The following is a 72,089-nucleotide window of genomic DNA, read 5'->3' as shown; positions in this document are numbered from 1 at the left end:
GTTACCAGGGAGATGGTCTTTGATGCCAGCTTCGGTGCCTGGGTTACTTTATTGAATGTGGCACCAATGGCTCATGCAGTCAATGGGGAAATGTAAACATTGTTCGCACTTAACCACACAAACTTACAGAGATGCCCACTGTCCACTCTGTTATTTGCCATGATAGTGGAGCATTTAGCCTGTTGGGTTAGAAAGGACTCCCAATCAGGTACTGAACTAGGAAAGTGGTTATATTCCCACCTTTCAAGTAGAGCACCATTCAAAGGAGAAGATCAAAGAAAACTGAACTTAATGATGGATTTTTCAAAGGTATACAAGGTAACATACATACTTATATGTGTCCTTCATGTATGATGAAATAATTGTTGTGCTTTGAAATGGCAACTAGTGTGGGGAATCCCCTGGCTAAAGCAGCAATCTTCATGGTCTCCACAGGGATACAGTTGTGTTACTGATCTTAGAGGTAACAGTCTAACAACCACGTGGCCACAGGAAAGGCCAAAGTTTAGCATTGGAAGCTGCTGTCAATGGGTAATCATGGAGCCTTTTTTTAGCGCGACACAATGTAGACAATTCACCTGGCCTCTGAACAAATGAAATTTAATGGACTATATTGGGTGGTAATCAATTGTTCTGCTTCATGCTCCTGACTTTCGGGATTAGATGCTGCCTAATATGACCTCAGTCTAGAAAACGGCTTTAATGAGCCATGGTGATTGACCGTCATTGTGGCCGTGAGGCGATTTATCCCGTAGAACCATTGCAGTGCCCATTTGATTCAAGCATTTTGCTGTTTACTACATAGAGATTGTATTTCATAATATTAGGGTAGTTTACAATGTTTAAAGTAGGCCACACTGGTGCCTGTTCCTCTTTGGCTGAAGCAAAAGCCGAACATGCTTTCAGGTGTGCTTCTCTGTCATTTGTTTTTCCAGCTTACCAAAATCTGAGTTTTGCCAAGTATATTGTTTCTTTGTGCGGAAGGTGACGAGCCACTTGCACTATTATGCCACCATTTCATAATCATATCCTGTAGTGGCTGTAATAAAACCTCCACGTTGTTTCCTCTGAATAATAATCATTTTGCTTCTTAAAATATATCTCAATACTTTTCAGGTTGTTTCCTCTAAATACACATCATCTTCTCTTTCCAATAATGTATCTCATTATTTATATCCTCTTTGTGGAAATTCCTGCTGCTCAATCAATGATGGTTCTTACGTGACCAAGTTTCAGTTCATGGATTTTATGACATTTGACTGTATATGCACAAAAACATAGATAATTATTATGTTTAATGAAATGCCAACTCTAACCAATAGGCACTATCACCAATAGTCAGTTTCAAGATGTAAATTAAATCACAACATTTCAATGAATGTGCAAATAGATTCTGACTGGCCAGGGCCGGACTGGCCGTAGCAGGCATTGGGCACTTCCCTTGGAGACTGGAAGGGTGGGGGCAGATTTTGGGACTGGGGTTTCTGCAGTGATGCTGCAATATCGGCTCCCAGTAACAAAAGCAGCAGTGCTTCACACGTGCAGCCCTTCCACGCCCAGGGGGCTGGTCCGACAAAATTGCCAGGGCTGCTTTGGGTTTCCAGTCCGGCCCTGAGATTGGCAATTGGATTAAGTAGTTCAACTGAAATTTCCACCAGAGAATCGAGGACTTCAAATGCACACAGAGAGTGCCTTTCACATGGAGACATCCTGCCTTCTCCTGTGTTACAGACAGGAGAAGGGCTAGGTTACTTGGCCAGTGCAGCATTTAGGTATGAGATATGCTTTTCACCCTCTGTCCACCAGTGATGCCTACCTGAGCTTCAAGAGATACTATAAATGCCTTACTGCTACCTAGAAGCAATGGGGTAAGTTCCCGTGCCTATGGAATTGCTGGACTAAATTCACATCCTACTCATCCGCTGCCCTTCCTCAGTGAGAGAAACGGATTGGACTGGATGATCCAGGGTGAGCTTCATCTGCTTGATTATTGATACATAAAATAGATTAAGGGTAGTCCACCAAAGTCAGGGAGAACACTATGTCTGCTCTGCCTCATCCTCGTGTGACTGAGGATTAGATGCTTCTAGATGTGATCTCAGTCTAGAAACAATTGTCTCTAAGGAGCCATGTCGAAGGACCCGCAGGAGCCATGATGATGGACCCTAAGGAGCCATGGTTATAGACCCTGAGGAGCCATGGTGAAGGACCCTCTGGAGCCATGGTGATGGACCCTCAAGAGCCATGATGATTGACCCTCAGGAGCCATGATGATGGACCCTAAGGAGCCATGGTTATAGACCCTGAGGAGCCATGGTTATAGACCCTGAGGAGCCATGGTAATGGACCCTCAGGAGCCATGATGATTGACCCTCAGGAGCCATGATGATGGACCCTCAGGAGGCATGGTGATTGACCCTCAGGGGCCATGATGATTGACCCTCAGGAGCAATGATGATAGACCCTCAGGAGCCATGATGATTGACCCTCAGGAGCCATGATGACGGACCCTCAGGAGGCATGGTGATGGACCCTCAGGGGCCATGATGATTGACCCTCAGGAGCCATGATGATTGACCCTCAGGAGCCATGATGATGGACCCTCAGGAGGCATGGTGATGGACCCTCAGGGGCCATGGTGAAGGACCCTCATGAAACATGGAGATGGATCCTCAGGGGCCAAGGTGATGGACACTCAGGTGCCAGGGTGATGGACCCTCTGGGTGCCCAGAGAGGAATCATCTTGCAGAGTCATTACAGCTCTTCCAATGTCTCATTCACCTATAGATGCAAGCACCTGCACACATATAGATCCCAGCCAAATGCACAACAGACCATTCCATATTTGCCCAGTTTAGCCCCCCTCCTCGCCTTCTCCCACAGCTAATCCCGCTCCTGCGCAAGAAATCAGAGCAACAGGTAAATTCCTATGCAGGTGGTAAAATATAAAATTGTCCTCTCTGTAATATGAATGTTTGGAGCTGTAGTCATGTTTTATTGTGCAGTTAATAAAAACCTTTACAAAAAAGAAATGTCTAAAATGCTAAGTAATGTTCAGATCTTTCCAAGGCAGGTCAATTTTAAAAGTACCAGGCCTATTACGAGGTTATACTTAGTCCATAGTGAGGCTCTTGATAATCAGCCTCGTTTACATCGCTTGCCGTGCTGGTGCGTTACAGCCAAGTACTGAATTGCACAGTTCAGTCCACCGTCAGGTAAGTTATTTTGAGCAGGCCAGATCCAGAGAGAGAGTTGGAGTACTGGATACCTCATGTTATTGCTCTGGTCTTTCCTGGGCATTCAGTTAATGCATGTTGAGTTACGCTGGTCTGATGTGCTTTAGCTTGAGGACGCGGACGACTGAAAGAGTCTGAGGTGAGCCAGCCATGGGTAGTTTTGCGCCCCTTCAGCCTGGCAGTGTTCCGAACACGTGTTTCTCGTACTGCTTGCTATTCCTGCTGTGCCTAGTCTGGTGGTTGAAAATTTGAGGAATTTAATTGTTTTTATGTTAAGTTGACAGTTCTGTGAGTTCAGGTCGGCAATTACTGCCTGTCAGCATGTGCGTACACCTAAGCTGATATAGTCGGAGTGGAGTAACAGTTTCCTTTGCAGTAAAAGCTGAGGACAAATACACAGAACTGGATTAGTGTTTCTTTTGCTAGCCCACATAGGCCGAACAAAGAAAAACCAAAGGAAATGATGGACGGAGCGTTGACAATACAAGCACTCACCCCCAGTCAATTGATCTGGGTTTAATCCATCACCGTTCTTTAGCCCACTCTGCCACCCCAGTTCAGACATGGCCATATGCAAATCAGTCTGACCCTGTGCCTCATGGGAACAGTCCAGCCCGAACTGCCAAGCCATGCCTTCCCTGGACCAGAAACAAGCTACCGAGGACCGGTTTCTGGCATTTCAGCCTTCTTCAGCCCGGCTTGCTTGAATCCAGTGGCCCACATAGGCGGCAGCTTGTGTTGTAATTGTCAGAGCACCGCGAAACCAGAAAGTGGTCCAGAAAATTCCACTCCCCCCATTCTTAGTACCACCAGCCTGGATTTAATCCATAAAGGATAGGTGTTGGTTATGTATCTCTGTTGTTTTGTTGTGGGATATGAGTTAATCACTAACCATGCATGGACGCATTTGCACATGACTGCCTTGTCCTCTAGAACCGACATTTTCCTGGCTGTGGTGGAGGACAATTTCTTGAATGCTTGCTGGGAGAGGTGTTTGGTCCAGGCTTCTGTTAATGAGAAGTCTCTCAGTAAAGTATCTAGTGGGATCTTGTAAGCAAATCGTGGACCATAATGCTCCATTTTGGACCAAATTAGCTCATTCATAGAGGCCGGGGGCGCCAATCTGGGCTGGTGGCAGAAATTGAGAAAACAACAACGAATGCCCAGCGCTGCTTATGATGGCGTATTCTATCTAACCTCACTTTGGCTGGGGAGGCTTTTTTTGGCAGGCGAAGGCTATCTTCCTAGATTTTTGTAAATACTTTGTCCACAGGTCCAGCTCCCTTCCCTTGGGTAATTTCATTGCTATGCGTTAAGTAGGGCCTATTTTTGCTTTCATTACTCTGAGCAGCGGGTCGAGACTGAGACCTCGTAGCTTCTGCGTGATGGACTTGAACGCAAATAGTAGGCTGGAGCCCTTCGTGTTGGTTAAACAGGCCTGGCTAGAGAAGGACCGCTTGCTGTCTCAGAGGATTCCCAGGCACTTCTTTTCCATGCTATGTGCAAGAGCTTCGCCGCTCAGATACCACATTTTACACAAGCTGGAGTTATGGGATGAATGCTACCGTTTTGGTTTTGACTTGGCTAATGTCAAGCATGTTTATTGTTGTATAGTCATTTGGAGCTGTACAGCCTTGCCAAAAGGCATGCTTAAAAGAGTCCTGCCTCGCCCTTATCTGTTAATCTTTGACAAATAATTTAAGGTATAAAGCTAAATTGGCCCTAGACCCTGTATTTCCTACCCTGCCTTGAGTGACCAAGCAGCACACGTTCGATAAAGATCATATTCTGCTGTGTATGTTGCTGTATGCTCGGATGTGGCGAATCAGTGCGTCTGATACTCCTGTCTACTCCACTGAACTAGATTACATTGAGTTATAAACTGGCCCTTGTACGCGGCCCTTTGCTCGTGCATTCCCATAAGCACGCGCTTGGCTGGGGTTTCAGCCCACCTACCTCTGGCTCCAGCTGGCCTTCGTGTTGGCTTTTGACATTTTAATTCAGCAGATAAGGTTTGGATGTCGAACAGCCTCGAGAAGCATGTGATTAAAACCCCGCTGCACAACAGTCCGGCTTGAATTACAGCTCTTCGTGGAATGTTCCTGATTTTGTCCTTCGTCACAGGCACTCTGTTGTTCCCGAGTATTTGAATTCGTGCCCGGTGCTCTCCGGATGTCTCGGAGTGAATTATAGGAGAAGTTACACATTTAAAGCACCTCACGTCTCGGTCCAAAAAGCCCCACGCTGCCCCCATCCCTGGTTTGACTTTATTTCTTGGCAGCTTCCGATGCTACAGTGTGTACTCGGGTTCCTTCTTGCGCTGTAAAGATATTTCCCTTTTAAAAAAGAATGAGTAATCACGATCAAGGGGCACAGTATATCCTTTATTGTGAATTGGTGTATTTTAGGACTTTTGAGAGGGGAAACTTGCATATCTCTGTTAAAAAGCGCTGTTCGTGAAACGTTGCAAGCTGCAGGTATCATAGGCAAGGCCACTGGAGATAGAGCAACAGGGGAGGACAACATTATGCAGCATGGTTTACTAACTTATGTAGCCTAACGCGGCACATGTTATGCTAATATTATTCCATTATTTTGTTATTTATACACATTAATATATTGTATGAGCACACGTTTAATCTCCTTAGTACCAGATTTACTCCGCAATACAGAAATAACCAACTGAAAAGTGATTAGCCAACCTTTGCAAAGGAACTTCCACACCGTGGCAACATGGTGCTATGTTTTTCTTAAAGTTTAAGCCGTTTCAGCTAGATATTTTTTGTTAAAATCTTCAAATTATGCAATTATGTGACAAATCATAATTATATGGAAAACAAAGCAGCCACAAAATCGCATAATTCCAGTGGCCTTCATCAAGGGGGCAGAGGGAAGAGTGGCACTTACTATCAGAAAAAAGGACCCTGGAACTCAGTTTAAGGCCCGATTACGATGACGATCGTTTGGGCACTCGAACCAAACAACCTCCTGTCGTTGGTTCCAGCCCAGTAAGTAGGTTGGTCGCAATCCTGTACTTTACAATGGGAGAATGCATTCCAAATTGAATGCATGCTACCATTGTAAAGAGCAGAGGTGCTGTTCATCCCTGCACCCCGTGGCAGGCACCCCACGGAGCCTGCCACCGGTTGCAGGGATTAACAGGGGGGCACCATAGGTGCCTCCTAGGCAATGCTCCCTCTAATTTGTTCCCTCTGTGTGCGGCAGTGTAGGGTCTCTGTGCGCTTCAGCCGTGGCTATGTGCGCCAGGAACTACACCGCACGTGTGTGCAGCGCCAAATATCACTACAAACGTTTGCTTAAAACCCTAGCAGCCCAGCACTGTTAAGAAGAGACATTTTATTCCTCTGTCTGATGTAACATTTCCTATACATTGATTTACACACTATTTACACACTATGTATAATGTGTCTGTGTAATGTGTATGCAATGTAAAGTGCTTAACACCTTACACTGGTATGAGTGGTGCTATCAAACAAAATAAATATGAAAGAGAGAGGGGTTTTGGAGACTTGAGGGTCACTGTTAAAGGTTGATAATGAGAGTATCCGTGGCTGTGGTGGTCATTGGGGCGCCAACAATCATTGTCACAGCAGGTGCCACCAGCACTAAAGCCGGCTCTGCTCAAATGGTATAATTACAGTGAAATTATGAAAACATCCGACATTGCAATTTGAAACCTTGGCAGCTATGTTGCTGCGTTTCTTTACTTAGTAAGGTTGGGCTGCGGGGTGATTGTGTGCATTTGTTAAGGTTTTCGTGTTAATTGCAGCTCATGATGGGTGCTGCGATTAACGTGAAAACTTTTACAAATGCACAGGGACATCTTAAGGATTTTGAGTGCCAGGGCCAAACTTACTTCCGGGGCCCCTGATTTGAACAGCTTTGGATTTATGATCCAATTTCAGCTTTTTGGCCAGGTCACCGGCACTGCAGAGGCACACTGGTCCAAATTCTAACTGTGCTTCCATGTAATATTCAGGGATAGTTGGATGTGTTTTCAAAATTGTAACATAGCCTGAAGAAAAAGGAGAAGAGACTAGTGAGCAATAGGATTTAGTGGCAGAGAAAGGGAGAGAGAGGAACAAAGTAAAAAAAAAGTCAGGGTGCAAAGACGAGAAATGGGGACGGGGTAATGGAGAAATTGGTAAGAGAGGGACAGAAAGAAAGGCAGCCAGAGGCTTTGGAGAACTGGGAGGGAGAACGGAGAATGGAAAACCGGTAAGAGAGAAAGCAAAGAACAGGCAGTGAGAGGGAAATGGAGAACAGAATGGGATGGGGAGAATGGGAAAGTGGGTAAACATGGAGCGGGACTGATATGAGGAAGAATAAAAAGAAGAGAAGGAGACGGCGAGAGCAGCTGGGGAGTGGAAGAAAAAAGGACAAAAGATATGTCATATAAGACAGCAAGTGTGGTATGGCAATGCTTCAGAAGTGATACAGAAAAGGGGGTGGTGATGAACAGAGTGTCTGAATTAAGCAGACCACTCTTACCCAGTCCAAAGATCAGGGCTTGATCCATCACCGTTATTTATCTCACTGCCCCATCCCAGCTCAGAACCTGGCTATATGCAAATTAGTCTGTCCCTGGCCCAGTGCATCATGGGAACAGGGCAGACCAAACTACCAAGCCAATTCTTCACCAGAAAGGAGACAAGCTACCGGGGACCGGTTTCTGGCATTTCAGCCTCTTCGGCCCGGCTTGCTTGAATCCTGATGGAGCAGTGAGAAAGGGACTCATGTCTGAGTATACCCTGCCACACCTATAGTGGCCAAAAACGATACAGAAAAGGGGGTGGTGATGAACAGAGTGTCTGAATTAAGCAGACCACTCTTACCCAGTCCAAAGATCAGGGCTTGATCCATCACCGTTATTTATCTCACTGCCCCATCCCAGCTCAGAACCTGGCTATATGCAAATTAGTCTGTCCCTGGCCCAGTGCATCATGGGAACAGGGCAGACCAAACTACCAAGCCAATTCTTCACCAGAAAGGAGACAAGCTACCGGGGACCGGTTTCTGGCATTTCAGCCTCTTCGGCCCGGCTTGCTTGAATCCTGATGGAGCAGTGAGAAAGGGACTCATGTCTGAGTATACCCTGCCACACCTATAGTGGCCAAAAACGATACAGAAAAGGGGGTGGTGATGAACAGAGTGTCTGAATTAAGCAGACCACTCTTACCCAGTCCAAAGATCAGGGCTTGATCCATCACCGTTATTTATCTCACTGCCCCATCCCAGCTCAGAACCTGGCTATATGCAAATTAGTCTGTCCCTGGCCCAGTGCATCATGGGAACAGGGCAGACCAAACTACCAAGCCAATTCTTCACCAGAAAGGAGACAAGCTACCGGGGACCGGTTTCTGGCATTTCAGCCTCTTCGGCCCGGCTTGCTTGAATCCTGATGGAGCAGTGAGAAAGGGACTCATGTCTGAGTATACCCTGCCACACCTATAGTGGCCAAAAACGATACAGAAAAGGGGGTGGTGATGAACAGAGTGTCTGAATTAAGCAGACCACTCTTACCCAGTCCAAAGATCAGGGCTTGATCCATCACCGTTATTTATCTCACTGCCCCATCCCAGCTCAGAACCTGGCTATATGCAAATTAGTCTGTCCCTGGCCCAGTGCATCATGGGAACAGGGCAGACCAAACTACCAAGCCAATTCTTCACCAGAAAGGAGACAAGCTACCGGGGACCGGTTTCTGGCATTTCAGCCTCTTCGGCCCGGCTTGCTTGAATCCTGATGGAGCAGTGAGAAAGGGACTCATGTCTGAGTATACCCTGCCACACCTATAGTGGCCAAAAACGATACAGAAAAGGGGGTGGTGATGAACAGAGTGTCTGAATTAAGCAGACCACTCTTACCCAGTCCAAAGATCAGGGCTTGATCCATCACCGTTATTTATCTCACTGCCCCATCCCAGCTCAGAACCTGGCTATATGCAAATTAGTCTGTCCCTGGCCCAGTGCATCATGGGAACAGGGCAGACCAAACTACCAAGCCAATTCTTCACCAGAAAGGAGACAAGCTACCGGGGACCGGTTTCTGGCATTTCAGCCTCTTCGGCCCGGCTTGCTTGAATCCTGATGGAGCAGTGAGAAAGGGACTCATGCACTGGGACAGGAACAGACTAATTTGCATATAGCCAAGTTCTGAGCTGGGATGGTGCAGTGAGCTAAAAAACGGTGATGGATCAAGCCCTGATCTTTGGACTGGGTAAGAGTGGTCTGCTTAATTCAGGCACTCTGTTCATCACCACCCCCTTTTCTGAATCATTTTGTCCACCATAAGCGTGGAAGGGTATACTCAGATGTGAGTCCCTTGCTCATTGCACCATCAGGATTCAAGCAAGCCGGGCCGAAGACGCCTGAAATGGCAGAAACCGGTCCCCGGAAGCTTGTTTCCTTCCCAGTACAAGAATTGGCTTGGTAGTTTGGTTTGCCCTGTTCCCATCATGCACTGGGACAGGAACAGACTAATTTGCATATAGCCAAGTTCTGAGCTGGGATGGTGCAGTGAGCTAAAAAACGGTGATGGATCAAGCCCTGATCTTTGGACTGGGTAAGAGTGGTCTGCTTAATTCAGGCACTCTGTTCATCACCACCCCCTTTTCTGAATCATTTTGTCCACCATAAGCGTGGAAGGGTATACTCAGATGTGAGTCCCTTGCTCATTGCACCATCAGGATTCAAGCAAGCCGGGCCGAAGACGCCTGAAATGGCAGAAACCGGTCCCCGGAAGCTTGTTTCCTTCCCAGTACAAGAATTGGCTTGGTAGTTTGGTTTGCCCTGTTCCCATCATGCACTGGGACAGGAACAGACTAATTTGCATATAGCCAAGTTCTGAGCTGGGATGGTGCAGTGAGCTAAAAAACGGTGATGGATCAAGCCCTGATCTTTGGACTGGGTAAGAGTGGTCTGCTTAATTCAGGCACTCTGTTCATCACCACCCCCTTTTCTGAATCATTTTGTCCACCATAAGCGTGGAAGGGTATACTCAGATGTGAGTCCCTTGCTCATTGCACCATCAGGATTCAAGCAAGCCGGGCCGAAGACGCCTGAAATGGCAGAAACCGGTCCCCGGAAGCTTGTTTCCTTCCCAGTACAAGAATTGGCTTGGTAGTTTGGTTTGCCCTGTTCCCATCATGCACTGGGACAGGAACAGACTAATTTGCATATAGCCAAGTTCTGAGCTGGGATGGTGCAGTGAGCTAAAAAACGGTGATGGATCAAGCCCTGATCTTTGGACTGGGTAAGAGTGGTCTGCTTAATTCAGGCACTCTGTTCATCACCACCCCCTTTTCTGAATCATTTTGTCCACCATAAGCGTGGAAGGGTATACTCAGATGTGAGTCCCTTGCTCATTGCACCATCAGGATTCAAGCAAGCCGGGCCGAAGACGCCTGAAATGGCAGAAACCGGTCCCCGGAAGCTTGTTTCCTTCCCAGTACAAGAATTGGCTTGGTAGTTTGGTTTGCCCTGTTCCCATCATGCACTGGGACAGGAACAGACTAATTTGCATATAGCCAAGTTCTGAGCTGGGATGGTGCAGTGAGCTAAAAAACGGTGATGGATCAAGCCCTGATCTTTGGACTGGGTAAGAGTGGTCTGCTTAATTCAGGCACTCTGTTCATCACCACCCCCTTTTCTGAATCATTTTGTCCACCATAAGCGTGGAAGGGTATACTCAGATGTGAGTCCCTTGCTCATTGCACCATCAGGATTCAAGCAAGCCGGGCCGAAGACGCCTGAAATGGCAGAAACCGGTCCCCGGAAGCTTGTTTCCTTCCCAGTACAAGAATTGGCTTGGTAGTTTGGTTTGCCCTGTTCCCATCATGCACTGGGACAGGAACAGACTAATTTGCATATAGCCAAGTTCTGAGCTGGGATGGTGCAGTGAGCTAAAAAACGGTGATGGATCAAGCCCTGATCTTTGGACTGGGTAAGAGTGGTCTGCTTAATTCAGGCACTCTGTTCATCACCACCCCCTTTTCTGAATCAATGCTTCAGAAGTAGCGTCACTGCATATCAATGTTGGGGTGTTCTATAAGGAGCCTTTTTAGCCATTTTATCATTTCTAAATGCTTGCTCTATGTAACCGTGCTCACCTGAACAAACTAAGAAGGGTGGAAGATTGGTTAGGCCTTGCCAAGATTTTTAATCTTGCCAAGATGTAGGTCTGAGCAGATGGCAGCTGCAAGTGTGTAAATGACTGATCCATCTGTCGGAAGTATTCTCTTCACTAACACTTGCTTCCCTTCTCTTTTTGAGATTCAGGGGCAGCAACATTGTTGTGGTGCCACCAGGGCTTTAAGTGGAAGCTTTTTCAATATTATATGAAAGCCATAGTTGCTGCTTATTTATCTCATGCAACTAACAACCACTGACAAAGCCAATAGTCCGACTTGTTGTAGGTATGATGTTACTTGTTGTATCATATATCTGGATGCAATGATAGAAACAGGAAAATACAAGTTGGGGGGCACACTATGCCAAGCACAGAAACGTTTAAAAAGTCACACATTCCCCCCTCACCCCACCTCTATTAAGAAGAGAAATACAGCAAGTCTACAAACACGACCTGTGCTTTACACACCATGTTTGTAGAATTGCTGCATTTCTTTTCTTAATAAAGCGCAGCAGCAGGGTGATTGCGAGTCTTTGTTAAAGTTTTCGGGTTAATCATAGCGCCCGTCTAGAGCTGCAATTAACAAGAAAACTTTCAGATGAAGTGAAACGGGATGACTAGGAGTGGGCAGTGCGTTTAGAGGCATCTATAGGTGAGAAAAGTGATCACTAAACTGCTATCCAACTTTCAAATCCTTGAAAAAATACAAACTTAGACCAACATTACAACGCTGACAAGAGATCTGTGAAAACCTGCACCATCACTGCACTGGTACATCACCTTGTCTCGAGGAATTCTCAGGTCACAGATCATCATGCATACGAAACAGTTTCTCAAGACAATAATAGAACAATAATTAAGACTCTAAAAAAGACGCTGCTCCTCCACTGCTCAAGACTACTGTTAGCATCATCAGTGTCTCACTGGGTCAAGGTTTATGTAGTCTATTCTTCAGACTTGCCATAATAAGCACCTATATTAAAAAAATAGAGAAATACCACAAACATTTCCCCTTTCTTCCTTCCTCTGACCCCATTAAACCCGGAAAGAATAAGCACCCTACAATTTGAAAAATACTTAGAAGCAAGCCAACTGTTGAATTCCCATTAGTCACTTTTCTGTCCCAACCACAGTATGGAAGCTGCACTACTAGATGTATGGCAAGCTCCTATCACAAGACAGTCTGATTAACCTGATGAATTTCAGAGCTGAGTTTTCTACAGAAGATCACCCCCTTTCGCCCCAATATAAGCAAGTACAAAAAAGCTAATCTCATTAACAGTCAAACTGCTTCTTGTTAAAATGTCACATTTTGTCAAAAGGGGTTGTTAAAACTATACTACCAGCATGACCATAACAGTCACTCAAGCAAGTCTCTGTCATTGGCAGTCTAATCACAACTAGAAAGATGGCTGGAGAGTTTTGCTGCTTTCATATTCAGATGGATTTAATTTATACTAGCCATTGTTGCTGCGTATATATCTTATGCAACTAGCAACCAATTACAAAGTCAATAGTCTGACTTGTAGGCATGATCAGGGCTTTAGGAGGGCGGGGTCTCACCGGTGCTGAGCACTTACAGTTTTTTAAAGGGGGCCTCGAAACTGGTCTCTAACGGGCTCTGTTTTATACCCTGGCGCAGGCAGTCTGTTTTTTTCCAGACTGCAGTGACAGCAGGCACATGGATGTGCGCTTGCTCACACTGCTGACTTCTCACTAGTAGAGAAGTTAGGGCATGACGTCATGCCTGGTTAGCCTTGTAGGTAGGGTGACCAGGAGTCCCAGATTTGTCTGGACCGTCCCACTTTTCCAACAGTTGTCCAGGCAGATTTCGGGAAAAGTGGCTCATATTCCGTTTTTTTGAGAGGGTGAACTAAAAACAGTGAGAGGCATGTTTTTTGGTGTTCCAAAGCAGGGCTAGTAAGCAAGTGTTATAAGTAAGCAGTTTAATTAACAGTCATGATGCTGGTTTTAAAAATTATATTTTATTTATTTTCTTAGTGCCTGTTCTGTGTTTCTATGAGGATGAGGACTGTCATTATTTGCCACTTTATTTATATAAATTTGTGGTCCTTCCTCTATTTTTGCGAAATGTCCAGTTTTTTGGGCCGCACGCTCTAGTCACCCTACTTGTAGGTGATGGGAAATCCTTTAAAGAGAGTCATTTTCTCTCTGGATTTCCCTTCTCTTTGTGAAACTCAGGAGCAGCAACATTGTTGTGGTGCCACCAGGGCTTTAAGTTGAAGCCTTTTCAATATTACACACAAGCCATAGTTGCTGCTTATTTATCTTATGCAACTAACAACCATTGACAAAGCCGATAGTCCTGACTTGTAGGTATGATGTTACTTGTTGTATCATGTATCTGGATGCAGTGACAGAAACAGCAAAATACAAGTCGGGCGGTACACTATGCGAAGTTCAGACTTTTAGCTTATGTGGCTTAAGCCAGGGCCTTAATTACACTGGCCACGCACCTTTGTGAGACCCCCAAGTTTTTTCATCCCACTTAAAGCCCTGCGTATTATGTTACTTGTTGTATCATATATCTGGAAACAATGACAGAAACAGTAAAATACAAGTAGGGCGGCACACTATGCAAAACACAGAAAGGTGTAAATCACCCCACAGCTGCGCTCTATTAAATAGGGAAATTCAGCAAGTCTACAAACACGTGCTTTTCACGCCGTGTTTGTAGACTTGCTGCATTTCTTTTCTTGACAGAGCTGGGCTGCGGGGTGATTGTGGAGCTTTGTTAAAGATGTCAGGTTAATCACAGCGCCCGTCTGGAGCTGTAAGTAACTTGACAACTTTAACAAAGTCACATAAACGCCCCGCAACCCAGCTCTGTTAAGAAAATAAATGCAGCAACTCTAAAAACATGATGTGTGCTTTTCACGTCGTGTTTGCAGAGTTGCTGCATTTCTTTTCTTAACCGAGCTGGGCTGCGGGGCGATTGTGGGGCTTTGTTAAAGATTTCAGGTTAATCACAGCACCCTCCTGGAGCTGTAATTAAAATGACAACTTTAACAAAGTCACCCAATCAACCCGCAGCCCAGCTCTGTTAAGAAGAGGAGTTCAGCAAGTTTACAAACACGACGTGTGTTTTTCACGCCCTGTTTGTAGACTTGCTGAATTTCTTTTCACAATAGAGCGCAGCTGCAGGGTGATGGGCACCTTGTGTGCTTTTGTTTAAAGTATACATGCTAATTGCAGCTCGTGACGGTGCTGCAATTAATATGAATACTTTAAACAAAAGCACACAGTAGGCAGCGCAGCCAGGCTCTACATGAAACACCCGGTTTTCGCGCCAATCGCATTTTAAAAGCAGCGGCGCAAATGTTGTTGATTGATGTGCTGTGTGTGTGCGCTCCACACACAGCACTGCGCGCTACATACCACAGAGGTGCGCGCCCGCCCAGCCGCACACGTTATTGGGAACACTGCTCCTAGGCTGCCATTCGGCAGCCTTGCACCCATGGAGGCTCTGCTGAGGCCCCTAGAGACAGATTCCCAAAGCCTTTCTGTGTCGGAAAGGCCAGCACAGAAAGGCCGTGGGAATCTGCCATCATAATCCCTCGGCCGGAAAGTGCTGGCGGAGAGATTACTGAAAGCTTTCCGAATGGCGGACGGGTTCTCCAAGCCCATCGAAGGCAATTCGGAAATCCAATTCGGATTCCCTTAAGACTGACCCCATTGAAATGGGTCGGTCGGAAAGGAATTCGACCAGCCGATTACGATGCGGTCTGAAAGGCCATCCCAAACAACTCGAACTCCCTCAGACTTTTAATTGTTGACTAAATGGAATGTGTACAAGGAAAACAGCTAGGGAGGGGTGCCCTGTCCACATACATGAACTAAGCAGACTCCTAGAACTCCGACTGAAGTGGGGCACTAAATTCAAGGAACAAAATAGAATAGAAAATTAAAAGAAATGGTGTGGAGCTGAGAACATGGTGTGGGTTAGGTCACTAGGTGACGGCACGTGGTCCTGGGCATTCTCTGCAGACACTAAGGTCGCAGTGACCATAGAGATTTAGGAACTGATCTAAGGTCTGTTAGCCATCATGCGCTGTAGAACAAACGCCATATGATAATGACGGTATGATTAGGTTGTCACAGAGACCTATCTGCATGCATCCTCGGCATTTCAATCCTGACATGGTCGACTAAGCCGAATCTTCTTAGACCTTTAAAATGAATATAACTGAACTGAATATTTGTATTGTCTCTAATTAGCTGCAAACGACTATTTGATATATTTGGGGAGGTTGGTGATATTTTTGAGTAGTGGGAAAAACCTAGGCCTTCCGCTTCCAGATCTATGGAAGGGGTGGAGAGTCATGGGAGGCGGCAGGGTCACATAAGTGGACTCAGATGCCAAGCAGGTTTCTTACCAGAGTTATCTTCAGTCAAACAGATTTGCCAACATCGCTCCCCTCGAAGACAGGCGACAACCCTCTTCATGCAAACCCTCACCCCTTGGCAGCTCCTTCCTATCCTCTATTTCAGGCCCCTTCAGCTACATGGACACCGCAGCCTCCCCTCTGGACACCCCGTGCCTGTGCGACCCGTGAGGCTTTCTTTCCCCTTCATGGCCAGTCTCTTCAAACCTAGAGCTGCATCCTCTGCCCATGACAGGCACCATTTTTTTTTATAAATGCCTCTCTCCTGCCCACGGCCAGCACCCTCTCCACCACAGCAGAGTATCCACCCCTCCAAGACAGCTTCTCCCTTCTTCTCATCCTACAGAGCAGTCTCTCCTTCCAGCAGCTATCCCCGTAGGACGCTCCCACCCCCCTAGAAATCCAGGGCCCCCACCCCCTCTAAATCTCCCTCCTTGAATATGGGTTGCTGGTTTGGCCTAGGAGTCAGGACTTCCCGCCTTTTTGTAATTCATACCAAGTAGATGTTTCAACCGTAAAGATGGAAAGCTCTGCCGGCTGAACCTGTAACACCAGGTCAAGCTATGTCCCTCCCAGAGCCCGGGCCATTAACAGAGATAGGCGACCACAAGAATAAGCTGTTGGGCCGGCGTTAGGCCAGTGCTGAGCCAGAAGTGACGTGGAGAACACAGGGATAATAATGGGGATGGAAACTGTTGTGAACGAATGGAAGAACAATGTAAGTAAAGCTTCCTGACTTAAACAAGAAATGCATGTAAGATAAAGGTCAGCTTTTACAAGAACAAGAAAATGTACGTTTTGCCAAATGGCAGCAACTATGAGCGCAAATATAACTAGCATTCTAAATGAGGGTACGTATACCTTAACAGATCACATTGAATGAAGGCAACAAGCACATGCAATCAACAGGTCTGACCTTGGAAAGCTGGTGCAATGGTTATTTTTTGTTTTATTTTATTGACACAAAAATAAAAAATACATTATAATTTGAATTGAACAGTACATGTACTTCCGAGCAGATAGCTATGCTTAGAACAGGTATAGAAACCCGTTTTCATTTTAATGATCCCCACAGTAAAATATGGTTCTTATTGGCGCAAGAAAAGATATTGTTGAGTTTGAACTACTGTAATCTGAAGGAAGAATTTAAAGCATCACAAGAATGACAAAAAGTGCACTGCTGTTTGGGTGGATGTGAGCATGCAATCAAGTAAAACACCATCATTTAAAGTGCCAGGCAGCCAATTGATGACGTGACAGAGAAGGGACAGCAATCTACTGTTGCCCTCGTGCCAATCATAATGAAGCATTTTTGTCCTTAGGATTTCCATAGGAAAACAAGAGTGGTTTGTTTTTCTCTTTGCTTGGGTTTGGTGTGAGCAGGAGGGGTACGTAAAGGGACCGCCGTTAAGGATGAACCTTTTTTGCGATCAGCGCTTGGCAGTCACCGCTGGTTGTTTGTAGGGTCCAGCGAGGATGTTTGGCATTTGGGCCTTTTTTGTGAGGCGAGCTTGGAGCTTTTTAGGTTCATATACCAGGAGCAGAACACTGCACTATGTTTCAGTTAGTCTGCACGCTGGTGCGAGGTGGCCTTTTGTGGAGCAAACTTAAGTTTAGAACACAAATATGTGTTACTGATGCATTGCTGGGGGGAGACCAAAAGGTTTTTAGAAAATATTGTCTAAGTCAAGCCCAGAGGAACAGAGAAATCTAAATGAGTACAAGATTCGTGTATTAAAACTTGACCAACAATACCTCCAACAGGTTAGTACCATTAGGAAATGGCATCATTTTGGATTAAGAGAACAAGGCACAGATGAAACAGTTGAAGATCATATCACTAGTTTCCGAAAGTTGGCAGCCACGTGTATATTTGGGGCTATTATTAAAGAAAGAATAAGGGATCATTGAGTGTTAAAATGTGGTAGTGGTGAGATAAGAGAAGAGTGGCTAAGAGATGAGCCCCCCCTGAAGGAACTGATAAATGTAGCAAAAAGAGTAGAACACATGCTTAAGTGTATCAGGGAGGTAAGTAATACCAAAGAGAAACATATCATACAGCCTGAAAATGAAGGTAAGGGCATGTCTGTGAGATTAAATAGAAATAGGTTTTAAAAGATGTCTGTACCAGGATGTGGCAGGAGCAGATATAAGGCAAAAGTAAGAGAATGTCCAGCTTTGAATACTTAGTGCAAGAGCTGTGGGAAGAAAGGTAATTTTTCCAAATGCTGTAGGAATAATGTGAAGAAAGAATAGAAGAAAGAAGTAATAGAGATTTATCAGAAATCATCTTTCAGATACAGGACCATAGTAATGATCCCTATAGCAATATTGTAAAAGTAGATGGGTTAGATCTGCTTATGAGATTTGACTCAAGCTCGCATCTAACAATCATTTCTAAGATTACTTATCAGTAATTCTTTGAGAAAAAAAACAAAGTTGTGTGTTATGAATGTTTGCCCTGGGGGGGCATGGAGGAAAACCGGTAAAGATGATGGGGTATTTCAATGCCTGTCTAGAATTAGAATAAACTTTATGATTGGGAAAATGTACGTCTAAAAAAAGAGTGATGAATTCATTCATAGGTTGGCCACATCAGAGATTGTTAGGATCCACCTTCAACCCGAACGCTAATCCTCAGGTTCAAATACAAGATGTGGAGCAGCAGTTTTCAGATTTTGCTTCAGAATATCAGCAATTATTTGCAAAGAAGTACGGTTATTTGAAGGGTTACAACCATCACAGAAGGTTAAAAGAGGAGCATACCCGTTGCAGTTTCGGTTTGGTGCTTCCTGTCAGCTTACAACATAAAGTCAATGAAGAATTGCAGAAGTTGATGGACATGGGAGTAATACGACCTGTAGAAGCCTTTGAATGTTTAGTTCCCATAGTTGCAGCTGGGAAGGTCAATGGTGATATTTGACTGTGTGTTGACTTAAGATAGCTCAACCGTGAAGTTGTGGAGGATAGTTTTCCATTTCCAGGTATGGATGAAATAATATCCACATTAGTTGGGGCAAATTATTTCACCACCCTGGACTTAACAGCGGCATATCATCACCTGGAATTAGTCTCTAATTCTGAGGAACTTTCTGTATTCATTACACCTGTAGAGTGTATACGTTCAAGATAATGCCATTTGAGCTTGTTTCTGTCACTTTGTATTCCAACAGATTATGATGAAAGTATTTAGGGGTGTGAGTGTCTAGGAGTTATTCATATTATGTATTTATATTTGGGAGTACTATGGACGAACATGGTGCTATAGTGTTTTTGATTCTGGACAGTCTTATGGAGGCTGGTGTGACCCTTGAAAATTAAAAGTGTAGCGAGTTAGTTTCAACAAAAGGAGAGCTTGTTGACACTATTGTGAACTTGAAGAAACCTGATTCCAAAGAAGAGTTGATGTGGTTTCTGTGTATGGTTGAATAACAAGCATTTACAATGCAACGGTCTCGCCTTTGCAAAAGTTAGAGCTATTGGCATTGTAAATGACAACATTTTTGTTTGTGTTGGTTTTGAAAACAGATAAATAAATGGCATTGTCATTTACAATGCCAATAGCTTAATCTCTCGCAAACCCGAGACCTAAAAACATTCCCCCTACTTGAGAATTAAGGGCACCTCGCCAAGAGAGCAAAGGTTCAGATCAACGAAAGACTGACATGTTCAATCAGACTCGAGACGAGGACCCTCAATTTCCAGGTGTCTCATTCTCTGCTACTCTCTTCTAACTTTGCCACATGTAGAAAACAAGTTCGGCTCTTTAAGACTGCACCCCACCACCAAACACATACGAATGGGGAATGCAGCGCTCTTAGACCCCTGCACATGCAGGACGCATCTCCAGTGAGTACGGAAATCGCACTGACCACTTTAAGATCCAGCACGACATCCTTAGCTTCCTGCAACAGGGTGACGAACTTGGTAGTGAGCAGACCCAGGCTCTTCTCGTGGCGGCCGGAGGTGCCGCTCTGGCACTCCGTGGCAGCGGCCATCCTCAGTGCTTGCCCTCACGAGCCCTCCTGCGTCGTAGCCTTCTCTTCAGTCGGGATCGTACACGGCCGCCCCGTGCAGAGCAGTAGAGACAGTACGCCAGCCCTGGCAGAGCTTCCACGGAGGAAGTGACGTCGCAGCCGCTCCCGGTTGCCAGAGAAACAGGATTGTTGGCCCGTGTATGGCATGAAAGCTGCCGTGCTATTTACACCTGACTCGTGTGCCAAAACTGTTCCTAGTTTTAAACTTAGAAGTAAGAAGAATGGCAGCGCCTGTTGAGGGAAGGACTCAAGCCAAGACGCTCCAGGTCTGTTAGGAGGCTCCGGGCGGGGACTCCGAGGAGGCAGCAGTGAACTACAGGCATGGGGTCCTTACCTCTTCTGTTCCAGTCGATCGAAGGCATGCCGTGGCAGCCAGCGTCCAAGACCAGCGTCCCTCGGGTCAGAGTGAGTCCAGGCTCGGCCGCTGGAGGAGGCTCTGTCCCGTGTCCGCCGGCAGCAGCTCAAACAAGGTGCCTACTCTCCAGCTGCCCCTTCATTTAGCCAGACCCTGGGACAGATGGGGGAACAGACCAATGACCGTCCGAGGCTGGGGCAGAGGGCGGGGAAGACGCGCAGGAAATAAAAGAAATTATTCTTCAAAGCCCCGTCCCTTTCAGACTGGGTGCCCCAACTTCCTGCTGGGGTAAAAGGTTCCTTATCTGCTTTAGGGGGCCATCTGGACCCATAAAGAAGATAAGAAACCTTTTACCACAAACTAAAGGCAAGGAACCCGGTCTGAAAAGGACAGGGCTTAGTGAGAAAGGAGAACGTCACTAGGACCTCTTCTCCAATGGCTGGCCACCATTTAGGAGGCCAGCCAATGGAGAAGAGGGGAGGGGGCTTAACCCTCGCTAGTGAAGTACTCCTAAAAACATAAAATCTCGTGAGCTCGACTGCGCATGTGCGCAGTATGCCACGCGAGACCTAAAACATTTCCTTATACATCTGTACATCTAAGAGCACTACATAGGAAGAACGTAGATTTACTGTAGAATTCTATGTGGCAAAATGATCTTGACATATTGAAACTTGAGTTAGAAAATAGACACATTTCATATGCGTATTTCTATTATTACTGATACCAATTCAACAATCTTAGGGGTGGTTTTTGATGCAAAAGAAACAGGGTAAACAATGTTTGATTGCTTGTTCACCTTGATGTTTACGAGGGTCTGAAGCAAATTATTCAGTAACTGAAAGGGAGAATTTGGCCATTTTGCGGGCATTGTAAACATTTCGAAACCTTGTGTGGGGCACTACCTTTAAAGCGTGCACTAATCATAAGCCGCTGCAAGAGGTCTTTGCAAGAAACGGTTTGGACTTCATTTCAGGCAGATTGGGTAGTTGCTCTCCAAGAGTTCTGTTTTAAAGTTGAATGTATACATGGGGTCAATAATTTATCATCAGATTGCTTTTCCCAATTGCCATCCAAGATGATGCCCATGATTCATATTTTGAGAAGGAAATCAATGTGTGTAAAGTAACTCTGAGAGGAGGATCTGAAAAGTTGTGGAAAAGTGAAGTAGAGAAAGATCAAACACTGTTGGAAGTTGTAAAGAAATCACGATCTACTAAATTAAGTAAGGTGGATAAACATTGGTGTGTGCTAAAAGAAGAGTTATTGTGGATACAAGCATGCTGTTGAACGAACCTAGGTTAGCTATTCCCATAAGTCTCAGGAGAGGCCTCGTGGCTCAGTCTCATTTGGATCATCTGGGTATTGTCAAGGCTAAAGAGAGGTTGAGAGCAAATGTTTGGTGGCCTGGGATGGATTTAGAAGTGGAGCAGACTTTTAGAGAGTATATGGAATGCATGAATAGTGACAAGACTTTAACGTCCTGCTGGATGCTGATGGTTTGCTGGAAATTGCCTGATCATCCTTAGGAAGAGATTGCATTTATGTTACAGGACCATTAAAAGGAGAACATCAGGCACCTTATCTTTTGGTTTTGTTGGATTTGTATTCGAGATGGGTTGAGGTTGCATGAATACAAAACGTTTCAACCTCTGGTGTTATCAGATTTTTGGAAGAGGTGTTTAAACAGGGGAAGAGTTGTCCAGAATCTGTTCTCTCAGACAATGGGCTACAATTTTGTTCTAATGAAATAGAAGAATATTTTGCAGTACCTGACACTCATCACAAAAACAGCACACTCTATCATCCTGAAATTAATGAAGCTGTAGAGAGGTTTAATAAAATATTAGAGCTGATCCTGACCAGAAAAGCTGGTCAACCCCCTGCCTCTTCACAACCATGAAGCACAATGCTGCTTAAACTAGCGTGTTCAGAGAAGGGAATCCCCCCTCTCACACATAGATAAACACTTTAGGGCGTGTATACACATAGTCTGAATAACACACCCACTAGTTTAAATCACATACACTTTATTTTATTTAGTCCTGAAGAAAGCCAGCTTATTCATAAGGCACTGGCTGAAACATGTTGACTTACCATGGATGTAGGAGGTCGTAACTTGCCACCATCATCCAACAGCCTTATTTTTAACCGCTGACGGTGGCCCAGGTATTAAAGTCTAATTTACCCACGGGTACTGGGACCATCGCCAAGCCGTTTTAACGTCACATTCACAACATTCATCACCGCACACTCAGCGACATACCAGCTCCGCTGTAATCAGGCGTCGAAGCACACCCGGGACACGCTAGGTGTCACTGGGTGGGCCCAATGATGAAGCATGCCACCAACTAGGTTGGTGGGTGAGGGCTTCATGAGCATACCCACCAGATGCTCTCATGACAAAACATACCTGAGTCATTTCTATTTCTAAATACATAAGCTAGTCTTCTTTTGATTAACATTACCTGAGCCTTATCTGACATAGTTGCAACTGTTCATATTTAGGCAAGGACAGCCGCGTAGCTAGGTGGGGGGGAATGGGGGGGTCCGCCCCAGACGGCACCTTTTTTGAGGCGGCGCGGTGCGGCACCTTTTAGACTCTGAGTCGGCCGCGCGGGCCGGCACTGACAGTCACTGTCTGGACTGCAGGGAGGCCGAGCCGAGGCCCGTTGCGGCAGCGGCGGCCTCTGTGTGACTGTAGGGCGCTTTGCTCCAGGAGTGCTTTGATCACTTCTTTGATAATAAACCCGCCCGTTACCCAGCAAGTTAGCACAAACATGATTTGCATGGCATATGAATATGATAAAGACGTTATATCTACAATACATCGATTCCTGGCGCAATAAATACTGTAACAAATGAAATCATCGGCAACATCACCAATCTGTGTGAACCTGACCGTTGTTGAGCCCCCCTCCCCAGCCTCGCTCACACTAGTCCTCCAGGGCCATCAATCAGTGATAGCACGCGCGGCGCGCGTGAACGCAACCAATGACGGCCCTAAGGACATTTTTGGCCAGCCCTCGCCGCACCGTAGCAGTGTGACGCGTTACGCGCTCACTGCCCCCCTACGCTCGCCGCGTCGAGTAGTCTGAATGCATGGAGAGGAGACCACCACCATTCTAACCTGCCTGCAGCTTACTGTAATTAAAGGTGAGAAGACTGAGAGAAAGTAATAAAGAACCGTCCGCGGTCCTTCCAATAAATACAATGAATGATGATTGCACCGTGCATGACGGCACCGAGTTACACTCTGACTGTTTCCCAACAAGCAAGCACCCAGACTCGTTTTGCACTCTGCCGCGGCCCGTTAGATTTTGGATCGCATTCAAGGCCTCCTTGTTACTAAAGTTAGTGCAGAGTCGCGTGATTCAGTGCAATTATTTAGCGCTGCGAATGAAAAAGCCTTTAGTGTTTAGTCAATAAATAGACGCTACCTTCGGGGTCGGTTCGATCATGTAGGGACCCAAACATACAAACGTACAAACATGACTTCCACTGCACCAACTGGTGTGACACCATGCTGCTTCTACGCACCAAACACCTCACATTTCCCCTCCGTCCCTCTGTGAACCTCTCTACCGCCTCCATTTTGCTGCTGAGGGGGCAGAGGGTAACGAGAATACAATGGAAACTAAACGTTACTTGCGCTCTGCTTACTTCAGGGCGCTGCATTCACGGCTCATGAATGATGACGGAGGGAGGGAAAAAGTACCATGGAACCTGCTACCCTGCGTCCACTGACTGGCGTCCATGTGCGTTCCTGTTGGCACTGACATCCAGCCAGGTTACACAGGTGCAGAAGCGCCAAACCCCAAAGAAAAGCCACAGACTGAATGCCCACATACATGGAAGCAGTGTTAGGCCTGGAGGACAGTCTGGCAGTGCCAGATGGGTCAACTTGAAAGGACCAGTGGGTGGGCCCTATTTGTTGGCCCCATGTGACAGTGCATACGGTTTGACAGGCCAGCCCAACACTGATGAGAAGGTGGTGGACATACCCCTTGTGGAATCTCCTCCACATTTAACAGCTCCTCCAAAAATCAGAGTAGTTTCAATTAACATCCAAGTGCAAATCAGGCTCCAAGTCCTATGGCACCCCTGAGAATGGAGCCCTCCATTGAATAAACCCCAACCATCTCCCAAGCCTCCATACCTTCTCTGACCCTCCCAGCTCCCTTGCCATCCTCCCACTATCTGACGTTTGCTCTAATGTTATGAATAGTTTCCGTACTTCCTGTCTGCAGGCACGTGCGTTTTACACGGAAGAAAAAAGCATGTATGCCGACAGCCATGCACTATTCACAAGTGATTTCTGTACACCTTGCCTCCCTAGTGCAGGCATGCAGCCGTCGTGCACACTAGAGTTCAAAAGATCACATATTAAAAATAAACAGGCTCGCGAGTGGCACACTCACCTTCAGGCTGCGCGTGGATGTGGGCCGGTGCATATGGATAGCATCTTCAAGGGGTGGTAATTATCAACACTTAGTAGCCATATTGGAATGATTACTTCATCTGTAATTGTTCTTATATTGGTGCACCTTACCGTAATAATGTCTTGCCTTCATTTGAAAAGGAAGCGAGGCAACAGCGCAGTGGTGCTGGAAGAATTTTCCTACTGCGGGTGCTGCCATCAGCGTCGCCTCAATAGAGATATGTTGTCTGCAAAATACGACAGTTACCTAAAGAGTGAGTGTACAAAACGGGGCAAATAAATTCTATGGAAGTGTGGTTTGGTGGTGTAGGATCCAGTGGTGTACTTTGGATGGCATTTTCAGAAAAGTACATATTGCTATATGTCGTGTGTTGGAGTAATGCTATGAATCAATAACACATACTCCATAAAAATGTCTTTATTTGCAACAAAATCACCCCAAGTAAAAACTGGACTGGTAACTCAGTTTTTAATGCAAAAGAGCAAGTCTTTCACGTTTTAACCGGTTATGATTGTTTTGAACTCAAACCAGGAGAACAGTGGTATCTCAACATGAATGAGCTCTGTGCTACGAGGCCTTCCACCAACGGGTGTACACATGATTGGTCCATGATAACATGTGAAACAGGTGGTTAGAGGATGACTTTCTGATATGGGTACTTTTCATACTCGAGTGATAATGCGTGGGGTTCACCACGCAGACAAGCTGCCCTGCGGCTGTGAAGCCCCTCTTGGCTTTGCAGTGATGAAACATGAGGTGAATGAGGTCCAGAACAGCTCCAAAGCATTGAGTGAAGAAAAGCATCACAACTTTTTTTCCGGGGCTACCTCTCACCCCGAAGAGTCAGGTACTCCAGGTCGTGGCACCTCCTATCGAGTTAACTGCACATAGTCTGCGCAGGTCGCGCAGGGCACAAAGCTCGCAAAGTCACCTGGACTTCACCTTCAAAGGGCAGTAACACCTTGTTGTATTCACTCATACACTAGGCCTAATCATGTAAGAAAGACTAGGATGATTGCTGATCAAAGTAGTGTGCCTGTTGCGCATTTTGAGTATCGAGTAATGTCAATGACCTAGCAATGGTTGCAATATTTATTAGGAAGAGGAGAACTACAGATCTAGCCAATAGGGTGGGGGTATTAAGTCTGCAGTTGTTTTCCTGTCAGCTAATCTCACTATGATGTATGGTCATTTAATGTCAGCTGTAGATGATGGATCCCGGAACAGTGTGATGTATGTGCATGTTTGCTTTGTGCTGAGGGGTAATTGTTCACACAGCTCTCTGATGGATGTCACATGTGGTTTATCTGAGTCCCCAGATAGATCATGCAGTCTGTGTGTTCTCTATTGTACTGCCAGTCACCGGTGTATTCAACTGTCTAGCCTTTGACCGTGTGATGTATGTGCATGTAACTTGCATGATCGAGGTAACTGTTAGCAGCAATACTACGTGTCTCTCCTCGGAGACTCGGACATCTTTCAAGTGCTCACCATCCTTTTTCCCCAGCAATCACCCCCCCGGCAATCTGAGGGGTAGCCCCGGGGGCCACAAGCTCTAGCTACGCCCCTGCTAACGTTGCAGTTCCAGGTGGAGTTGATTAAACCACAAATGATGAAATAGTTGGCAGGAAAAGTTTCAAAAAATGCACACGTCCTGTGTACTTAGATTAATATGTCAGCAAATGACTCTTGGTATATTATGACATACTTTTGATATTTTCTTAAACACTTTATATAAGTTTGTTAATTTGAAATTATCTTTGTAACATTCAGGTTTATATATTTCTTGGGAAGGGAGAAGTGTGATATCTACAGTGAACCAATAAGATTCCATTCCACTGTAGAATGAATGCTGACAAAAAGTGATGTTGACTGGAGATGCAGCAGCTGCTCTAGATGATTGATGGTTGAGGTGTAACCATTAAAGGCTCTTCCATTTCTTACCTTGTCTCACTCCTTTCATTTGGTAAAACCACCTCGTTTGTCATTTGGTAAAACCACCTGGTGATGGCAGCACATGCAGGTACAGGGGTGATGGTAGTCCCAAGAGTTTGGGGTTCCAGGAGCAGCAATTGCAGCGGTGGTGGAGAACCAAACATGCATAGGGGTGTGGTGTTATTGGTCCCAAAAGACTGGTCGCTTCCTGGATCCTGGAAAGGGTGGCATTTCTGTCTGATTGATGGTGGTTTGCCTTTGGCAGCTTCCTCTTGTATGGTGTCATCTGTAAGGGGAGTAGTTGATCAGTCAAATGTTATTGTGTAATCATGGGACACAACACGATTAGTATTGATGTGATAATCTCACATAGCCTAGTAGGTTAATGAATCATCTGTTATATGACTTGGAGTTGAGGTCACTAACAGTGGACATTAACTTCTAATTTTGGCCTCCTGTGCTATTAAAGGACATTCTACTCTATGTACTTGTTTCTCACTTTGCCTGATTGTCGGACATCCATACTTTAAACAATACACCACACATCAGTTTTGTCCTAGTAGTATTACAGGGCCTCCTAGCTGCTGGGGCACACTACCAGAAAAGTTTTAAATATAGTGCAGCAAAAATATTGTGCAAGGGGGGGCGTGGCTACGCGGGCGACGATGGTGGACGCAGCTTGCTAAAGCTCCCACCGGCCCGTTACTTATCCGACCACTAATCCTAGCTTCCAGACCCGTCCCGATCCCCAAACGACAGGCGAGCAGTATAGAGGACTGGAGGTGTCGCCCGGTGTGCTCGTTGGTGCTCCCAGGTCGCCGGTGGAGCAGAAGACCGCGGCGGCAGTCTGCGGCCTAGTCCCCGGGGTAAAGCCGGGACCTCGAGTTTTGCGCTCCCCGGCCGGGGAGTCGGAGTGCCGACCTGCATAGGTCCGTCCCCCGGGGGCTGGCGGAATCCTTCTTCCGGGCGGAGAGAGAGGCTGCAGGGGGGGCCCTCTGGCTGCGGTGGTTGCCGGCTCTGACGTGTGGAAAGGGCCGGAGTGAGACGAGGCCTACGTTGGGGCAGCAAGACCGGGTCCTCGATTTTCGGGACCTCCGACATTGCCAGCAGTGAAGTGGCTGGGGTGCCCGACCAAGCCGGCGGACCACTTGGCTGATGGACTGGCCCTGAACAGCGGCGATTCCAGGGTGCAGCGGCTGGACGCTGATAAGCCTAGCTGCACTTTTGGGACACACCTGGTGCACCGAGGGAGAGTAGTGGCCTGCATCATTGCCGGTGAGTCGGGGCCTGGGTTCTCGTGCTCTCCCGGTGCCGGCTGCAGACTGAGCCGACGCAGACTACAGGAGGTGTTTGGGTGCCCCCGCGCTGGTAGCGGTGGTGGAAGGTTGGAGGGGGCGCCGCTGAGCAGCTTTCTGGGGTGACCCGGTGGACCTGCCACGATTGAGGGTGCGGACCCTACCACAGGCGGCCGGTGGGCCACGTTGCACCTCCCTTGAACTGTCATTGGCGGGGCCGGTGGTGTGGCGGTCGTGACGCCCGGGGTCCTGTGAGGCCGGTGACTCTGGAGTGATCCGCTGTGTGCCCTGCGGAGCAATCGACTGTAGGGGTGTGAGGACCTGGTGACCGGTTCCATTGACCCCTGGCTGGGGGCCGTTTCCTCTTCGGGGGCCGTGGGTCCACGGACAGTTCCGCTCTTCGGTGGAAGGGACCCCCCCCCCCCCCCTCTGTGGAGCCTTCTGATACCGAACCCTACAACTTCACGCGGCTATGACTAGGGGAGGTGGCGGCCCGCCCAAGCAAGGGCCTATAGACAAGTTTACCGGCCCCAGCGGAGGGTCTGGGGCCCCCGGTGGGAGTGGAGGAGCTGGACCGGACAACGCGGCACTCATGGCGGCGATCACCCAGTCCAGGGACATGCTGGACGCAAAGATTGGGGCTGTGGGTGCAGACGTGACCCTGCTGCGACAGGACCTACGGAACGCTGTGGAACGGATCACCGAGACGGAGTCGAGGATCTCGGTGGTCGAGGATGAGGTGGGAACCTTGAAACGCAAAATGGCCGCGATGGCACAAGTTCAGAAGGCTCTTGCGACCCGAGTGGAAGATGCTGAAGGTCGCGCACGTAGGAACAACCTACGCTTTGTTGGCTTTCCGGAACGATGCGAAAAGGACAATATGGAGCGATTTCTGACCGGATGGCTGGAGAGCTGGCTCCCCGAGGGGGCGCTTTCCACCTGCTTTGTGATCGAACGTGCTCATCGTGCGTTAACGCAGCGGCCGCCGGAGGGAGAACGGCCCCGAGCTGTCATCGCCAGGCTGTTGAACTATCATGATCGGGACGTGATTCTACGCGAGGCGAGGGCCAGAGACTCCATCGTATATGAGAACCGAAAGATCATGATCTTCCCTGACTATACCAAGTTAGTGCAGCAGCAGCGTCGCTCATTCTTGGATGCTAAGGCCAAACTGCGTGGATTGAAGATCCAATATTCCCTGCTGTACCCGGCCCGCCTGCGGGTTGTTTATCAGTCCCGGACCCATTTCTTCGACTCTCCTGAGGATGTTTACAGGTGGACTGACGAATCTGTGCAGATCAGACCCCATGCCCAGCCGGGTCTCAATCCTGACGCCCCTGGAGGTTCGTCGCAGGAGCGGGGGGCCAACCGGCCCGTACGGGCAGACACCGGAGGTCCAGGTCGAGGAAGAGATCCGCCTCAGCCAGTGTGACTCGTACCAGTGAGACTGTGGTGTCCGACTCCCCCGAGGACAGTTCGTGAGCCTATGGGGGACGCTGCGCCGTTGTAAAGCGCTTGAGTAGCCGGAGGGTCCGTAGTTGGGACTCGTCCCAAGGAGTGTGGGCGATGTTCAAAGTGCTTGCTCTTGTTCTTGAGATGGTTTACTTGTAATGGTGGGGGTGGGTAGGGTTCTGGGAGTGCCTAGATAGGGCCTCCGACTACCACGCACAGTGGGTGTTGGTTAGGGGTAGGGTGGGAATTGCAGTCTTTAAGGGGTGTTGGGATCCATTGGTATGGTTGGTCTTGGGCCCTCTGTTTTGGGCTCGGGGCGGCCCATGCCGCGACAGGTACTTCAAGGTTTTATGAGGTATTGGGGTGGGGGGTGTTGGGAGCAGGGGTTGGGGGTAGGACAGGAGGGGACAGTGATGACCGAAACTGTAGGATGTGTTAGAGTAGTTCCTGTTGTTGTTGGGGGGGTCGGGGACGGGAGGGGTAGGGGAATGCACGTGCTGTTTGTTAAAGACCTGGAAGAAGTACTCGGTGGGTGGCGATGGTACGGGGGGCCGACATGTTGGACCTCGATTGACTATGGCTGACTCGCCTCACGGACTCCCCCGGGAGTCACTACGAATAATCACTTGGAATGTCAGGGGGATGCTGGATGTAATTAAAAGGGGGGCAGTTTTGCGGTGGGGGAAGAGAGAGGCTGCTGATGTGCTCCTGCTCCAAGAAACTCACATGATGGGCTCTAAGGTACTTAGCTTACAGAGGTTTGGATATCATCAGGTCTTTCATGCTGGTTTTGTTAGGGGCTCTAGGGGGGTTGCTATACTGGTGCATCGTAGAGTTGCATACGTTCATGAGAAGCTGTGGGCTGACCCTCAAGGCCGCTTTTTATTCATCAAGGGTACGGTGGGCATGGAACCGGTTGTGTTTGGTAGTGTGTATGCCCCCCCCCCCCTCTGCAGTGGGCCCTATCCGAGAAGCTGTTTACGGTGTGGGGTGATATCCCGGAGTCCTTGGCGGTGGTTGGAGGCGATTGGAATGAGGTGATGGATGTGAATGTGGACCGACAGAGGCGGCGGGGAGTGCTTGCTGATCCTTCTACAAGTTCCCCTACCCGGTTGCAGGCCATGGTTGAGGGATTAGGCTGGGTGGATGTATGGCGTCATCTGCATCTGACAGCGCGCGAATACACGTATGTCTCTGCAGTGCATGGCTCGTTCTCGAGGCTGGATTATGTGTTTATGCCTGCCGTCTATCTGAGTAGAGTACGCAGCGCTGCGATGCTTCCGAGGGGGCTCTCAGACCACTCCCCTGTCTCAGTCACGATTGACCTACATACGACGAGGCAACCCTTCAGGTGGAGGATGTCCTCGTGGCATCTCCAGCAGCCCTCTTATGTCCAACACCTGAGGGAAGCGGTTGCACACTACTGGCGAGAGAACCTGGTAGAGGATATGGACGTTGTAGTAGTATGGGAAGCCATGAAGCCTACTATAAGGGGGGTGGATATTGCTTGGTGTGCTGAAGCCCGCCGTAAACGTCGGGAGTCGACCGCTACGGCTGCCAAACTCGTGGAGGACCTAGAACAGCGGAGTCAGGGTGGAGGGGACGAGGTAGCGGTGCGGCTGCTTCTCCAGGCGCAGCAGTCCTATGCCACTCTCTTGATGGACGAGGCTAAACAGGCGTGGCTGGCCACGCGGAGCAGGATCTACCAGTGGGGAGACAAGTCCAGTACCATGCTCCATAGGTTGTGTCAACGGCGTCTCCAGCCGATCACGTTGCCGGGCCTCACTGGCGAGGACGGAGTGACAATTACGGAGCCGGCCGAACTCGCAGCGAGTTTCGCCGATTATTTTAGGTCACAGTATGCCCCACAGGATGGTCTCAGCGCTGAAGACGTGGCTAAATTTATTGACGACTTGCCCCCTCGGGCGGTGTCTGATGAGGCCAGACGGGACCTAGATGCTCCGCTTACGGTGGAGGAGCTTGGGGAGGCGCTGGGCCAGCTTAATGTTGGTAAAGCTCCGGGCCCAAATGGCTACCCGTGTGAATTTTTTAAGAAATTCCAGCTTCTCCTTGGGACCCATTATCGGTCTACTCTGGAGGCGGCGCAGGAGCGGGGCAGATTGCCACCTGACTGGTGCCACGCCGAAATAGTTGTTTTTCAAAAACCTGGCAAACCCCCTGACCGACATGACTCGTATCGCCCCATATCACTACTGAATATAGAAGCCAAGATTCTAGCAAAGGCGTTAGCGAATCGCTTACTCCCCTATATGGTGGACTTGGTCCACCCGGACCAAGCAGGCTTTATGCCCCATCGGGCGACGCGGCACAACATTCGGCGAGCGCAAGCAGCGGTAGACGCGATGGGAGTCCTGGGAGGGGAGGCGGCTTTGTTATTAGCGGACATTCATAAGGCGTTTGATTCCGTCAGCTGGACGTACCTTTTCGCGCTCCTATCTCGCCTCAACCTGGGCCCGGTGCTTCTGTCGTACATCTCGCTGCTTTATACAGATGTCACGGCGTCCGTTAGGGTCGCTGGGGCCACGTCGGAGATATTTTCCATCGGACGGGGGACCCGTCAGGGGTGCCCGTTGTCCCCGTACTTGTTTGCGCTGGCTATGGAGCCTTTAGCGTCTTGGGTTCGCATGGACGCACAGCTCCGGGGTTTTGTTTGGTCTGAAACCCTTATGGATAGGATTGCCTTGTATGCGGACGACGTCCTCTTCTTTCTTACTGAATTGGATCGCTCGGGGCCCCGAGTGTTAGAAATTATGCAGAGTTTTGGAGAGGTCTCGGGTCTTAACTTGAGTTTAAGCAAGTCTACCCTCTGGGTGCTGGGAGGCGAGGCGGAGGTGGGCCACTGGGCGTCAGGCTTACGGCGGGCGACCGACGGTCTGAAGTATTTGGGAGTGTTCCTTTCGGAATCCGCCAGTGTTACGTGGGAGCGTAATATGGTGCCTGTATGGGATAAGGTTCAAGAGGATGTTAAAACTTGGTCTCGGATGCCTTTAACCATTTTTGGCAAATCGGCGATATTCAAGATGGTGGCTCTTCCCCGTCTATTGTACCAATTACAAAACTACCCCCATCCCATCCCTCCCCAGTGGTTCCGACAGGTTAACTCTGCACTGTGTCGTTTTCTGTGGGCCGGGGGTGCAGCCAGAGTGGCCCTGAAGACGTGCTTCCTCTCCACGTATTGTGGAGGTTTGGCCACCCCGGACCTGTTGTCATATTATCAGGCCTCACAGCTGCTCATACTCAATGAGTGGTGGTATGGCGACAGAGGGGACCCGGCGTATGCCCTGGAGCGCTCATTGATGGGCGACCATACATTGCACACGGTACTCTACTCGGCCCGGCTGCGGCGGGTACTGCCATGCGTCACAAGGGTAGTCTTCGCTGTGTGGCGGCAGGCGTTACGTCGTATGGGTTGGTGGGGTAGGCTAACTGCTGAGACACCGTTGTGGCATAATGGTCAGCTCCCCAGCCTGATCCTCTCTCGGGATTCGACGGCTGGGATGCAGTTGGGATATCGACGTTGGGACAGGTCATGTCCGGGACTACTCTTAAGTCATTCCAGGACCTTAGCGCTGAGTTCAGTATGCCCCAGACCCAGTTATTTCACTATTTGCAATTCCGGCACGCAATCACGCCCAGTGTCGCGAACCTCGACTCGCTCCCAGAGTTTAGCCCCATTGAAGCTAAGATATTCATGGGGGACCTTGGTGACAAGAAGATCTCCCGCATTTATCAGACGATGGTGACCCACTGCTCTTCTACCTTACTGCCTTTGAGAGTGGCTTGGGAGGCTGACGTAGGCCCCCTAGACGAGGACGACTGGAGGGAGGCCCTGGAGTCTCCGCGCGGAACCGCAATAGCGATGCGGCTTCGCCTCATTCAATTCAAGTACCTTCATAGGGCTTATTATACACGGGAGAGGCTCTGGAAGGCTGGTCTGATTGGCTCGTCGGAATGTCTGCGGTGTGGCGCGGCTGTGGGTACACTGCTGCATACTGTGTGGTCATGCCCTCGATTGATTGGCTTCTGGAGGGGTGTATGGAATTGCTTGTCTGAGGTCTTGGGGTGGGACCTCCCGCGCACCCACCGGTTGGGTTTACTCCATGTACTCGAGGGCGTGGGTGGGAACATCTACAAATGCCACTTATTGCTACTGGGCTTAATAGTGGCCAAGCGAGATCTAGCCAGAGCGTGGAAGAGTGTCCGGGCCCCCCCCCTGTGTGCATGGAAGGCCGGTTTGGATTTTTATATGGGGTTGGAACGACCGGTGTTTGAGGCGAGGGGCTGCCCCAATAAGCATTTTAAGATCTGGAAGAGATGGGCGGAGTACAGGGGGCTGCTCCTCGATCCCCCGGAGGTGCAGGAGGAAGAGTTATAGACAGCGGTACCTGAGTGCCTCCTTGCTGTGTCATGCCTTACGACCGATGTTACTAAGTGTCTACTGCACGTGCATAGGGTTAGGGTGGGATAAGGGGTGGGTAGTGGGGGTGTTGGGCAATGGGAGTTGTTGGGGGGGGACAGGGGTAGGGGAGGGGGATCCTTCTGTTGATTTCTTCTTCTTTTCCTTGGTTTTATTATGATGTGTGTACACTATGCTGCACTGTTTGGTGGCGCTCTCCTGATTGTGGAGAACCACGCCTTTTGCTCTGCTTTACCTCAAATGAAAATAAAAATTAGTTGTGAAAAAAAAAATATATATTGTGCAAGAATATCGAATGTATAGGTATGTCTAGATTTACTAGTCTTAACTCAACATGTAAGAATCTTGGTAATATATATCATCCGCATTTGTTGGTATATATTTATCTCCTTCCATGTAACTATAATTGATTGCATGAAAAACTAAAAGAGGAACACTTTAATGACTGAGCACTGTAAAAATTATTTCCTAACTGCTGAGAAGGTACTGGAAAAGGCTATATAACAGCGATTGTGAAATAGTTTCATAACATACCTATGTGTTTACTCTAATCTGCAAGCATGTTTTAACCTCTTACCTCCTTTTAGGGAAGAAATCCCTCTGCTTATGCCTTTCTTACCTTCACTGTATGCAGCGGACTTGCAAAGAAGAACAAGTTACCTACCGTCGGTAACGCCTTATCTATTAGAGACTCTATCTAGGACAAGATTGCTCACCTTAAAATACTGCCCAGGCGTCTGACTCCATCTGGAAACTTTTTGAGCAGTACCTTTGCACCCAATAGGTGGCGTTGATCGGCTCCACATCGGTGTTGTCCACACCGGAAATGACGAGTGCTGTGCCTTTATAGGCACCACTCCAGCATGCTGACATCAGTTACTTTTTGAGACATTTCCATGACTGAAGCATGAAGCCATAAAGGGTGATGATGTACCAGTGTGCAGACACTAAGGATTTCATGGGGTAGCCCACTATTGAAATGAGAAATCCATTCATAGAGTGCTGAGAATGGGAGGGTCAGTAAAGATCTGCGGGTAGATTAAGTTTCAACCAGATAAGGCGTTACCGAAGGTAAGTAACTTGTTCACCTGAAAAAGACTTCTAGCCACAGATTCTTTACCCTAGAATAGATAACCAAGCAATACCTCTGCGGAGGTGAGTCTGCGAACAAACGGAGTATAAAACAGGCAAAGTGCCCATCAAGACGCATGTGAATGTACAGGCAGTAGAGCTGGGTGAACAGTAGTCACAGCCTTGGCCCTGGTGGAATGAGCACGAAAGTCCTTAGGAGTTTTCTCCTTAGCCAATGCATAGCAGATTGTTATGCAGAGTAAGATCCATCTTGAAATGTTCCTTTTCTGCACGGCCTTTCCTTTCTTTGCTCCAGTGAACCCAATCAAAAGTTGATTGTCCACCGGGTGACCCTTAGTGCAAACAATGTAGAATGATAGCGCTCTTTTGGGACCCATAATTGATTGCCTGAAAAACTAAAAGAGGAACACTTTAATGACTGAGCACTGTAAAAATTATTTCCTAACTGCTGAGAAGGTACTGAAAAAGGCTATATAACAGCGATTGTGAAATAGTTTCATAAGATACCTATGTGTTTACTCTAATCTGCAAGCAAGCATGCATTATACCTAATTCTCTCTTAATTCTGATTTTGTTCACATGTTTTAACCTCTTACCTCCTTTTAGGGAGGAAATCCCTCTGCTCATGCCTTTCTTACCTTCACTGTGTGCAGCGGACTTGCAAAGAAGAACCAGGGAAGATGATAAAGTCTCTCTTCTTTGGACGAGTGAGACCGAGTAAAGAAGGTCAGCAGTGTAATGGTCTGGTCAACTTGGAAGGGTTTCAACACTTTCAGCAGGAAAGAGGCAAGTGTTCTCAGAACCAGTGTTTCTGGAAAGATATGTAGTCTATGGAGGGTGCATGGATAATGCCTCCTGTTCGGTGACATTCCTAGCTGAAGTAATGGCCACTAGAAGAGCAGCTTTGTTGATCGGAAGAGGCAAAAGACAGTTGTGAATAGGTTCAAAGGGCGAGCACTTCAAGAATGTCAAATAAGTTGTAGTCCTCTTAGGAAACCAGTCACAACAGGTAATTTAAACAAGGAGGGCTCATCCAGCAACCGTAAGACACTCATATGGTGAAAGATACCCTTTCTCTGTGCCCAAAGCAAAGCCTTGCCGGGCTAGTGAGAGAAGAAACACAAGATAAAGGTGCAGAAAAGGGATCCAAATTTTGGGAAGTGCGCCAAGCAACACATTTGTCCCAAAGGCAGGCATATACTCTCTTGGTTGAGGGATGCCTTACAGCCATACTGACATCACAGATTTCTGTAGGGAGGTCAAAAACTGTCATATGCTGCCGCTCAAACTCCATGGATGAAAATACAATGGTGTATAACCAGGAGAAAATGGTCCACTCACAACAACAATTTCAGCGGACACTTTTATTTTCCGTAAATGAATAATACTATTTAAAAAATAAAGGGTAAATAGATAGATAGATAGATAGATAGATAGATAGATAGATAGATAGATAGATAGATAGATAGAGTGAGGGTGATATATAGATAGATAGATAGAGTGAGGGCGCGATAGATAGACTGAGGCCGATAGATAGATGGTTGCACAGATTGATGCAGTGGTGGCGCTGAGTGATGTTGTGGTGGCGAGGAGTGATGCTGTGGCATTTAGTGATGCTGTGGTAGCGCACAGTGATGTTGTGGTGTCCCTGAGTGATGCTGTGGGAATGCGATAGATAGATAGAGTGAGTGCGATAGATAGATAGAGAGAGGGCGACAGATAGAGGGAGGGCGATAGATAGATAGAGGGAGGGCGATAGATAGAGGGAGGGCGATAGTGTGAGGGCGCTAGATAGATAGACAGATAGATAGAGTGAGGGCGATAGATAGATAGAGTGAGGGCAATAGATAGATAGATAGATAGATAGATAGATAGATAGATAGATAGATAGATAGATAGATAGATAGATAGATAGATAGATAGATGGCGATAGAGTGATGGCGATAGATAGAGAGATAGATAGAGTGAGGGCGATAGATAGATAGCGATAGATAGATAGAGTGAGGGAAATAGATAAATAGATAGATAGATAGAGTGAGGGCGATAGATAAATAGATAGATAGATAGATATATAGATAGATATATAGATAGATAGATAGATAGATAGATAGATAGATAGATAGATAGATAGATAGATAGATAGATAGATAGATAGATCGATAGAGTGAGGGCGATATATAGATAGAGTGAGGGCGATAGATAGATATCTAGACTGAGGGCGATAGATAGAGTGAGGGTGATAGATAGATAGAGTGAGGGTGATAGATAGATAGAGTGAGGGTGATAGATAGATAGAGTGAGGGTGATAGAGTGAGGGCCAGAGATAGATAGATATATATAGATAGATAGATAGATAGATAGATAGATAGATAGATAGATAGATAGATAGATAGATAGATAGATAGATAGATAGATAGATAGAGTGAGGGCGATAGATAGATAGATAGAGTGAGGGCGATAGATAGATAGATAGATAGATAGATAGATAGATAGATAGATAGATAGATAGATAGATAGATAGATAGATAGATAGATAGATAGATAGATAGAGTGAGGGTGATAGATAGATTGAGTGAGGACGATAGAGTGAGGGTGATAGATAGATAGAGAGATAGATAGAGTGAGGGCGATAGATAGATAGATGGTGATAGATAGATAGAGTGAGGGAAATAGATAGATAGATAGATAGATAGATAGATAGATAGATAGATAGATAGATAGATAGATAGAGTGAGGGCAATAGATAGATAGATAGAGTGAGGGAATCACAGGAGTGACACCAAAAAATACAATGGTGTATAACCAGGAGAAAATGGTCTACTCACAACAACAATTTCAGCTGACACATTTTTTTCGTAAATGAATATTACTATTTAAAAATAAAGGGCTAAGTTTATTCCAATCATTTTTTCTACGGTACACGTACTATCCCACACGTTTTCCAAAGAATGTACATAACCTATAAAATAGACCCAATAAAAGATTCACATTCAAATTCAGATAGATAGATAGATAGATAGATAGATAGATAGATAGATAGAGCGAGGGTGATAGATAGATAGATAGATAGCTAGACTGAGGCTGATAGATAGATAGATAGATAGATAGATAGATAGATAGATAGATAGATAGATAGATAGATAGATAGATAGATAGATAGATAGAGTGAGGGCAATAGATAGAGTGATGCGATAGATAGAGTGGGGGCGATAGATAGATAGAATGAGGGCAATAGATAGAGTGAGGGCGATAGATAGATAGAGTGAGGCGGGTCTCGGTGCTGCTCTGTACATAGAAGCAGTGCTTACAGAGGACAGGGGCGGTCTGTGGAGCTTGACAGCTGTGCAATAAAACCGAGGTCCTTAGGCTGCTGGCGAGTGCATGGCTGCTGTGCACCGCGGAGCATATGGGGGGTCTATGTGCTGCTCAGTGCATAGAAGCAGTGCTCACAGAGGTCATGGGGGCTGTCTGTGGAGCATGACAGCCGTGCAATAAAATCGAGGCCCTTGGTGTGCTGGTGAATGCTCACAGGGCGCAGGTTTTCTCGGCTGCTCTGTGCATAGAAGCCATGCCTACATAGTTTGGGGGGTGGGGGGTTGTAAGATGACACCTCAAAGGGCTTTGGAAGCATGTATGCCATCCATAGAGGGCAGGGGGTGGCATGTGTGCGATAGAGACCATTGTGCAGCAGCAGAACCCGAGTGGTCTGTACAGGGTGGCAGCCATACACAAAAGACGAATACCCTGGTATTGTGGTCATGGGGCAATGGGTACCCTGTAGATGGTGTTGGTCATAGAGCATAGGACAGGGAATGAGCGGTTGGTGCATGGTGGCACCGTGCAGAAACTCTGAGGGCCTTGGGTGAAGGCAGGGATGCCACGGACCGATTGCTGGAATTGCCATGCGTAAGAATGCTGGCATGCCCAGTGGTAGGGCGGGAATGTATGTGGGTGGTGCCAGCCGTGCAGAAGATGCAAGTGGAGGCAAAGGCAGCGCTGGGGGACATGGACTCAGGCAGGACTAGGTAGGCTGGTGATGGGGGAGGGGCAGGTGATGGGGGGTGTTGGCAGGCCTGTGGGATGCCTAGTACTACGGAGACAAGCAGAGCATGGTAAACCACAGACCTGGTGCATGAAGGGCTGTACTGACGTCTGATGTTCAATCAGTAATAGAGAACCCGCAGGGGGCGCTAAACAGCCAAGACCAGGGACAGGTGGTCATGGAGGACAGGCAAGGTTAGTGGGCAGGCAGGACTGGTGGAAAGACATAGCAGAAGACAGGCAGGTCTGGGTGGACAGCAGGTATGAAAACACTGGCGGAGGGAGCAGCACTGTGGCCAGGCAGGACGGGGGAGTGTGTGAGACAGGCAGGCAGGGCTGATCTAGAGAGCTGCAGGCAGGCATTTGTGGTTAGACAGGGAGGGCTGAAGGAACAGGCAGGCCTGGGTAAACAGGCTGGTGGGCAGCGATGGGGCAAGCAGGGATGAAGACACAGGCACAGCTGAAGGCAGAGGCAGGCACAGCTGGGGACAATCAGGTCTATATGGACAGGCAGATATGAAGGCAAAGAAAGGGTTGAAGGCAGAGACAGGACTGGGAGGCACGTGGGCAGGCAGGGCTGGGGCAAGCAGGTTGACTTGGACAGGCGGGTCTGTTTGGACGGGCAGGGCAGGGCTGTAGGCAGGCGATGAAGGACTGGCTCTGAAATGTTTTTGCAGTGAGGGGTCTCTGCGGGTTAATGAGCTGACATCATGACTAAAGCTGACCATTTGTAATCTGTATGGAACCCTGTACACAGCCCGGAAAAGTTTAATGTGCTAAAGACGGCTGCCCCTGACTCCCACCCCTGCACCTGCCCTCTCACGGGAGAGAGAGAGAGCAAAGAGCGAGGCAAGAGGGTGGAGAGGGAGAGTGAGGGAAGGGGCAAGACATGATTGGGAAGTGGCGACGAGCAGGAGGAAAGAAAGAAAGAGGAGCGGCGATGGGAGAAGAGGGTAGGAGGGTAAAGTCGAGGAGCGTGGGGCGGGGAAGGAAAGCAAATGACAAATGGCCAGGGAGGATGGGAGGGGAGACGATGGCGTGGCAGTCTCCGAGACCACAACGGGGAGAAAGATCGAGACAGGGAGCATAAGAGGCTGAAGGTGTACAGGCAGGAAGAGTAAAGAGACTGGATGACAGAGAGAAGGGGATAGAAAGAGTGGGCGAGATGCGGTTAGACAGAGAGGTGCGAAAGGAAGGTGTGAAGGGGCAAAGAGGGAGACAGGAAACAGAAATATACGAGAGCATGGGGTAAAACGAGAGGGAGGCAGATACAACAAGCGATGCACGCACTGTGCTGGGTGTGGGCCATTAAAGGAAGGGGCGGAGAGGAGCCTGTGAGAACTCGCGGCGGAGATCAAAGGAAGGGTGGGAGGGACATTGGCGAGTAAGCATATGGGGGTGAGGGGGTGTGCAGGGCAGCGCGCGCGCACGAAGTGTCTGGTGGCAAATGGAAGCTGTGCACAATGCGCGTGGTTGTGCTCACATGCACTGTACCCGATCCGCACTTTGGGTGCACTTTTGAAAGCCCTTACTTTAATCTCGCCAAAACATCCCTAACGGGATGGCTTCTGCGAGACCTAACAAGGTTCAGCAACAATCAGTGCAGCACAATCGCAGCTGGGGAGGCGGCACCAACGGTGGTCGGTCTCCTTATGACAGAGAGGGGCTAGAGCTCCACTAAAGCGAGGGACTAGGTGTCAGCCATATTGGAATGTGTTGATCCTATCTTCTAATCTGGTACCATATCTAAAAAACGAACATACAATAAATGTGCGTACAAATGTGCCAAACTGCTGCAACAACATTGTACCTTAAAAAAGAACAATAACATTCAGAACTGTACACATAGGCACATGCACACATTAACTAGAATTCATCTAATATCAAATTGCAGTCTCAGATCAAACAGCTAGTACAAAAATATAATAAACCAGAACTATCGACAAAACATGACATATTAGACTGTGACGACAAAAATTGCCCGCATTTCTACATCATACATACAGCGATAAATGCTGAATGGACTATGTAATGGAAATACCGTGGGTCGATCTAAAATAATGCATAATCAAAATGATGCCCATACCCCATTCATATCGTTTAGATCAGTGCCCACATCACACCTATAACATTCAACCCCTTCGTCACTGTCCTAAACCTTTCTATCATCCTTGCTTCAGTCCTGTTCAACAGGGCTTCAAGGGGAACTTATCTCTGGTTTCTCACATAGAAATTAACTCATGGTTATGGGACCATTTTAGGTCTCAACGAGGTAAACAGTGGGGTTAATCCCCCTTTTTTCCCCTCTAAACCTTCCCTGGTAGAAGATAGGGTGGTAACTCTTCCGTCTAAGTTCCCGGAGCCTATTTTGGTCTCAATGGAACGGGAGCGTATGTCCCCGATAATTAAACTTACCATCAAACCTCCTTTTCAGGCTCAACTTTTAAATGATAGCCCCACTACTATCTAGAGCACTCATCCTGATGTAAACACGGTAAACGAAATTAGAGATCACTCAACAACCCCTCATCAGATGTATGTCCCACGAGTGTGGTTCTGCTCAAAATTATTTTTTGGAACATCGCTGGCCTTCTTTCAAAGGCAAACCTAGGTGAGTGGCTCATTTTCGCCAGGAACTATGGCATTATATGCCTACAAGAAACATGGGCTATTTTACCCATTCACCTAAATGGCTATAAAACCTATTTCTCTCCCGCAACACCATCGTCATCAGGACGTGCAAGAGGAGGCCTAGTGGTGTATATTACCAACTTAATTCAAGTCTGGGAAATAACTGCCTTAAAAATTGAGACCAATTATGAGATAATTCTGATTGATATAAATAAATTGGACCTCCTTGTGTTAGTTAATTTTTATAACAACTTACCTCAGTTTGAGTTGATTGATACTAAAGGAAATCCATATTTTTCTTTTACATTTTAATGCTAAACACCAAGGAAAAAATCCCATTATCATTTGGGGAGGCGACTTTAATCTGACACTCTGTTCACATAAAGATAGTATTATATGTGGCCTCGTAGATGAAAATGATATCAGCATCACCCACTTTACTCATTTCCAAAGCGGGGCTTGTCTAAATGAAATGATTTTGAGCCTCCAACTAACCTTGGCCAACGAATTGGTATTGCCCATTGTTCCACTGACATCAACTTTTAATGGTAAAAACACCTCTAGGTGTATAGATTTTATCCTTTTAAAAAGTACTGCCTCTTCCTATATCTCAAACTTTAACACCCATGATTGCGTATTTAGTGATCACTTCCCCATATCAGTCACTTTCTCCCTCCCGTCGATAGGAGGAAGGAAAAAACAGAGAAATCTTTAGGGGTAGGAAAATATACTTATGGCTAGGTTGAACGGCTATGCCCTGAAGTGGGCCACGGTCGACCCGGAAAAGATCACAGAAAAAATAGTTAAGAATTCCATCTCAGAAATAAACACCTGTTTGGCAGATCTTTCGTCCCCAAAGGAGATTATTGACAACTTTATGATTGTGTCTAACTCCATTCAAAAAGCTCTAATTATTAAAACCAAGGGAGCAAAAAATAACCAGGTTGGCTGGTTTAATTCCATCTGTACTAAAGCCTACGCAAATCTGAAAAAAGCCCTTAACGCACCATCCAGAGATAGGAAAGAGATTGTTCAACTTAGGAAAATCTATAATAAAGCTATACGATCAAGAAAACTTGAGCTAAAGGAGGAACTTTGGGCAGAATTACATAAAAGCTGCTGACTAAACGACAGTGCCGCTTTTTTGGAAAGTGATAAATACTCCTTTCTTGTCAGGTCCAAGTGATTCAAACAAAATAGAGGTTACAATAGACGAATTATCTTGGATTGACCATTTTTTGAAAATATTTGGGATCCCACATAACTCAATGATAGAACAGTGCCCTTCAGGGACGAATTTCGATAGAACAAGCCCCTTTTCCTTTACGATTGTTCTAGATTTCACCATAAATGAAGTTGAGAAAGCTTTAAGAGCTAGCAAAGGGGTAAAGGCTCCGGGCCCCGACGGAGTCCCAGTCGACCTCTATAAATTTAATATAGATCTTTGGGCCCCAATTTTACTCAGGGTATTAGACGCAACCTGCAAAATTGGTCTATTGGATTCATGGTCAAAATCCATCTTGATCCCAGTATTCAAAAAGGGTGACCGACTAAATCCAACATGCTACCGCACTATTTGCTTACTGGATTCCTTTGGAAAAACTGTGGGGCGTATTATCCTAGAAAGACTACAGTTATGGTCCAATTAAAATAAGATCTTATCCGATATCCAGTATGGATTTAGGGAAGGTTTGGGTACCACTGAGCAGGTTCTAAACGTGTCCTTACTCAAGGGTAAATATGTGGACGCAAAAGGTGGGAGCCTCCATTTGGCCTACGTAGATCTTACAGCAGCGTTCGACTATGTGGGTCATTCGAAGTTATGGACTATTTTAACAGCAATGGGAGTTGACCAACAGCTAGTTAAATTTCTACGAGAAATGTATTCGAATGCCACAGCTCGAGTGTGATTTGGCATGGGGGGTGAGCTGACAGCACCATTTAGGGTCAAGCGGGGAGTCAGACAGGGTTGTGTTCTGGCCCCCTTCCTTTTTACTTTGTACACAATTGGTCTAGAAGAAGCGATGTTGAAGGGAGCCAAGGACCTACCCATAATTCACCATCGTCTGATTCCCGCTCTCCTGTACGCGGATGACGCGGTGAAAATCGCACGCACCCCCGTTGAACTTCAGCGCTCACTGACCAGGTATAATTCATTTATGTCAAATCTAGAGCTAAAAATAAATATGAAAAAACCCTTTATTATGAACTGTGGCCACAAATGAAGAAAAGAGAGAGAAATTTATATTAACAACTCTAGTGTAGAGTATACCCCCACCTACCCATACCTTGGAGTACTAATAGATGAAAAGGGCACTTGGAAAAAAGCTATTGAGGCAAGAAAATTGCAGTTCTTAAAATCAACTCTGGCCCTGGTAAAATTTACACCGAGATTGGGAAGAAGAGCCCCCGTGGAGCTGATCCGCATCTACCAGGCCAAATGTATCAGTACCGCTATTTACGGGGCTGGGGTGTGGGGCTATGTCCAGGCAGATTCCCTACAAATAGTGGAAAACAGTTTTCTGAAGTTCCTGCTTGCGGTTCCCCAGGGCAGTTCAACATTCAGTTGCCATCTAGAGCTGGGCTTGCCCTATATTACTGACATCATTAAGGTCGAACTCATACTCCTATGGCACCACTTATGGACTTCTCACAAGCTGGTTTTCACCCAGAGTATTGTGAGGGATTGCCTTCAGATGGAAAATGTGAACAAGATTGGCTGGCTCCGATATGTTAAGGGGTTCCTCCATGATATGGGGTTGGAGAAACTCTATCTTAATCCGCTAGCATTGGACTTAATTTCGAGAAAAGCGTTGAAAAATCAATGTCTAGCCCACTTAGCGGAGCTCCGTCTGCCTGTCGAAGCCAGCAAATCCTCGGCTCAGCACGCGCTACTGATTCAAACTTCTATGCTGATTCAGCCTATCTAACTTGGAACCTAAGCAGTTACGACAGATTTCTCCTGACTCAGTTCAGGTTAAATACTTTTTTTCGGCTAGTCACATTCCCTAAAGTTAATGACTGGTCGCAGTTGCCTTGTCAATGCCCTTGTGATGGTATCTCTCCCCAATCCACCCTACATTTGACTCTATTCTGTAAATTCTATCTAGAACCTAGAAAGAGATATCTTGTTCCAATTTTAAAAAGTCTCGGACTACGTCAGTGTCGCCCCGCCCTCCTAGTTCTCCAACTCCTCGAGTTTGATTTCTTTGCACTAAACATTGTTAGGTTTTTAAAATTTTGTACTCGACACAGAAAAACCCTATGATTGAAACTTTTTTTTCCCCCCTTTTTAATTCCCTTGCTGCGTATTTTAACCAAATTGCATTTTACATGTAATTATTTATTGTTCCCTTCTCTGACAAATGTATAAATATTTTATGTATGTTCTTTTATGGTTTTTTATTATCTGAAACCGAATAAAGTAATTACTGACTGACTCTGGTTTCTCTGTACAACAAAGAGCACTGACCACTGGATATCTTTTTGTGTGGATTAAATTCTTAATATGTTCCACAAGGGGTGCAAATAGTACTTTGCAACGTATCCTCGATCTGTGCTGTAATATCCAGTTTTTTACAGGTTGGATATGATAGGGTATACCGGTACTGTGCACAATACCATACAGTGGCAGACTGGGAGTCACATTTTACCTTGTCCCACTCAGGGTGGCACAATAACCGCGGCAGTCCCTGAGGAGACACTCTAACTTACAGGGCACACCTGATACCATACTATGGATTTAGAAGTAAGTTAGCTTGTGTCAATTGGGTTTAAGCCAATCAAACATACAGGTTTAAGGATCAGGGCACTGGCACTGAGTTAGTAGACCTCATTGTCCTCTCAGAGTCAAAAAACCTGCAGTATCTGTCCAAACCTTGGGGGATGTCCATACAAAAAGAGACATTTCTTTACAGAAATGTATTGGTATGTGTAAATCGCAATAATCGGTGGAGAGCAATCGAATATTCGCGACCCTAAGATAGAAATCAGGAGGTTGAATTTCCCTAGGGCCTAGGCAGTGAAACCTGCATGTGATTAATTTAATTTCTTTAATTAGAATTTTTCTTTTTCAATATCATTCAATAAGTGACTGGAATCAAATTAGGAACATGTTAGGGCCTATTCACAAAGGCTTTGGAGGCTTTATAGTAGTACTCTTATTATCCTTTTACATGCTCTTAGTTGAATTAGCCCCATGGGTATAAAGCAGGAATATTCAAATAAAATTAGTACTAACAGAAACAACTGCGCCCTCTTTGCACTTTTACTAATACGAAGTTGGAAGTTATGGGGTCGACTATGAAAGGCATTAACGAGAACGAAAAGAGCAATCCTGTAGCACTGCTTCCTGTATTCATAAGTTCTTTTTGGGACAAGCCCTGTTGCTATTAAAGCTTGAGTACCCACTGTCTGGGCTGAGATAAGTCTAGGACTGTAACAGTTAACAAGCATTGGAAAAGCCAAGAGACCTAGCCTTTATTGCTGCAATTGTTAATTATTTTTATACAAGCGTATCCACAAAATGTAATTAAAAAAATGCAGTCACTAAATGTGTCTTCTATATGCTCACAATAAACGTTTAAATAAACCCAGAGGTGGCTGCTTTACTAGCGACGCATTTAAAGATCGAACCTTACAGTTATGCCACTCATTTGTTACTGTTATTTGTGACAGAGGCAAGAATAAGTCACCACCAAACCAAGCACTCAAATTACAGGCAGCTACAACGTTAGAGTGTCACTTAAACACTTTATTAGAGAAACTTAAAAAGGAGACAGAAAATAAATCACCATCTAACTAGGCACCCAAAGTGCAGACAAATTGCTGATATTAAAAATTATTACAAAATAAAACACACTTTGAATCAACTTTGTTATTGAGGGAAAATTAACAATTTTTAGGCGAATTTGAATAATGTGCCAGGGCTTGGTGAAGTTTCTCAAAGTGAAGGGAGCCAATGGCTAAAGTGGTCTGACCCACTGCACTTTCCAGTATGTATGTGGGCCGAAACAAAATGTGAACGACAATTTAACAGCCCAATGGATGAAGCCCTCTGACCAAAAGTCCTTCTCTGTATGTCTATTTTGTATGATTGTTTTAGACAATACAATAGTCTAGCGATACAGCTAAAGCCGTCTCAAGGGCAAAACCGAAAAACCGCTGCACTGCAGGGTGACTTGTGCATGTCTCCAAGCAGCCATTTCACGTTATTCTTAAATGCAGATTTCGTATTTTTTAACTTAGCAAAAATGCTTTGCTTTACAGAAGCTGGTAAATAATTACACCGATAATTCAGGATGATGTGTATTCCTTGGGTATTGCAAGACATATCTACAGACATTATTAAACTTAATTGTCAATTTAGTTTAATCAATGCCTGGGATGTTCTTGGCATATTCCATTAGGTATACCCTGGGGGGCACAGTATTTTCTAGCTTTCAATGTGAAACACGGCTCGACTCGATAGAAGACTCTGCATTTGGTGTTTATTGATTTGTAAACAGATTCAGAGTGCAATCAACCAAAAAAAATCAACGACCAGTCAGCTGGCGTGCAACAATAAAGGAGATTATATGTCGGAATACAATGATGTACTGCACATGAACTGTGAATATCCCATTATAAATTTTCATATGGTAGGAAAATAGAAATCCAAGTCAGTCTCTGTTGATTTAATGTGGAATACAATCAAATTTACTGTTATCTGCTTAATTAAATATTCATAAGTCTGTTCCAGTTTTGTGCGTCCTTGTTAGTAGCACAGTTCCTCTTCACCCAATCTTTCGCTATTATTGCAGAGGTCAGGGCCATTTTGTAGCTCACCTGCATTGGCCTTCGCCCACATTAAACATAAAAGGCCTTTAAAAGCAAATATTATTCAAGTGTGGTATATACAATTGAGTAATATCGGACTCATCTGAGCGTGGGTCACGTAGGAAGTTGTCTCTCAATATAGTGTACTAAAAATGAAGCACACTGTGCAGAGAGTCCAGTGAAACTGGTATACAGAGGCAAAAGTAAATACAACTAACACTATTTGTGGTAGTTTGGGTGAGCAATTAGGCTTATCAGCGGGTAGTGCTAAGCATTTGTTGTACTCACAGAGGCAATAAATGATAAACACACTCAAGAATAAATCCGAAACCAATTTATAAAAACAACGCAGATTTTTATATATTTTTTCAGACCAAGAACTTTGTTCTACAGTAAGTGCTTTTTGAGATATGAATTTTAAAATTTTGGAAACAAAATCACTTTTGTGCGCGATTATGCACTACTGAAGTCAATGGAAGAAAAACGCATATAAAATCATACAGTTGTATTTCGAGGTTCACCTTTGGGATTTTGGTAAGTAGCATGGACATATCCAATGTCCCACCAGCGGATTCTCAGGAGCATCCCGGATTCCTCCGGGAGTAGGGTGCTGAGGTCGTTGGTAGCTGGTGCGCTACGAAGTAGGGAGCCACCTGATAATACACTGCACAAGGGTAAAGGTAAGTCCGAGGGGTCCCAATCGAGTAAGCAGGTCACAAGGGCCTCATGACCACGGGAGCACAGCTGGTTCATTGGTACACAGGCCAGGTGGGCTGGGTAAAGAACCGATAGGTCAGCGGGATACACATGTCAAGATGTCCTCACGGTCAAAAGCAAGCAGAGTGGAGTGGCGATTCCCAAACACCTGGGACCCTCACAAAATGGGTCTCGATGTCCCTCAATAGGTGCCTGCTTTCTGGGCAGTTGGAGTCAGGATTGGGCTTTTCGTCTTGCTGAATGCTGCAGAGGGTCTGGTACCCCAGGTATTGGTAAGGCACGGCTCCAGTAGGTCCTGGTGTCTCCAGACTTGGTGGGGAGACAGATCAGACCCTCCAGAGGTGGTGTATTACTTTTGGTTTGAGTGCTGCGTCGGAGTCATCGGGGAGCAGCAAGTCAGGAAACTGGATTCTGCGACTTTGGTGTTGCGGCTGCAGGGGAGCGATACCTTCACTCCAAGGGAGTTCATTTACAACATGTAGAAGGCTGGAGTAGCTCCGGGGTTCTTGGAGACCTCACAGTTGCAGGTCGAGCAACACACCACGATTGTCAAGCCCTTAAGGCAGCAGGCAGGGGTTGGCTCCAATTTTCTGCAGCAGGGCTTCAGTCCTCAGATCAGCAGTTCTTCGTTGCCCTTTTCTTCTCTGTGTCCATCAAATCTAAGTTCAAGGTCCCTAAATACTACATTCTGTGGCATTAAAGGGTGTTACCCTAGGTACCAGGGGTTCCATTTACTAGAGACTTACAGGGCTAGCTGAAGTTGTGCCAATCATGGTACAGTTTTATGAAAGAGATCTGCCACTGGGAACCTGGTTAGCAGTGACCCAGTGCACTTTCAGTTCAAAATTACACCATACACTAGGCAAAAAGTGGGGGATAAACATGTCAAAAGAAGTGTTTTCCTACAGGTCTGATCAGGTATCCTCAGACTAGAATGTGGGGATTTCAGAGTGACCCTAAACAGTAGGGATGACAGTTGGAGGAGCATAGTGAAGGAGATTAGATGCTGGATGGATGAGGTCTCGTTATAGGAATAAACTACTTGTGTTCGTTCAACACTACAGTCTCATTGTGTTACTTCCTGTGGGTCCCTTATTATTAATGCTAAGTTACCAAAAATGTGCTCTTGATGTTAGAAGATGTAAAAAAGTTAAAAAGTGTAGAAGGTGTGTTGTAGGCTGGGAAACAAAATGGTAAGCGGTGTTTGACATTCAAACTCATATTCGTGTCGTCAGGGCTGGTACAGGGACCATTGAACAATCTTTCCGTCTATTGCTGCTATACTGGAAGGTGGTTCTGTTGGGCAAAGGCAGTCTGTACCTCGCTTTTATAGACCTACGGACTGCCTTCGACCTAGTGCTCCGTTGCAGGTTATGGAAGGTCCTATCTGATTTGGGTATGCCACGGTACCTATTGTCCTTGATAACTAAGTTCCACAAAGAGAATTTTGCCCAGGTTCGGTGGGGAAATCAGGGCCAAAAGACCGCCAGAATAGCTATAAATAGAGGGGTCCGCCAGGGCTGTGTTTTAGCCCCTACACTGTTTTCTTTATACGTTAACGGTGTGGTGGAGCATCTTTTACAATATCCTGCAGATGCTCCATCCCTGGCGGGCAGAAGAATACCTACGCTCCTATTTGCAGATGATACCCTCCTGATCTCAAAGACCCCGGTTGGGCTGCAGAGCCTCCTTGTTAGGTTCCAATCTTTTTGTGACGCGAGGGGGTTAGAAATCAACACGGGAAAGACCAAATATTTGATCCTGAATCCCCCGAAGAAAGTAGGCAGGCCTCCCGTGTTGAACTTAGTATGCCTTGAAAGGGTCAAGGAGTTCGATTATTTAGGAATCCGCCTCACTGACACCATGAGATGGAATTGTCACCTCCAAAAAATGTTGTTAAACCATAAAAGGGTGGTGGGGGCCCTGCTCAAAGAACAACGTTCCTCTACCTTTAAACCAATTGCCCCGGTACTGGATATTTACAAGGCAAGAGGTGTGAGTGCGGCGCTGTATGGGACGGAGCTCTGGGGGGCGCAGAATGTGGATGAACTAACCTGTTCAGAACACAAATTTTTGAAGGACTTGATGGGTCTACCTTATAGTACCCCCTCTGTTCCCCTACTCCTTGATATGGGCTGTCGCTCTATCAAGGATCAGGCAAGGTTACGCCCCCTTCTCCTTTGGATGCGCCTATGGAGAGTTCCGGAGCTTGCCAGCTATGCGGAGGGGTTAAAAGAGGTCTTATCAATGCCTGGTTGGCACAAAATAGGATGGATAAGGGATGTGAAGTGTCTACTTGGAGATATCTGGCAGTCTAGGACAGCACTTCCCAAGTCTGTTTTGAAAAACTCTTACTGGAAATGGGTAAGGGATTCGAGAAAATTAAGCACTAATGTAGGTAGATCTACTGCCGAATTCCTACTACATAAGGAGGTGGCATCTCGAGAGCCCTATCTCGATATTATTACAAAACCTAGAGATAGGGCCCTATATTTTAAATTCAGAGTAGGAGTGCTGCCTGTTCACGAACTAACTGCCAGATGGAAGCCTCCTGCACAAACCATTCCATTTTGTCCATTCTGTGAGACCATGATCGAGACAGTCCCTCATTTTCTTTTTGTATGCCCTGCATACAATGCCCCTCGCATTAGGTGGTTGAAACCCCTCTGCAAAGAACTAGGTACCAGACACTGTGGGGAGGCCTTATGCATTCTGAAATCGGACACACGGCCCCTTCTTGTCTGTGGCATGGCGAAGTTTTTAAATTGGGCTTGGTTGATCAGGTCCAAAAGGCTTTGTGATATTGTTTAATTGAGATTTTATGGCTATTTTATGTAATTTATTGTTGCCTTTTGTATTACGTATTTTGATTCTTGTATAACTGTTTTCTATGAAATAAGGCTTTTTATCTATTTTAAAACTGTACTGTGTTGCTTTTAAAGATATATTCATATCGAAATAAAGCCTATTTGACTGACTGATATTCGTGTCGTCCTCTTTGAAATGTGTTGGACTCACTGAAGTTCCTCTTTGATATTCGAAGCTTGTTGCTGATGTAGCACCATTTTAAAAATCACAAGAAGACACAGAGAAAACCAGGACGGGTTCCCCAGGGGTCTACAGCGCCAGGACACTCGGGTAGAGTAACAGTGCGCTTTACAAGTATCCCACGTATGTATGTAAGAGTTAGTTATGAAAATGTTGTCTATTAATGTTTAGTGATGGAGTTATGCTATTATGAAATTACCTAGTGTCTCTAATGCTTTCTGTTTAGAATGCACATCTATAAAATTCAGTGCAAAAAAGTGTAGAAACATGATACAATCTTGAAATTTAACATAGTAATACTAGAGTTTCCATAGTGTATGAAAAATGAAAAACAAATTTTGTGATGTGAATTTTGAAAATTATACACTTATATGAATGTTGAGAAAATGTGTGGTAGTAGGGTATTTCTAACGATAGCTATTTCCATGTGATAATCTTTTGGAAAAGTTCTACATATTCTCTATTTTGAATTGATTTAATGACATTATATTTGATGTTGGTTTAAAGCTCATGTCATTTAAACGAGTGATGCTAATTTAAAGGCTTTTTCGAAAATGGTTTTTCCCTAATGCTGACCTTTCCCCCAACTTAATACAATATCCAGGTACTGATCCAGCGGCCTATAGGAAATATATCATAAACAACGCTACCTAACTCTATAACCTACTTCATAATACACTACTCTAACTTATGGACCCATTAACCAAATATGACATATTTTTGGCCTACCGAATCAGGTGGTCAAATTAAACCTATATATATCTTATTTACAAATTATATACATCTATATACATCCGCGGTAAATGATGACAAAATGAATAAATCCTAACTATTTAAATGACCACCTTGGCGATGACATCTAGCTAATAGTAACCTACGCTTCTGAATAACCAAGACCAGCTTGAGTTCAAAAGTAAGATTTTATTAACTAATTGTAGATATTTCAAAATATAGTTTCATAAATGTAATTTTATTAGCATTAAAGCAAGCATGTTTGAAAAGTATCATGAGAAAATATAGTTTAAGCAAGGAAAAATAAGTTTAGCATTTCTAAATCCTAAGTCTCTAACTGAGCTAAAATAAATGGAAATAAAGTAAAGTTCTTTGAGGATTCTTACGTGCTCCACGCAAAGTCCAGCAGCACGACACCCTCATCGGAAAGTCAAAAAGCAGCAGCCAGCCCATCCCCAGGGCATGGGATTTTTATACCTTTCTATGCTAGCTAATCTAAGTAAAGGAAAATTTTCTGCAAAAGTCGATGTCCTATTGGTCCAAGAGTGACAAGTGACATGTCACCCATATTTCAAAACTTCCATTAGGTCATATTCTTCAGGACCATTGTCTTTCTTGTACGTGTTCCAAAGCTTCCTTAGTTTGCAACAATTTTAGGCAACTGTTCTCACTGACTCCATTCCACTTCCGCGGATGCCAAGTTAACAAAATTGTTCTTTTCTACCGGTTTCTGACCTTGGCCACGTCCGACAGAATGATGACAACACATCAGCCTTTTGTTCAGTGAATGCGACTTTGACGAACACTTTTTCAAAATGGACATCTCGTGCTCCTTGCAGAAGTAAAATTCATTGTTTAGCAAACTCGAGCAAACTAGGCCCAAAAGCAGGCAACTTATTTTTCTAGTATAAAACAAACACAAGAAAAGTATTAAAGTAAGAAATATTATTTATTCTGTTTCCACCCTTCGTTTACTAATTGATTAACCCTCCCAATTAGTCTAATGTTACCTAGCACAAAGCAACAAATAAGCAGCATTTTATATCTACCAGTCTTCATGAATCCATGAAACCTTTTGTGCACCTAGAATAGTAGAAATGACACCACATAGACAAGGAAAGCAAAATAAGCACATGCCACTTTAAATTTGCTGCAGTTAGTGATGACAAAACGAAAACGACAAAATTAATTTATTATTTTTGCACGAACAAAAGATGCAACAATTATGCACATTTATGAGCACACGTGTTACCAACCCCATGTGTAAAGTTTAATCTAGGTTATGTTAGCAAAACACATCACAAATCATTAATATTATTATTTATGTTATGGAAATGTGACTTCACGAGTTTAAACAGATTTCTGTTTTCTATCTCGCTCCATCAACTCCCTCATCTGGTGATTAACAAATCACCACACCATCACCCAAAATTTGGAAATTTAGACTTATTGAAAAATGATTCAAATTCATCTGTGTCAGTATTTCTAAAAACCTGTTTCTGCAAAATCCTTGCAATTGTCATAACGAGCTCTGTGTAATTCTTGTAACTCAATCTCCCTTTCTTCTTCTTTTTTGAGTTTATAAATTCTTCTCTTTTCCTTCATTTGTTTCTTTCTCTTGTGCAACAAACAACCAATTTTTGTCAAAATAAAAATGAATATTATCACAATCAAAGGTGCCAAAATCTTGCCAAGAACTGAACTTCCAATGTCATGGAACCAGTTTTTAATCGATTGGAATCTTTTTGAAAGTTTTTCTGTAAAATCTTCTTCTTCTAATGGAATTATCTCTGAATGCATCTCTGTGATATTCTTAATGTACATCTCAAGGTTCTTACTTTCGTCAGGTATATATGTGCAACAATGTTGCACATGCAAAATGCCACAGACTCCTCCCTCTTTCGCTAGGAGTATGTCTAAAGCAAGGCGATCTTGAATCACCATGGATCTGATTGCAATGACCTCAACATTCACTAATTGGAAACCATCAGCTGTATCTGTTGACAATCTGTCAACAATTGTGGACAATTTTCTGATTCTCCCTGCATTTAAGGTTATACCTACAAAAGGTATCACTGCTTGAAAAATATCTCCCAAAACCTCTGTGAAAGTTTCTCTTTTGACCCTATTTACATAGTTGTGAATTTTAAACAATCCTTCCGAATCTCTGTCAACATGGAACACTTTAGGGAAAACAATCCCAACATAACAAGTTCCATACCAATGGTCAGGAAGGTTGTAGTAAGCCTTATCACCACAAACAAAATAAATCCCAGGAAAGATTGGATCTTTTCCACCTTTGAATCCCCAACCTCCCATGATCTGATAAGTATCTTCACAATTACTTGCACCCACAAAATAGTTATCAAAAAGTGTATTGTCTCTTCTAATGCAAAGCTTACCACTAATTGGTTTGTCTATGTGTATTGCAACATTTTCAAGCATTTTGCCATTAAGCTTCTCATCCTCTTTCTGCCAGAACCTGGACTTAGTCAGCTTGACTATTTCATTTCTCTTGTAAATTGCTCTCCTCTCTTCAACCAGGTTCAAAAACTTTTTTCCTTCAGCACTAAGTTTGCATGTTAAATTGTTCTTGTAAGCATACTCATAGGTAAGTTCATTAGTAACAAGGAAAAATTCCCTCATCTGTTTCGCTTTCTTATGCTTATTCAAAGCACCCTCAATTTTTAGATTTGCGAAAATCTCGTCAAAATCTGAATAATAGTATTCTAAACGTCCAGTTTGATAGAACAAGCTAGCTAACACACTGCAAGTCACACCATATGTAAGAGGAAACATATTGTATGTCACTCCCTCAGAAACAGAAGCAGGTAACTTAACGCAGACATAGCAGTCTTTTGCATCCATTACCTTGACATATTCACTCAAAAGCTTTGTGAATGTATTGCTTGAAAAATCACTAATAGATTTGTCCTGATGAATGTTAGGTTGATGATCAATAACTTTGCCAGTTGCACTATGTTTGTTTTGACTAACTGAAGCTTTGCTTGTCATGTTAACTTTATGAAAATCTTTGTGAAATTCAAATGGAATAATAACAGCTAAAACTACCCAGAGCAGAATTAAAATGAGCAAACACACCAGAGTCATCTTACAGCATCTCTTAAAAATGGAACATCTTGAAGTATTCTGTTCCATAACGTAAGGCATCTTTGATTAGTTTTGCCTTAAAAGAAAACAAAATAACTATTTTAAAAATGAAATAATAAATTGAAATAATAAATTTAATTATTTACACCCCCCTTTTAAAATATATATATATTTTTTTTTTCAAACCCTAACAGTATTTCTTCGACCTTATGTCACAAGTAAGTCTCCTTCAACTAAACAACTTTTCTTCGACCTTGTGTCACCTAACAAGATTTCTTCAGCCTTTTGCCAAAAATTAAAACCCAAAATTCTAATTAAAATTTTTGTACTTCAATCATTGTCACTAATTTCTTCAATTTCTCCTTCTTCTTGACTACTATCGTAAATGTCAATAACAGGTGGAATTACTAGATAAGTCCACTCAGGTGATTTATATTTCTGATTTGGCCTTATAATCCTTTTTCCTTTTCTTGTCACTACTTCAATTTTTCTTCCAACTCCAACTTCTTTTTCAGAACCTTTTTGACTACTGATTTCTTCTACCTGCTCCTTCGGTTTTTTTGATCAACCTGACTCTCAATCTTCCACCAGGCCAGAAATCTGCTTTTCTCACGAATTTTTTCTTTGGTTCTGAAGCATTTGTCTCCGACTTCCAAGATCTTTTCTTGGCACTTCCACTTTCACCATCCACGTCACTTTCTTCAGTTTCACAGTCTGAAACTTCAATTATTGACTCAGGAACTTCTCTATTCGGCAGTTTCACTCCTTCAGGAACTACACTTTTTCTTCCATCACTGGTACTCGGTAATTCCTCTTCCTCTTCTTCTTCAATTACCTCCAACTTTCCAGATTCTGGACTTCTGTTCCTTACTTCAGAGCTTAACTTCTGCTTTTCGATACTCTCCTGGTCAGAAATTTCTTTTGATTCAGCCTCTCTGTCTTCAATGGAACTCACTCCATTAATCTTCTTGACTGAATTTTCAGTCGTTTTTCCTTTTGATAGATTCTCTTCTTCTCCTGAATCTATTTCAATTATCTCAAGGTCTTTCCTTGTCAGTTCTCCATTCGCAGGCACAAGTTCCAGATGTCGACCACCCTGTCGATCTTCAGAATCCGGATTTATTTCACCTTCTGCTTCAGAATCAGAATCGTCTGTAGTATCACTCTCAGCATCAGAACTTTCAGGAGTTGGTACTGGAATAGTATGACTAGGATGTATCCACCTTTTCAATCCTCTGCATTTCACAGCATTTGTAGTAACCAGAATTATTTGTCTAGGTTTCTGCCACCTAGGAGCCAGACAATTTCTTCTCCGATGTACTTTTGTTCTGACCCAATCACCAGGTCTCAAATCATGTGTCAGAACTTTCTCATTTGATTGTGCTTCAGTTCCCACCTGATTAGACACAGAAGTCACTATGTCAGATAACCTTTTGCAGTAATCCAAAATAGCACTATCATTTATGCTCAATAATTTGCCTACAGGTACAAAAGCTTGCCTCATGACTCTTCCCATCAGTATTTCATGAGGACTCAAACCTGTCTTTTTATCAGGTGTACTTCTTAATGACATCAACACAAGTGGAAGAGCATCTGTCCACTTTACACCTGTTTCCAGACACATTTTTCCAATTCTGTTTTTAATTGTCCCATTAATCTGTTCAACCACCCCAGATGCCTCTGGTCTGTATGCACAGTGTATTTTCTGCTCAATGCTTTATGCCTCACATATCAGCTTCATCAGTTTGTTATCAAAATGGCTTCCTCCATCACTCTCAATAGTGACTGGAAAACCGTACCTTGGGATAATTTCTCTGAGTAGCAGTTTCGCCACTGTGATTGAATCACAATGTCGTGTAGGGAATGCTTCCACCCATCTTGAAAACAAACAAACAATCACAAGAACATATTTCAAACAATTGTGTAGGGGCATTTCAATGAAATCCATCTGCAACCTAGTAAAGGGACCACCCTCTCGACCAATTACCCCTGTTCCTACAACTGATTTTCTGTTTGGGTTCATTTGTTGGCATGACAAACACCTTTGACAAAAAGACTCTGCAATCGTTCTGAATTTAGTATTGAACCAAGTCTCTCGGAAAAGTCTGATCATAGAATCTCTTCCAAGGTGAGCTGGGCCATGATACAATCTGGCCATATCAGCAATCAAACAATTTGGTAAGACTACTCTACCATCTTTATAGACCCACACTCCATCTTCATCACGTGGTCTACAATCTGATCTTAACCATTGATCTTTTTCATTATCATCTGCTTCATTTTGTAAATCCCTAATCTCATGCCATGTTTCTACAACTGTTGTTAGCATTAATGAATTTGAATCAGTTTCTTTACTCTTTTCCCGATTATATGCACAACATTTTCTTGCACAGTACTTTGCTGTCTCATCTGCATAGGCATTGCCTTTTGAGATATAATCCACCCCTTTTGTGTGTGCTGCACACTTCACAATTGCAATTTCTTTTGGCAACTGTATGGCTTCAATTAATCTTTTAATGAAAACTGCATTTTTAATTGGTGACCCTGCTGAGGTCAAATAGCCTCTCTGAGACCAGAGCTGTCCATAATCATGCACAACTCCATACCCATACTGACTATCAGTAATGATGGTAACTCTTATATCCTTTGATATTTCACAAGCACGAATCAAAGCAATCAATTCAGCTACTTGTGCTGAACGAATTCCTTCAAGACATGATGCTTCTTTCACATCTGCAACTGTACAGACTGAGTATGATGCTTTCAAAACACCTCCTTCTGTTCTCAGACAGGAGCCATCCACAAAGTAGACAACATCTGATTCAGGCAAAGGTACATCTTTAATGTCCTGCCTTGGTTTAGTGCAAAACTCCATGACATCTAAACACTCATGTTCCACTTCATTTTCATCAACAATTTCCGAATCAGGCAGCAATGTAGAAGGATTCAGATTCAAGCATCTTGAAATGGAAACATTATCTGCTCCTAGTATGATTTTCTCATATTTAATCAATCTGCTGCTTGTTAAATGTTGAGTTTTACCTCTTGTCAGTAGTTTTCCAACCGAATGAGGCACAAAAACTTTCACAGGAAATCCCATTATGATTCCTTCACTCTGCTCAAGACTGACACTTGTAGCTGCAACTGCTTTTAAACAACCTGGTAATGCTTTTGCAATGGGATCAAGAACTGCAGAACAATATGCAATAGGTTTCTTTAGATTCCCATGTCTCTGAATTAACACAGACAATGCACATCCATCTCTCTCACTGCAATACAGTTCAAAATCTTTCTCATAATTCGGCATACCCAAAGCAGGAGCTTGACATAAGCTCTTTTTCAGGTTCTCAAAAGATTCCATCTCAATTTTACTGAGAATAATTGGATCTTTCACATCAGACCTTGTCAGTCTCTGAAGTGGTTTCGCAATTACCGAAAATCCACTTATCCATTGTCGACAGTAGCCAACCATTCCCAAAAACATTCTAACCTGTCGCTGTGTTCTTGGAGGTTGCATTGCTTGAATCATTTTTATTCTCTCAACTGTCACCTGTCTTTTTCCTTTTGCAATTCTGTGACCAAGATATTTCACTTCTTGTTTGCAAAACTGTAATTTTGCTGGAGACACTTTATGTCCCTCATCTGCAAAATGATTCAAAAGTATTATTGTGTCTGTCACACAATTTTCTCTTGTTTTAGCAGCTATCAACAAATCGTCGATATACTGCACTAACGTAGACCTACCAGGTAAGTCTAAATTTTCCAAAGATCTTTTTAACAACTCATTAAAGATAGAAGGACTCTCTGTATACCCTTGAGGGATTCTACACCATGCGAGGGTCCTATTCTGGAATCTGAAGGCGAAAATTTCCTGACTCTCTGGATGTAAAGGAACAGTAAAGAATGCATTGCAAAGATCAATGACAGTGTACCATTCCGCATCATGTGGAATCTGATACAAAATAACTGCTGGATTTGGAACCACAGGGCAACATGGAACAACAATCTGATTAACTTTTCTCAAATCTTGAACTATCCTGTACGTTCCATTCAACTTTTTAATTCCCATGATCGGTGAATTACAAGGGCTACTCTCAATTTCTTTTAAAACACCTTGTTTAATAAATTTTTCAATCACAGGTATAACTCCTTCAATTGTCTCTGCTTTCATCTTGTATTGAGGAATATTAGGAAATTCTATTCCCTGCTTCAGTATAATTTTTACTGGATCGACATTTTTCATCAGACCCATCTCATTCCCAGTCAAATCCCAAATTTCAGATTTCACTGTTTCTTTGAGCTCATCTGACAGATTTTCTTTTTCAAACGTAGGAAACAATTTTGTTTCCTCTGTTTCCATTAGCATCATTGTCATCCTGTACAAGCCATCTTCTTCCATTGTTTGTAATTCAACTCCTTCAGGAGAACAATATATTCTGCAATTCATCTTGCACAATATGTCTCTGCCCAATAGATTCACTGGACTACTGTTACAAACCGCAAATCTGTGTTTGTCTTTAAAATTTCCAATTTCAACTGGTACTGGATCAGTCAAATCAGTTTTGATTTGTTGATTGCTTACTCCGACAACTTGGATGGTATCCCCAGAGAGAGGTAGGTTTTCAATTTCTACTGATCTAACAGTAGAACGGGTAGCACCAGTGTCCACTAGAAAAGTGATGTCTACATCATTAACTTTCCCATTTACAAATGGACCAGACTGGTCAACCTCAAGAGTGGCTCCAACAACACACTCTTCCTCCTCTCTCGGGCACCATCAGTAATAATCATCAGAATCACTTTCCTGCCCTTCTGTTAACAAAAATTGTTGTGCTGTATTTTGCACCCTTTGTCTTTGCGGTTTTATTACCTGTTCATCTCCTTGAAATCCCACACTTGAATTATATTTCTGAGTTCCCCCACAATTTGGAAACGGTGCCTGTGGCAATTGATTCTGACGGTTATTATTCACCTGATTCACCTGTTGCTGCAACTGTCGCTGAAGATTTAATTCGTTTAAACTCTGTTGCATCTGTAGCTGTTGCTGCAAGTCAACATCATTCTGCATCTGTGGATTTAACAATGGACTTTTTAAATTCCTAGGTGGTTTCTTACACTCGTCTCTCCAATGTCCAATGTCCAATCTCGCCACAATTAAAACAAGGTAATTTTTGTTTCATCTCTTCAATCTTTGGGTTAATTTTTCTAACAAAATTATTACCTTTAAACTTCCCTTGCCCTTGATTCGAATTTGAAGTTTGAACAAAATTTGTATTTTTATTACCAAGACTGGCAATCTGTTGTTCAGCCACTTTTACCTGAGCCCACATGGCTTTCTCCTTGAGCTTCTTTTGTCTGACTTCTAGCTCATCACTACAGTATTTTGCCTTTCTCAAAATGTCATCAACAGAAAGTGCTTGCCATCCGACAATGCTATTCCTGATCATATCTGCGATTTTAAACCATAAACACATCTATAGACGAAATGACTCATATCTTTCTCGTCTAATTTTTCATAGCCACTGTATTGTTTAAAAATCAACAGTAACCTTTCATAAAACGAATGAACTGATTCTTTTGTTTCCTGGTTTGTTCTTTCTATTTTAACCCAATCAACCTCTTTTGGTGGAATTTTGTTTTTCAACCAGTAAATCACTTTTTCATAAAAATCCATTACAAGAGGATTTGGAGCACCTGTTTCCTTAACCCGATCAGGTTCTGTTTTTGGCCAACTTATGGATATTTTACATTCTGTCCAAAGATCTGATGGGACAACTATGTCAAAAAATCCATCCAGATCAATCCACAGAACTTTTGAGACTTTGATAAACCTGTCCACCTGCCTATACCACTCCACTGGCTTTTCCCTCAGTTTCGGAAAATCATTTGTGAACAGCAGTATGTCTTGTCTTGACCATGGGACATGAACATATCCTCCACCTGCAATCTCCCTCATTGGAAATTGTTTTGACAATTTTTCCAATTTCTCATCTTCCTTCTTTTTAGTCCATTTTACTCTCCACTTATTCAGTTCTCCCAGTTTTTTAATGTAAACAATCAGGTCTTTTATGTGCATTATTCTTCCCATTGAGTTCAAACTTTCAATGTCACCTTCTGAAAAGTCTAATCTGTAATGTTTTGCAAAATTCTTTTGCTTGCTCACATCAATTTCAAGTTCAACTGCCAGTTCTTCCAACTGGTCATATTTATTTTTTGTTTTCCACTGCATACTCTTGCAAATGAACAGTAGTTCATCATCTCGATAATAATTTAAACTATCAGGACCAATCGTACCAATTATTAATTCCTCAATATTTGCTTTCAATTTTGCAACATCAAGTTTAGGTTTGATCACCCTGACTTCAGGACTCTCTGCATCAGATTCTGCACCCATCGGTGTTTTTGGAGATAGATCCTCATTAAAAGTCAAATCTGGCATTCTCGATCTTGAAGAGTTTATTTCAGATATATCTGAATAAAATTTTTCAGCAACCTTCTGGATTTCTGCATTTAAAGGAACAGTTAACCCTATTTTATTAACTTCTCTTTGCTCAAAAACAGGCTGAACAGGACCAATAGTTACTGGAACTGTCACAGCTTCCATACTTTGTTATTTGTCGAATTAATTCTTCCTTTGATCTCAAATACTCAGAAGAGTCAACAGCCTCAACGTTTCTTGTTTCTCTCACATAAATTTTTGGAGCTTCCCTTGCTCTCGGAGTCACTGAAAAATGTCTACCCTCATTACGGACATTCTCAAATTCTGGTCTTTTTGGAGTTTCAACAATTTCACAATTATTTGGATAAAGTTTTGGAGCTTCATTAATTGGAGGTGCACTTGGTGAAGTTTCTGTAGAAACCACCGGAGTAGACCATGACCTAGGAGGTCTCAAAGGCTGATTCCTTTTATCTGTAGTGTATATTTCCTCTAAGACTGCATCTTCAGATTCACTTTCTAAAGGGGCACTATTTCTCTTTTCAGTTCTTTTTCCACCAGGAGAACCTAAAACCATTTCTCTAATTACAAAAAGTCCCTCACTCATGTTTCCCTGTCTCCACATTCGCATCCTGTCTTCATGTGTCTCTCTCTTCCAACTTGGGGGTTTAGAAGATCTTTTAATTCCACTTGCTTCCCTTTGTAATTGGTACATTTCATCCTCCCATTCAACTAAAGCCTCAAATTGAGTTGGTCTCGGCTTGGGTTTAAGAGCATTCATTTTCTTTCGCAAATTTCTCAAAACCTTTACATTAAATGAACCATCATCAGGCCAGGCTAAAACACCATCCTCCTTTGTGTAGTGTTTCCAGCTATCGAACCACAGAACAGTATGATAACCATATTCACCTTCCATATACGCTGCAGGTGTTTTGTACTTATGAAGTAATTTACCACCTCGCGTTTCAATTTTCTTGTCAGGCAAAATAAAAAAATTTAATTTCTGAAACAACGTTGGCTTTTTCTCAACGTGTTTAAAATGATAACTCATTTTTAAGAGTTAAATTCAATTACCAAATTCGTTCGAAAAATATTTCCGGGATGTTCCGCAAAAGCAACCAATCCGTACGCGAAACACACCAACAAACCAAGGAGAGTTGAGCTACGTCACTTCTCTACTCAACCAATAAATTTGGAGATTTTCTGAAAAACCAATCAGCTTACAGTTCGTCAGAGGCTCAAGAACCAATCAGAGCACAGCTTGTGACGTATGTCACCCAATCCCAGCGCGACTCTGTGACGTACACAGCAGCTGCGGTTTCTCACTTCTCACTCTTTGCGCTTACCCCTCCTTCACAAAATCTTTTTCACAGCGCCATTTTGAGAACACTTTCTCGGTTAAAATTAATTTTTAACAATGACAATAAGGACTCATCTGTCTGTTTCTCTAAATAGGATAGTTTACATACATTCAAGTATTCACGCTTCGGAATAGTCGGCGCTATTCTCATAAGAATATTTTCCAATTGCCAGTAGAGCAACTCTTACTCTACCCTTCTAACAAGTAAAATATGAACTCATTTCCCTCAGGACGCACAACTAAGTGACTGTCCGAAAGTTCCACTTGAACATAAATTACAAAACAAACTCGCACTTTCACACGGAAAAATCCCTAATTCAAACACACATGAAATCCGTACAGGACTCTCACCTGTTTATAGAAATCATGCACCGTTAGTAAAATAACGACGTTATCCGTACAGGACTCTCACCTGTTTATAGATATAAAACATGTACCTCTACAGGACTCTCACCTGTTTATAGATAATCATGTACCAACGTTACCTTACCCTTCACTCAAGCTCGAATATAACTAATACTCTTATCACAGTGAGTTTTATAACAGGCGCTTTGTCCCTATTCTCATGCTGCTCTAATTTCTTAGAAAATCCTCACTATACAAGATTCACACCTAGCCCTAAAACTGTGTTGCACGGCCACAACACTGTGTTGCACGGCGACAACACTCGTGGTACACGGCGATACCACTTGTGATACACGGCGATATCACTACTCTGAAACAGATCAAATGTTCTGCGTGACTACCTTCTCATCACACAGTTTGTACCGGTACACACATAGCACAAAAACGAACTCAACATGTGTTAAACATCGATCTTATTTCTATACCATAACACCTTAGCAACCCTTAGCAACCACCATATTACCTTGGTTACCCTTAGCAACCATCATATTACCTTGGTTACCCTTAGCAACCATCAATTTCTGCTACCAGAAGAATTGATCCAGCGGCCTATAGGAAATATATCATAAACAACGTTACCTAACTCTATAACCTACTTCATAATACACTACTCTAACTTATGGACCCATTAACCAAATATGACATATTTTTGGCCTACCAAATCAGGTGGTCAAATTAAACCTATATATATCTTATTTACAAATTATATACATCTATATACATCCGCGGTAAATGATGACAACATGAATAAATCCTAACTATTTAAATGACCACCTTGGCGATGACATCTAGCTAATAGTAACCTACGCTTCTGAATAACCAAGACCAGCTTGAGTTCAAAAGTAAGATTTTATTAACTAATTGTAGATATTTCAAAATATAGTTTCATAAATGTAATTTTATTAGCATTAAAGCAAGCATGTTTGAAAAGTATCATGAGAAAATATAGTTTAAGCAAGGAAAAATAAGTTTAGCATTTCTAAATCCTAAGTTCCTAACTGAGCTAAAATAAATGGAAATAAAGTAAAGTTCTTTGAGGATTCTTACGTGCTCCACGCAAAGTCCAGCAGCACGACACCCTCATCGGAAAGTCAAAAAGCAGCAGCCAGCCCATCCCCAGGGCATGGGATTTTTATACCTTTCTATGCTAGCTAATCTAAGTAAAGGAAAATTTTCTGCAAAAGTCGATGTCCTATTGGTCCAAGAGTGACAAGTGACATGTCACCCATATTTCAAAACTTCCATTAGGTCATATTCTTCAGGACCATTGTCTTTCTTGTACGTGTTCCAAAGCTTCCTTAGTTTGCAACAATTTTAGGCAACTGTTCTCACTGACTCCATTCCACTTCCGCGGATGCCAAGTTAACAAAATTGTTCTTTTCTACAGGTTTCTGACCTTGGCCACGTCCGACAGAATGATGACAACACATCAGCCTTTTGTTCAGTGAATGCGACTTTGACGAACACTTTTTCAAAATGGACATCTCGTGCTCCTTGCAGAAGTAAAATTCATCGTTTAGCAAACTCGAGCAAACTAGGCCCAAAAGCAGGCAACTTATTTTTCTAGTATAAAACAAACACAAGAAAAGTATTAAAGTAAGAAATATTATTTATTCTGTTTCCACCCTTCGTTTACTAATTGATTAACCCTCCCAATTAGTCTAATGTTACCTAGCACAAAGCAACAAATAAGCAGCATTTTATATCTACCAGTCTTCATGAATCCATGAAACCTTTTGTGCACCTAGAATAGTAGAAATGACACCACATAGACAAGGAAAGCAAAATAAGCACATGCCACTTTAAATTTGCTGCAGTTAGTGATGACAAAACGAAAACGACAAAATTAATTTATTATTTTTGCACGAACAAAAGATGCAACAATTATGCACATTTATGAGCACACGTGTTACCAACCCCATGTGTAAAGTTTAATCTAGGTTATGTTAGCAAAACACATCACAAATCATTAATATTATTATTTATGTTATGGAAATGTGACTTCACGAGTTTAAACAGATTTCTGTTTTCTATCTCGCTCCATCAGTACCACTAGTGAAATGTTGTTATATTTGTCTTATACATGTGTACACCCTGACATTCCTGACTGTTCTTCAACATTCACAGTCAAATATTCCTGTGGGACCTGAACTTTAGCTCTTGCTATTAATTTTTTCTTCGTATCTATTTTGTTCTGATGCTAAGCCTATGAAGACTCTCAATTCTTTTGTTTCTCTTGACTAGCATAGGAATGAATCCCACTGTTGCTAGTGTCCCAGATGACATTGTGTGAAACTGAACATATGATAGTCTTCCTTTAACCACTTGGAAGCTCATCATATTCTGCTGCTGCGCTGGGATTTTCAAAAACCCATTATTCATGACGAGCTGGGCTCGTCATGAGCGTGCTGGGAGGCTACTGCATGACGAGCCCAGCTCGTCATGAGCGTCGAAGGGGTTAAATTGGAACCCTTTGCCAATCTTCGTAGTATTTGAGCTGTTAGACAACAAACTATGCTTGTGCCTTAATGGTGGTGGGACTCTGTAGCTCTGTAAGCTGATTCTGATTATAACCATCCGAGAAAGCCTGCTTAAATGTTTGGCGCTGTTATACAAGCTGTGGATATTTTTAACCAAAAGTCTCTAGAGATTGCTTGTGTCAATGAACTTTGAATCTTTAATACAATAACCAAATTAATCAAATATCAGTGTGAGTTTATTATTAAGTCCAGTTGGATCTTCCATTTAAACTGTGCTATTTTACCTATGATTTAAGTGCATTATAGAGACAATCAGCGAGCTCTTTCAGAACATCAAGTATTACTTCTTTTGTTCTGCATTGCTGTTGCAGAGCTTTTGGTCTGCATAATCCTAACTTTTCTTAACTTCTTCAGGAGGTTGGGTCTTCATATTGCTATTCTTTATTTCTATAGCATGGTTTTAAGAGTGGTGTACCTAAATCTGATCTCAAATTTGTGAGTTGGCTGACAATTAATGGTCCCCATTGGACAGCTAACGTGATATTTGGCCACCCTAATTTCCACCCCTCCTATCAGTGGAGAAAGATTTGTCAGAGGATCATGGCCTCTGTGGTAAATGAAAGTGCTGTAGATTGTCTAATCGTAAAAAGCCCAGTACGGTTAAAGTAGTAAGGAGAGTAAGTGCATAATACAAATTGTATCACACTTACACTGCATCACTGGCAACATAACTGCTGTGGATGACTTGGTAGGATGCCTCAACTCTCAGAGAGACTGTTTGCTTGCCAGTGCTGGGCATAAGCACACACCTCTTTTCTCCCAGAGTAAGAAACCACCACAAATCTGTCAATGGGTCTCGAGGATAAAAAACAAAAGCATAGTAGCAGCAAACCAAGGCAGGAATTTACCAAAGTGTACAGACATCTCCTCTACCTTAGCTGCAGAGCAAGGATCCTATGCTCTGCGTCCTATTTTACAAGGTGTAAGCGCTGATTCTTTGTATTTCCTTCAGTCTCAACATCGCTCTATGTAAGGAGGAGCTAGCAAATGACACTAGAGGCAAAAAAAGAACAAAAAATATATGCAGCATTATGTCCCTTCTCTTTGCATTTTTAGTTTGGACTCTGTTGCCATATCCTTGGTTTTTGTGAGGAATGAAGGCAATTTTCCTAAACTTACAGGATGTTGCTCTCATGGATTGGTATTGCCTTTCTGGATTTCCAGCTATTGCTCCTCCTAATTTCTTAAAATTCCATGGAGCTGGGATTATTCGTTTATACTACGTGGTAGGCTGGGGGTGCAATGTGTGGAAAGTGGCAGAGAATGTGGCCAGGCAGAAAGGCTTTGCAGGGGATGAAGTGTTTCACACAATAACTTTGAAGCAAGAACAAGAAGATTTATTACAGAAGAATTCCAGCTAATTTTGTACATGAGCTCCAGCTCCACTGTATTAAATGAAGCAGGGCCGGAGCAGATTTACTGCGATGATCATGTAGTATAGATTTACACAGAATAATTCTGCTCTCGTGTTACTATAGTAATCGAAGCAATAATTTACAAAAGCCGAGTGCAACTGAGTTAATTTAACTTATTCGCTCAGAATATTATCACTAGTCTCAAACAAGAGCACTCCAAAACAATACCTTTAGGGTTGTCTCGAAATGTTTATAACGTCTAGCATCTCTTTGAAATACAGGTGGCAATATCTCCTCTACATTTTAGTTAATCCCTTACATAAACCGGCCTTTCAGTTTCTGGAACTTACAATCTACTTTAACATGAAATGACTCCATTGAGAATATGGTTACGTTATGTAAACGCACTACTCAAACGCACATATCAATCAAGTCATGATGAAACAGACTAGCACCACGGAATGATTTGTTAAAAATGCATTAGATGCAAAGTGGGCTTTCAACTTTGTGGAACCTCTGACTAAGCTTTCATCTTGGTCCTACTCCTCTTGCCCCCATCAGTCAGTGCAGTAGTGGCTCATGTGTCTGGCCTAGAGGAGGTTTACAACATTGCCAGTGGCTCACCACGTTTAATTGTTTGTTGCACACACTTATGATTAATTACTACTGCTACTACTACTACATCATTTATTATTTACTGGTTTTGTTGATTTTTTTTATATTTGAAATTCTGCCTCGAGGATTTTGCTAGTTGTGTTTATAACTTTTAACCATATCCTGGAGGTTACTGATGTGTTATTTTTGATCAAAAGAAACTTTTAGAGTTAATTAACATTGGATGGGTGTTAAATAGCTGCTAATCTTTCTGTACAGCAGAACGTGAGTGTTGATTTTTCTTACCAATTAAGCTGCCATCTTGGGCATACTCCACTTTGCTCCATCTGTCAGTGCACTAGTCGCTCCATGTACCTGGCTGAGAGGAGTTATATATCAAAGGCTGATGTGCAACACGCAGAGGAAAGATGGTCTGCACTCGTCCTTGCACTAACGCTGCCCGCTGTCCACCTCATCCTGCCATTTTCCTGTCAGATGTTGATGAGTGCAGCAAAGGTAAGGCAAAACTCCAGTACTCAAGCCTAGACCGTAGGTCTCTGTGGAGAAATGACTATAAACGCTCATACAATGTTGCAGTGCCCATATCGCGTTATATGCTTAATAACAATGGGCCAAAAAATACTCCACTCCATTACAACGCATTATTAGCGGTAAACTCCACCATGCTAATCTAGCTAATACAAATTACAAAAGTGATAAATACTATGCTATGCAATGTCTGCTCTGCCTCGACTCATCAAACAAAAAAGTGTACACCCTGCTTGAATATAAAATGTCATCTACTTCATCTAGCAGAAACTTGACTTACGCCACACTGCAATCTGCACTATGATAAAGTTATGCTTTAAACTGAATTGCGCCTTTGGTGAATATAAGTAAGGTAGGAGTGTAGCCTTGGTCTTTCAAGAAAATCCTAAATTAACAAAAGAAACGTCTCTATACATAATTCTCCCCAAAATTGCCCCTCTTTACTTGATCCTCTACTAGAAAAATTAAGTTCATTCTGTCTTAAAAAAAATCTAAATATCCTAGGTGATTTTAATCTGTGGCTGGAAATTTTCTCGGGCCTCCCCCCTCAAAAATATAAGGATCTTTTAGACATTAAGCTGTTATATGCATCTGATGTTTCAGTTCAGCTGTGTATACTGCTACTTTTTTTTCAATGAACCGTCATGAATTATGACTGTAATTTCTCCTCCTCTTAAAATGTAGTCACTCACTGCTTGCGTGTTTTCTGTTTTTGTTCCACAAAAGCAATAAAAAGAGTATTTTATTTTTTTTAAACTGACATTTTAGACATTTTTTACCTAAGACCTATAAGTGATGTTCCTGCCCACCCAGCTGGAGATCACCTAGACGCCATATATTCAAAATGAGCAAGCCATGAAGTTGAGGAACCCATTCCAATTACTTGGACTGATCACTTTGCCATTCCTTCCTGATGTGAGGGCAGGTGGGATAATGAAAAACAAATTTAAGAAGCATTTGCAATGCAATTCATCTCGCTTTTGGGACCATATATGTATTTATCTATGCAGCCCATTAGCCTGGGTGCTAAAACATCTACTGTTCTTTAACATGGAGGGAAACTAAGCAGGAAACGGCGTGACACGCCAGGTATGGGAACACACGGAGAGAAATATTGCCATTCAGCGGAAAATAGTATAGTCCAAAGCTCTGCTTTTAATATAATATCAGGGCCTTCGGTGGTCAGATCACTGAAAATACAAGATTTGAAAAAAATATTATTGTCTACGGGTGCTCGTGGAAGACAATTTGTGTGGACTAGAATCTAGAGAATGCTAAAGTGATTCTGGTATTTTATTGACTTCTGCTGGTAGTTTTCTATAAAGAAAGTTAAATGGAGGCAGTTGCCAGAAAATTTTAAAAAAGAATGTCACTCAGCAGAAAGCGATTCTGGTATTTTATTGAGCTCTACTGGTCGTTTTCTTTCAAGATAGTTAAATAGAAACTGTTGAACAAGCAGAAAGCAATTCTGGTATTTTACTGACCGCCACTGGTCGTTTTTTATCAAGACACTTAAATAGAGGCAGTTGAAGAGAATATAAAGTCCCTAAGCGGAAGCAGACAAGTCCTAGGGCTGATCTCCAGAGCCCACAAAGTACATACACATATAAGTATATACTAAAGTGTCTACAAGAGGTCTCGAATGCTCGACCTAAAAACTATTAAAGGAAGCTCATGGAAATTCTTTTTCCCATCTATTGCTCAATACAAAGAAAGGCAAAGCTATAAATAACACTAGAGATAGGGAAACTTTGGACAAATTACTCCCTGAAAAAATATTTTAAAAGTCAAGTCATAAAAAGATGACTTCTCAGTTTTACCATGACCTTGCTCTTTACTGAGCAGAAAGACTCTAGCAAAGAACCTATAACCCTCAAGCAAAAAAAAATGTGCTGCCTTGTGAAAAGAATATTCCAATAAAGTTAAAAAAGGGGAAAAAGCAATATTTTTTAATTGATTATAAACTGTTTCCAATCTCACTAGAGAGCATTTTTTCAGGTTTGCTAAGAAACTCCAGCAACAAATTACCTGCTCTACGCAGATACCCCTTTGTCTAGCTATTAGTGAAAAACATTCCAATTTGTTTTTTTGCTAAAATAAGAAAAAATCACAACAGAAACTGCAGAAGAAATAGTTATTTGGCTATCATTTCTCAACGAGACTATTTACTCCAAAATCTTTCCTAAGTTGGCAGACCAAACCGACTAAGGAAAACCTTTGTCTTCCCTCTGAAAAAGAATTGATCATTTTGATTCAGCAAAGATAACCAACATGTTCACTGCCAGAAATATGCCCAGCAAAACATTTCAAACAACTATACTTTTATTGGGGAAGAAATTCTATCATGCTGGAAGGTAGCTATCCTCCAACCGTTACTAAATAAACCATTGTTGGAGTTTATCATCCTCAATAACTTCAGACCCCTTCCTTTTTTTTTTTTTTTTTGTTTCTTTATTGAGAGTTCATACACATAAAATGCAGTACACAAAAGAAATACATATAAACCATCAATGATAAAAAAAAAATTCTCCGGCATTTTACTAATACGGCGAACCCGCTGACCAACCTTCCCAAAAGTCCTTAAAAGTGGTAAACAACCGATATAATTACAATACCCTAGCAGCCATTTAGACTCTTGCTGCCCTCCAGGCCGCGACTGGAGCCCAGAGTCGAAGACCCATTTCCCTTGTCTTAGCTCCTTTTAACTCATAAAGTGCTTCCTCAATATTATGTATACCCAACATCCTACACATCCACATTTGGAAGGTTGGTGCTTCAGTATCCTTCCATGCAGCGCTAACTAATATCCTCAATATTGCTACAGCAATAAAAACTAAAGCTTCAGCCTCAATGCACATATTCAATTTCACATCGCACCCAATGATTATTAGAGTTGGGGATAGATTAATTCTAATATCTAGCAGCCCCTCTAATAACACCTCTATCTCAGCTTTAATAGTATTCAATTTTTCGCATCCATAAAACATATGTATGATATCAGCTGGGTCATCTTCACATCTCGGACAATTACTGTCCGCCTTTTTCCCCCAGGAGAATACTTTTGCCGGTGTGTAATACAAATTAAATAAAGTTTTGTAGTGTTGGGCCCTAAGGTTCGAGGATCGCAGAAATCTTTTATCCATCGCTAAGGCCTTATCCAGATCTACTTCCGGATCCCCCAACTTTGTGGACCAGACTGATTCCATCTTAACCATATCATCCATTGACCCTTCCGTAAATATTTTGTATATATCCTTAATTCTATGGCCACCCAGCTTCAAATACTCCAATAGTTCACAGCTCTTTGTCAGGATAATGCGTGGCCTTATTGATTTAATTCCATTAACAAGCTGTAAATACTTAAACTCTTGACAGCCCTGTAGCGAATACCGCAGCTTGAGATCTTCCAAGTGTCTACACTAATCCTTTAACATTATTTGACCCAGCGTGACAATACCCTGTCTCTCCCAGTGCCGCCAGGGCCCATCCCTACTCAAATTTGGGAAGAGTGTCGAATTCCAAAGTGGCGTGAGATGATGGTATCTGGGTATAGCTAGGATTTTCTTAACAGTTGACCACATTCGCCATACATCTTCCAATATTTTATACCCCATTTTCTTGTAATAACTCTTCTGGGTTCTCCTCAACAACACACCTACTGCTTCGCTACCCAGTGCTAGCTGGAAGATCGATGGTATATCCTCCTGTCTAAAAGTTGGACCCCCTGGATGGAATAGGATTGCCATATCAATAAGAAGACATGCCCAATGATAACTCCTTAGATCTGGAAGCCCCAACCCACCTCTTTCCTGAGGCAATGACATGTATCTACTTGATCTCCTTATTTTACCATAGTGCCACAGGAAATTCATAAATATGGCTTCAATTTCCTTGATGATCTTCTCTTCAATTTT

The sequence above is a fragment of the Lissotriton helveticus genome, chromosome 6, assembly GCF_964261635.1.
Source record: "Lissotriton helveticus chromosome 6, aLisHel1.1, whole genome shotgun sequence".
Taxonomy (NCBI): Eukaryota; Metazoa; Chordata; class Amphibia; order Caudata; family Salamandridae; genus Lissotriton; species Lissotriton helveticus.
Note: the sequence above shows the minus strand (reverse complement) of the source record.